Here is a 72,089-nt window from a genome sequence, read left to right as displayed (position 1 = left end):
CCCCACCACCATGGATATATTTCCCTCCCCTCCCCTATCAGTGTTCCGAAAAGACCACTCTCTCTGTGACTCCCTCATCAGGTCCACACCCCCCACCAACCCAACCTCCACTCCCGGCACCTTCCCCTGCAACCACAAGAATTGCAAAACTTGTGCCCACACCTCCTCCCTTACTTCTCTCCAAGGACCCAAGGGATCCTTCCATATCCGCCACAAATTCACCAGCACCTCCGCACACATCATCTATTGCATCCGCTGCACCCGATGTGGCCTCCTCTATATTGGGGAGACAGGCCTCCTACTTGCGGAACGCTTCAGAGAACACCTCTGGGACACCCAGACCAACCAACCCAACCACCCCGTGCCTCAACACTTTAACTCCCCCTCCCACTCCACCAAGGACATGCAGGTCCTTGGACTCCTCCATCGCCAGAACATAACACAACGGTTGGAGGAAGACCGCCTCATCTTCCGCCTGGGACCCCTCCAACCACAAGGGATGAATTCAGATTTCTCCAGGATCCTCATTTCCCCTCCCCCCACCTTGTCTCAGTCGATTCCCTCGAACTCAGCACCGCCCTCCTAACCTGTAATCTTCTTCCTGGCCTCTCCGCCCCCACCCCATTCCAGCCTATCACCCTCACCTTGACCTCCTTCCACCTATCACATCTCCATCGCCCCTCCCCCAAGTCCCTCCTACCTACCTTTTATATTAGCCTGCTGGACACACTTTCCTCATTCCTGATGAAGGGCTTATGCCCGAAACGTCGAATTTCCTGTTCCTTGGATGCTGCCTGACCTGCTGTGCTTTTCCAGCAACACATTTTCAGTTCTTGTACACCAGTCAATGAAGGTAAGCATGCAGGTACAGCATGCAGGTACAGCAGGTAGTGAAGAAGGCTAATAGCATGCTGGCCTTCATAACAAGAGGGATTTAGTATAGAAGCAAAGAGGTGCTTCTGCAGCTGTACAGGGCCCTGGTGAGACCACACCTGGAGTACTGTGTGCAGTTCTGGTCTCCAAATTTGAGGAAAGACATCCTGGCTATTGAGGGAGTGCAGTGTAGGTTCACGAGGTCAATTCCTGGAATGGAGGGATTACCTTACACTGAAAGACTGAAGCGACTAGGCTTGCAAACCCTTGAGTTTAGAAGATTGAGAGGGGATCTAATTGAGACATCTTAGATTATTAAAGGATTAGACACTCTGGCAGCAGGAAACATGTTTCCGCTGATGGGTGAGTGCCGAACCAGAGGACACAGCTTAAAAATACGGGGTAGACCATTTAGGACAGAGATGAGGAGAAACTTCTTCACCCAGAGAGTGGTGGCTGTGTGGAATGCTCTGCCCCTGAGGGCAGTGGAGGCCCAGTCTCTGGATTCATTTAAGAAGGAGTTGGATTGGTTTGGGGTTTGGCTTTGCTGTCCCTTCCCCTGTAAATAGTGGTTTTTTTAACTGCTGCTTATTGTTTATTGTCCCTTTGTATTTTGTACAGTCAATAAAAAAAATCAAGAGATTTAGAATCTCCTCAATTCAAAGGTTTGACTCTGAGCTGCCTCTCCACACAACCAGTGTATTGTGCACAAGTAAATGAAGGGTGACTTAGTGATGGAGTACTGGCGTCTGTGCAGTTATTTCATTTTCCTACCACTGACGTGAGACTGGGTCTGTAATTTCCTGATTCATCTCTACCACCCTTGTTGAAAAATGAAACTATGTTAGCTGTCCTCCAGTCCTCCGGCACATTTCCCCCCTGTGGCCAAAGAGGAATCTAGAATTTGTATCAGAGTCCCTGCAATTTCCTACCTAGCCCCTCAGAGCAGTCTGGGATGTGATTCATCCCAGCAAGGGGATTTGTCTGTTTTAAATCCCGATAACCTCCATTGCCTCCCCTACATCATACTGTGCAAGTTCCTCACAATCCCTTTTCCTGAATTCCATACCTATGCTCTTCTTTTCCAGAGTGAAGACTGAAGAGAAGTATTAATTTAACACCCTTCCGACATCCTGTGGCTTCACACACAGATTGGCCCCCTTAGTCCCTCATGGGCCCTACTCTTTCCCTGGTTAACCTCTACCCTTTCATATATTTCTAAAATATCTTAGGATTCTCCCTGATCCTGTTTGCAAGTCCTTTTCCATGACTCCTTTTTGCTCTTCTAATTGTTTTCTTAAGTTCCCTCTTGCACTTTCTGTATTCCTCTAGGACTGCAGCTGAATTGCTCCCTTTGGACTTGCTAAACGTCTTTCTTTTTCTTCCTCATCCAGTACTGCAATGTTCCATCGAGCCAGGGTTCTCTGAACTTATTGCTCCTGTATTTCCTTCTAAAGCGTTCATGTTGGTTCTCTACTTTTCCCAGCTCTTTTCTAAATGCTCCCCATTGCTCTGCTGTAGCCATATCTGCAAGGATCTGTTCTAGTCTACTGTAGCTGGATCCTGCTTTATGTTAATAAAATCTGCCTTCCCCCAATCCAAAGCCATTTTTTGCAGGCCATAATTTTCCTTGTCCAGAACGAATTTGAACCATTACATGTTGTGGTCACTATCGCTAAAATGTCCCCCCCCCCTCCGCCAATGGCTCATTGGACACTTGTCTGGCTTCTTTCCCAGCCCCAGATCCAGCCTTGTTGAGCATTGATAGAAAAAAAATTCTCTCTTGGATACATTTCAAGAAGTCTGCCTACTCTTAACTACGACTATCCCAAATTTATGTTGGGAAAGATGAAATCTTCTGTTACAATTATCCAATTACTACTCATTCACACCTGTGAACTGCCTACATATTTGCTCCTTCTATTTGTGGCTGACTCTTTGGGAGCCTATAATACACTCCCAGTAAAAATGCTGCCTCCTTAACATTCCTAAGTTCTATCCACAAAGCCCATTTGAGGAACCTTCCAAGATATCATATCTCCTTATTACAGTAAATAACTCCCTAATTAATAGTGCTATACCATCACCCTTTATACACCCAGTCTCACCTAAAGATCCTATGCCCCAGAATATTGAGCTGCCAATCCAAACCTTCCCTCAACTGTTTCTGTGTTGGCAACAATATCATAATTCCGTGTGTCAATCCACTCATCAGTTTTACCTATTACATTTCTAGCATTAAAGACCATCCAGGCTTACCTTACTGTCATGACACTCAATATGGCTGAACTCACTAAGACTTGCTTCCTTTTCTACAGCATGATCTGAATCTGTTTTGTTGATATTGTGTCCCCCTCCCCCTGTTGAACCTCCTCCTAACACCTCTAGCAAAGCTACCTGCAAGGGTATTGATCCCAATATGGTACAGGTGCAGACTGTCCAATTTGTACATGTCCCACCTTCCCCAAAAATTATCCCAGTGATCCAGGAATCTAAAACACTCCCTCTTGCACAAACTCTTCAACCAGGCATTCATAGAATCATAGCATCCGTACAACGTGGAAGCAGACTACTTGGTTTATTGAGTCCACACCGACCCTCTGAGAGCATCCCATCCAGACCCACACCCCTATCTTATCTCTGTAACCCTGCATTCATTTTTCCTATTTTCCTATGTCTAAATGTGTTAGCACGTAGCACCAGGAGAAATTTTGAACATTGAAGTCCTGCTTTTTAATCTACTGCCTAGCTCCCTGAAATCTTGATACAAGGTCTCATTCTCCACTATGACCAAATTGTTAGCATCAACATGTATCATGACATCTAACTCATCACCCTCCACTTTCAGGATGCCCTCTAGCCTTTCAGTGACATCCCTGACCCTAGTACCAGGGAGGCAACACACCATCCTGGAGCCATGTCTTCAACCGGAGAAACACCTGTCTGCTCCCTGACTGAAGGTTCCCCGAGCACTATTGCTGTTTTGTTTGTCTTCCTTCCCCACCTTGGTAGTGCCAGAAGCTTGGCTCCAACTACATTCCTCTGAGGTACCAGCATCCTCATCAACTTCCAAAATGGAAGAACAGTTAGTGAGTGGGACCTCAGGGGATTCCTGTACTATCTGCTGTACCTTCAGGGCTGTCTGGTGGTCACCCATTCCCTTCTTTCCACGAGCCCCTTGAGCTACGAATGTGACCACCACTCTAAACATGTTATCCACATAACTCTCAGCCTCATGCTAAGCCACAGTGTCTCCAACCACTACCCAAGCTCCAAGTCTCGGAGTTCGAGTTTCTGCAGCTGAGAGCACTTCTGGCACGTGGACACGTAGGACACTGGCAGCATCCAGGACTCCGCACATATGACAGCTGGCCTCTTCTGACATCTCTTAAATTCATAATTAATGCCTTAGACTAGAATTACTGGATTTGTTTTGTTAGAGTTCCAACTCAATCAGGGAGAAAGTGAGGACTGCAGATGTTGGAGAGTCAGAGTCGAAAAGGATGGTGCTGGAAAAGTACAGCAAATCAGGCAGCATCCGAGGAGCAGGAGAGTCGATGTTTCGGGCATCAGCCCTGATAAAGGGCTTAAGCCTGAAATTTCGATTCACCTGCTTGTTGGATGCTACCTGACTGGCTGTGCTTTTCCAGTGCCACAATTTTCAACATCCTACTCCATCACTAAGGTTACGGAAAGGTTGACTCTAACTAGATTCTCACTGCTCTAAATCTGTAATATTAGAATGGATTAACCAGTAATTGTCAGGTGCCCAGTACACATCAAACTGGAGTCTTTCTCACCTTTTGAAGTTTAATAACATCAGTAGGAGCTATGCTAGATTTATAGACTTACAGGTTCGTGTCACCCTCCCGCCTCCCTGATGCCGCTACTCCTTGGTAAGTGTCCTATGAAGACTCCATGGAAGCTTAACCTTTAACCTTCTCCATGGAAATGCAAATTTGAGAGTGTAACCCACATGTGTGACCAATGCCAGTACCAATTCACAACATATTAATTTATTTGCTTGAGGTAAATTAATGTTGCGACCATAGCTATTTATGTTATACATTAACAACCTAGACAAAGGAACTGAGGACATTTTGTGAAGTTTGCAGATGAAACAAAGATAGGTGGAGGGACAAGTAGTGTTGAGGAAGTGGGGAGGATGCCAAAGGACTTGGGTAGGCCGGTAAAGTGGGCAAAGAAGTGGCAGATGGAATTCAATGTGGGAAAGTGTGGGGTAGGAAGAATAGAGGTGTTGAGCATTTTCTAAAAGTGGAAAGGCTTCAGAAATCTGAAGCACCAAGGGACTTGGGAGACCTAGTTCAGGATTCTCTTAAGTTTAACGTGCAGTTAGGAAGGCAAATGTAATGTTAACATTCATTTTGGGAGAGCTCGAATACAAGAGCAGAGATGTACTGCTGAGGCTATATAAAGTTCTGGTCAGTCCACATTGGGAATCTTGTGAGCAGTTTTGGGCCCGATATCTAAGAAAGGATGTTATGGCATTGAAGGGAGTCTAGAGGGTGTTAACAAGAATGATCCCTGGGATGAAGAGCTTGACAGATGAGGAGCAATTAAGAACTCTGGGTCTGTTCTTGATAGACTTTAGAAGGATGAGGGAGGATCTGACAGAAACCTACAGAATGCTGAGAGGTTTGGAAAGAATGGATGTGGAGAAGATGTTTCTAACAGAAAAGACTAGAGCCCGAGGGCACAGCCTTAGAGTGAATTGATGATCTTTTAGAACTGAGATGAGGAGGAATTCCTTCAGCCAGAAAGTGGTGAGACTTGGAACTCATTGCCACAGAAGGATGTGGAGCCCAAGTCAATGAGTGTCTTTCAGACAGGGATATATAGGTCCTTGATTAGTAAGGGGATCAAGAGTTTCAGGGAGAAAGCAGGAAAATGGGTTTGAAAAACATATCAACCATGATCAAACGGCAGGGCAGACTAATTGGCCTAATTCTGCTCCTATGTCAACAGCTACTGGGAGATTGATGTCAATTCCAGGAAACTCCTGCCATTTCAGGGGATTTGCAAACCTGTATCACTGGGGTCTTCAATCTAGTTACAACAATGCAAACAAAGCCCTTCCCTATGATAACTAGCATGAAGTTGGCCCGGTAATTGTTGAGGTCACTGTGAGTGTGGATTGAAAAACGATTATGTTCAAATGTCCTTTCTGGCTTGCTGTAACCATGGACCTCACTGCAGCCATAAGGCACACTCATTGCGGGCAGCCATTTACAACCTATTCTAATAAAGTTAGAACATAGGCAACATTTTACTCCACAAACCTGTTACTTGATGTTAGAAGTGAAGCTAACATTGAGAATTGAAGAGGAATGAATAAATGCTTAAAGCAGCTGGAACGTGCTAAAACCCACAGGAAAACACTTAAAAAGGAAGAACTGATGAAGTAGCATGCCATAGCTGAATCACTGAGGGAGGTACACAATGGCTGTAAACATTTTTCGTGTAGCTCCTGTTGAAATGAAAGGAGATGTGAAACCTAACTGGTCGTCTTTCTGCTCACAATGGCAAGATTGTGACAAGTTTACTGAACAAGCCAGAGCAACTATGAGTAGCTATATGTTTATCACTGTTACAAAATCTATTACACAATAAATGACACTGAGAACAGGAAAAATTGACTGCGTAAACCTTGAAAGGCTTGAAGACATGCTTTGAACCTCAATTATTTGTGATAATATCAAATTGTTTAACTTCACACAAAAACAGAAATTGCTGGAAAATCTCAGCAGGTCTGGCACCATCTGTAGAGAAAGATCAGAGTTAACGTTTTGGGTCCAGTGACCCTTCCTCAGAACTCAAATTTCAGTTCCAGAGAAGGGTTACTAGACCCAAAATGCTAACTCTGATTTTTCTCCACTGATGCTGTCAGACCTGCTGAGATTTTCCAGCAATTTCTTTTAGATTAGATTATTTACAGTGTGGAAACAGGCCCTTTGGCCCATCTAGCCCACACCTACCCTCCGAAGAGCAATCCACCCAGACCCATTTTCCTACACCTAACACTACGGGCAATTTAGAGTGGCCAATTCACCTAACCTGCACATTTTTGGACTGTGGGAGGAAACTGGAGCACCTGGAAGAAACCCGTGCAGACATGGGGAGAATGCACAAACTCCACACAGGCAATTGCCTGAGGCGGGAATTGAACCCAGGTCTCTGGTGCTGTGAGGCAGCAGTGCTAACCACTGAGCCACCGTGATTTCAAGTATCTGCGGTTTTTGAAGTTTTTTTTCACATTGTTTAGCTTCCCGTTTTTGGACTATGGATTAAAAAAAGGAAGACACTGCTTTAAAACAAGAAGTCTCTACAAAGATGTGACTGCAGTTTTAAACATTGTGTTTACTGGAGTACATTGGGATTTGTTTAAAATGTTGCCTTTCCCTGGAATTTTTTGAACAAAAGCAGCCACCGCAAAGCTGATGGGTTCGGATCCTAAGGAGATAATTTCAGACCAACAATGTATTCATTGGCTCATGTCCAGGTGACCATGGTAGGTGTGGCCAATGCGTCAGAGAACCAACCAGCCTGCGAAGACAAACAGTCAAAAAATGTTTTTCCTTCTCTGTTTTGTGGCAGTGTCAGAAGGTTTTCAGATTTCTACTCAATTCTCTCTGCAAATCCCCTATTTAAGGAAGAATAAAATTACTTCAAGATGGTGAAAAGACAAATTCTCAGCCAGTGAGTGATAGAGAGATTCAATGTCCAAAGCCTTTTGTCAGTGACATAAAACTAAAAAGAATTAGAAGAAACCAGAGGACGCAACTCATTAACTTCTATTGGTGCTCACAAATTGTGTTCACCTTGTTCTTTTTTATCCCCCTTAGTATCCATTTCATTTTGATAGTTTGATAATTTAAAATGGGATAGAGTTTAAGTTGTAGACCTATAATTTGTAATTCATATTTCCTGCTTGTTATTGGTTCAATATAATTTGTCCATAATAAGCTTGTTTTTATTTTGTTAAGTCCAGAAATCTGGTGAGTGTTTTCTTTTAACCTGAATTTGCCAGTCAGCTAAATTGGGGATCTTGGACTGTTTGACTAAATCTTTTCACATTTGTGACAACTCCAGCAATAGTGGGGCTTGATTAACAAGGGACTATCTCAGAGAGTCATGACAGCTATAAATTATGAATGTTATGTCTTTTGTGTTATTTTTATGCCCATATCTAACAGTTTGCATTCAAAACTGTCTTACTGAGGAGAAGGCAAGGTCAACGACTATCTTCACACTTGAGCTTCTTTTAAAACACTGCTTATTACATATTAAATCTAAATACATGGTGATCAGAGCAGTGTTCCCTCCAATATTTTTCTTGGCTGCTCAGGTCTCTGAGGTCCATGTGACCTCCAGAACCGGATATTAACTCTATGATTGCTGTGCCAATGCCAATTGCCGTGCACAGAACATTGGAGTTTATAGTGCATGTTGTTTCAGGATCTAACCTTACTGTTACATTATTGAGAGATCATTTCATTAACTTTAGCTCTTAATGCTAGTTGGTCTAATCCACACACTTATCTGCATGTGTTTCTAGCTTTCATGTGGCTAGACTTAAGTCTTCTGCCCAGCTCTCTAGTTATTTCTTTCTTCCTCTCAATTCACCCATGACATGCTATTTATGCCCAGTGAAATGCAACTCCACAATATCATTACAAGGTTGCTCCAGGGTTTTAAAGCCCTTACATAATTGTATGTTTTCAATATTAGAGCTTAAGATGAAAAAGCAGCCACTGACAAATACAACTTGCAGAATCCTGAGTATTCAGACACTTGAAAATTGATTCTACTATGGCAGGAGAAATGCTAAGGAAAGAAAATTTGACTGTCAAAGAAATTATAAACGTATGCTTGAGTTTCTAAATTGACAGCTGCAGTGACTGTGTAGGAGACAGGTGAATTGTTCACAACCAGGTGAAGCATCCCAGAGTTGTACACTATTACGATAAAAAATTCAGATCTGTCTTCTATGTTGAATAGCAGCCTAGAACTTTCAAAAGCAACAATCTTGCTGAGGTCATCACATCAAACAAAAAAGAAAGCATGTACAGTGCGGGGGAAAGTGTGTAAGAAAGTAAATCACTTTTCATGCAAGTATTTAACCAGGAAGACAAATAGACCTTTGACTATGGAGACCACTGGTGCAGAACTGTCAGTCAAAGATTCTGATAAATAAGGTGTGGATGCCAATCAGATTTTAGATGAAAATCCAGATTGTTTAATCAGCACCTTTATTGAAAAGGTCATATCTAAAACAGAAAATGGTTTGTAGCTATTGAAGGAAGACTGTAGAATGGTAGCATAAAATAAAACGGAAATGCCAGTCAGACACTGGTGCTTCCTGCAAGATTATGTGCATCACAAATCTTTGTAGAGGTACACCAGATAACAATCCAAAAATGAAACTTTCAAAACTAAAGTTGAGGTTCTGTGATGGAACAATGCGCACCCCCAAAGGACAAATTAATCTGAGAGCCCGAAACAATGACAAAACTGACAACTTGGGATTCTTGACACACTTTCATGAAACTACATTCAAAAAAGCGTGGAACCCTCTGGATTATAATTTCAATGATATCACCACAAAGCCTTTAGCTCCCTTGGAAGGAGTTCCAGAGCACCTTAGCATCACAGATACCAGTCTTCAACCAATTCAATTCACTCTACATGACACCAAGAAATGGCTGAAAGCAACAGGTATTGCAATGGTGATGCACCCTGACAACATTCTGGAAACAGTACTAAAGACCTGTGATCCAGAATAATTGTGCCCCTAGCCATGTGTTGGAGTAAAGCTACAATGCTGGCACCTGTCCAATAACGTGAAGAATTACTTAGAACGTTCTGTGCATAAAAAGCAGAACAAACCCAACCTGGACATTTACCATCCCCATCAGTCTACTCTGCAACATCTGAAAAGTAATGGAAGGAGTCATCAACAGTACTATCAAGCAGCACTTTCGAAAGAGTAACTTGCTCAATGGCACTCAGTTTGAGTTCTGTCACAAATTAAGTTTAAACTCTATCCCTCTTGGCTCCTGACTATATTCCAACCTTGGTCCAATTATGCACAAAAGAGCTGATTTCTAGAGATGAGGCAAGAATGACTTCCTTATCATTTAGGCTGTGTTTGACTGAATGTAGTAGCACCAAGGATGTCTAACAAAGCTGGAGTTACAGGGAGTCATGAGGAAACTGCACTGCTAGCTGGAGTCATACCTAGCACAAAGGAAAACTGTTGTTGTTGAATGTCAGTTACCTCAGTCCAAACACATCTCTGAAGAAGTTCCCTATGGTGGTGTCCTTGGCCAAATCATCTTCAGATGCTTCATAAGGTTAGTAGCGGAGATGTTCGATGATGACTGCAAAATGTTAAGCACTATTTGTGACTCCTCAGACACTGAAGATGTCCAAGTCCAAATTCAGCAAGACCCGGGCAATGTCTAGTTTTGGGCTGATTAGCAGCAAGTAACATACATGCCACCTAACTGCCAGGCAATGATCATCTCTATTGAAAGACATTCTAACCAATAGCATTGATGTGACTGAATTCCCACGATCAACATAATGGTAAATTCTAAGGATTGATCACAGGATTCTGAGTATAAATTTATGATTGCTTATTCAAGCAAACCCAGAGAAAGAATGCTCCCTACTAATTAGAATAAACTTTACTGAATGCAAGAAATTCAGCACTTACATACATCTTTAGTCACATTCTGTTATTTAAATTCCAACCTTATCAGTACATAGCTATACTAAGAACAGTTGTCTCCAGTCTTAGGTACATATATTCCTTTGCCCAAGCCAAGATGCTTATCTTGTGGTAGTTTGGTTGTCCTTGGCACCGTTTGCTTCAATCTTTATCTGTTTATTCTATCCTCTCCATCTGTCTCCTAACTAGTTAAGTCTTTATGGTTGCCAAGGCCTGTCTGGAACATTCCTGCAGCTCTCAGCCTTAATAGAGTATAAAGTTCATCTGGAGAATCCTCCAGTTTTACTGTGTAAATAGAAATCTCTAATTAACTCTTACTGTCTCATGAACTCTTATACCATTGACCAGGAACTGAACTAGACTAATCATATAAATGCTATAGCTACCAGAACAGGTCAGAGGAAATCTACAGCTAGTAACTCACTGTCTCTCCAATGCTGGTTCACTATTTACAAGGCAGAAGTCAGGAAGGAAATATTCTCCATTTGCCTGGATGAGTGCAGCTCCAAAAGCATTTAAGAAGCTTGATATCATCCAGGGCAAAGCAGTCCATCCACCACTTTCAACATTCACTTCCTTTTCCACTAAAACAGATTGGCAACAGTGTGTACCATCTAGAAGATGCACTGCAGTAAATCACAAATACTCCTCTAATAAACAATAAGAACAGCTGATAAATGGGAAAACCACCACTTCCACGTTCCCTCCAAGTTGCACACTGTTCTGACTGGAACCATATCACTGTTCTTTCAGTATTCCTTGGTCAAAACTCTAGAATTCCTTTCCTAACAATGCTATGGATGTCCCCGCAGTCTCAAAGACAACAGTAGATCAAGAAGACAGCTCACCACCACTCATCAGGTCAACTAGGAATAGACAATAATATAAGCCCAGTCAGCTACATACACATTCCATGAATGATGAAAAAACATCATCCACCAAAATGTTGCTCACTCATTTAATCTATCTATATCTCTTTACAGAACCCACGTGCCCTCTTCCCAATTTACTTCCCTCTCTACTCTTAGGTAATTAGCAAATTTAGCAATGATACATCTAGTTCCTTCATCCAAGTCATTAATATAAATTTCAAATAATTATTGACCCAGCAGTGATCCCTGTGGCATTTTGCTATTTTTTAAAAATTCATTAGAGGTATGGGTGCTGCTGGTCAGGCCAGCAGTAATTGCCCATTCCGAATCACACAGAGATAAGTTAGGCATCAACTATATTATTCTATGTCAGGAGTCACATGTAAGGACAGCATTTTCTTCCCTAAGGGGCAGGGCATTAGTGAATCAGATGTGATTTCTGACAATCAACAATTCATCATTAGATCCTTTAATTCCAAATATTTTGTTGAATTCAAATTGCACCATCTGCCATGACAGGATTTGAACCCGGGTCCCTGGAATATTCCCTGGGTCTCTGGATTAACAGTTTAGTGATACTACCACTTGGCCATTGTCTCGCCTACTTAGTTTTGTTTTACCATCTCTAAAGTAACTCATTAACCCAATCTCTTTTCTGTATTAATTAGCCAAATTTTAATCATGCTGTAATGTTATCTACTATACAGTAAGCTCATATTATAAGCAGCAACCTTTGATGTAGCACTTTGTCAAATGCCTCCTGGAAATTTATGTATAGCAGACCCACATGTTCTGCTTTATCCACATTATGCGTTACTTATTCAAAAAACTCCAATAAATTAGTCAAAATTGACTTTCACAAAACTTTGACTCCACATAGTTACATTGAGATTTTTAAAATACAACACAATACCATTATTAGTAACATTTCCCAGCAGTTTCCCCATATTAGACTAACTGGCCTGTTGTTACCTGTTTTTTATCGCCATCCAATCTTGGCGAGAGATTATTTTTAAATATGATGGGAATGTTCCTGAATGTAGGGAAATATAGAAAATAAGAACAAATGCAGTTACCATTCCAGACACCACTTCAATTAAGATTCTAGGGTGAGGTTCTTCTCAACCTGGGCACTTGTCAACTTTTAAGTCTAATAAATTTCTCAGTAACTTTTTAACGGTGAATGTAATTGCTTTATTTTCTCCCTTCCTTTCATCTTCTGATTCACAATTATTGCTGTTATTGCTGTCTTCTGATTTGAAGACAGATGCAAAATATCTGTGCAATTCATCTGCCAGATCCTTATTTTTCGTTATTAACTCCCCAGACACATTGTCTAGAAGAGCAATACTTACTCTTTTCCTTTTTAAGTGCCTGTGGATACTCTTACTACTGTTTTATATTTCTAGCTAGCTTTCTATGATGTTCTAATCTTTCTAACCTTATTAATATTTTATTCACTCTTGTGACTTGCCACTCATCTTTGCAGAATTGTGCACTTTTTCTTTCATAAATCGATGTGTCCTTACCTTGGAGACTTTCTTTCTTACTGGAGTACATATTTTCTGAGTATTTTGAAATATCTCCATAAGTGTGTGCCACTGCATCTCTATGAACCTACAGACCCCCTGCAATGGCTGAGGTTGGCATGACGTTTCCTGTCTTCTCAATTTTGCCTCTTGAATTAGGCATGGAGACCTTCAGGTTAAGCTCCTCACCAGTCAGCTTTCTCTAAGGAGGGAGCAGTTCTATGGTTCTCTGAGACTATGGTACCTTTACCTTTCATTGACCTACACCATAAACTAATTTCCCAGTTCACTTTCACCAGCTTTGTTGTTGTGCCTGAATAATTGTCCTCACATCCACTTTCCTGCCTCTCAAACTGTCTAAGATATTTATTAATACTTTGATTACTGCTATCTAGGTGTTCCTTCACTATGAGGTTTTTAATCAAGTTCTGCCACATTACCAATTCCCTACAGCCTGCTTTCTGGTTGATTCTAGAAGTTGTTGCTCTAAGATATTCACCAGAACGCTGATCCCAGCATGATTCAGGTGAATGCCATCCCAACCTTACAGCTCCAACATAGTCCAGTGCTGCCAATGCCCTAAGAATCAAAATCCATTTCTCCCAAAGCAATCTTTCAGCCACGCATTCAACTCTCTAATCATATTTGTCCTGTCAAATTGCTAATGAATCAGATGATAATCATGAAGTTATTACCTTAAAAGTTCTTCTTTATAATATAGCCCCGAGCTGCACATAATTCCTCAGCTAAAGTCTGCTGAGTGCTCTGCTGAGGCTAGATTCCATTTTGTTTAATGGGGACACATAGCTCATGTTTGCAGTAACTAACTCCATCTCTGTTCAATAAGCCTTCACTTGTCATCGTTTCTCCAAACTCTTTTTCTGAATGCAAGGTGTCCTGGCTTATTGGGCAAATGAACCCACTTTGACACTGTACTGTAGACCTGAGTATTGTTATTTGAAAGCCTGATCAAAATGCTGAGGAACTCCTGGGGCCTTTCTGGGTTAGTGATACATTAAATGTTGATCTAAGGACTACTTTCCTTCTTGGAGTGGTAGAATTTCCTTGGCTGAAGCCTGACTTTGCTACACACCAGGGAGTAGGTCATATCACAGTCAGCAAAGTGATAGCGACAAGTGATGAGGACACTATTGAGGGGGATACATCATTTATGATGAGATATAGCTGCTGCCAGTGGTGTGATCTCATTGTCTCTAGGACATTGTGTGCATGGCTTCGTTAGGAAGTAGCTGCTCATCACATAGGGTTCATGGTAAGAGCAAAACTCCAGTGACCTCTGTCCATTTTATTTATCTTGATGACTCCCTGGCGCACTGTGCCCCATTGGCCAATCTGCACAGTCAGTACAAATAAAAGATCTGAGAACGTACAGTCCTTCATTGCTGGAAATCCCGTTGCCTCTTAGAATTGATTCTTGACAACTGGGGTGGAGGTGCATGCCAGGGCATAGTTGCACATGAGGAGAACTGGCCTGTACTTATTCACAAATGAAGAGTCAGAAGTCCATCTGAGCATTCTGTGGGTGTTCAATCATTGTGAATAAAGTGTTTTACGGTGAACCCCATTCCATGTTCATGTATTACATCTTGGCATTTCTCCTCCTGGAAGGACATGTAGCATTTCTTTTCAGGAATCCAATTCTGAGTGTGCTGGTTAGTAAAACAACTGAAGATGGCATTAACTACAGCCTTGACCTGTGATGATTACACTGTGATCACCTGAAGTAGAAAATAAACTGTTGGAATTTTCCAGTATTGCTGGTTAACATTAGTGATTAATCAGACCATCCCAAAAATATTTCTTAGTCATTGACTTGAGATTCGCCACACAGTTTGTTTGTTTATGTTAATGGATCAGACATAAGCATGAGTCCCCAGGGTTTTGCCCTCATCATACTGTCCTAAACTTTGATTGTGCTGGATGCTGAGATATTCCATGGCTTTGGTCTGCCATCTCAATTGAGTATGCATGCTGCACATGTGAGTCAAGGAAATGGCTATTTAAGCACAGAGATCATTGTGTTCAAACCTGTCCTTTAGCACATGCCTTTGAGTAGTTAGGTAATTAGATTAGATTCTCTTACAGGCCCTTCGGCCCAACATGTTTACACCAACCCTCTGAAGAGTAATCACCTAGACCCATTCCCCTACCTTATGTTTACCCCTGACTAACGTACCTAACAATATGGGCAATTTAGCATGGCCAATTCACCTGACCTGCACATCTTTAGATTGTGGGAGGAAACTGGAACACCCGGAGGAAACCCACACAGACATGAGGAGAACGTATAAATTCCACACAGGCAGTCGCCCAAGGTGGGAATCAAACCCAGGTTCCTAGAGCTGTAAGGCACTGAGCCATTGTGCCCAGCTGCTGTCCCCTCTCCGCCCACCCCCCCGCCCCCCCACCCCCACTCGAGCCCGCATGTAATCACATTGTAGATGGCACAAAGTGCAGACACAATCAACCAAAATTGCTGGAGGTCACTCAGATGATGGGTGGGATGCCATTGAGGTGAGCTGCTTTATTCTAGATGGTGTCTATTTTCTTGAGTTTTGTGGAGTTGCACCCATCCTGTCAACTGATACATATTTCATTATATTCAGACATGAGTTTTGCAAGCATCGGAAAAGCTTTCAAGAATCAAAAGTTGAATCATTCACTATAGTCTCTGACATGTTCAATCACAAAATCACATCTGACAGTAGGTGTATTGCCAACAGAAGACATTTCCCTACAAGAATCTCAGAGGACATGACAGGCTAGATGGGGAAAGGCTGTTTCCCCTTGAGGGAGAGTTGAAGACTAGAGGACATAATCACACAGTCAAGGAAACTGTCATCCTTACCTGCTCTGGCGAACATGTGATTCCAGACCCAAATAATGTGACTGACTCTTAAGTGGGATTAAGGATGGGCAATAAATGCTGGCCAAGCCAGTGACACAGGTAGATAGGACAGTGAAGTAGGCTTTTGGCACACCTGCCTTCATCAATCAAGGGACTGAGTATAGAAGCTGGGAAGTTATGTTGCAGTTATACAAGACATTAGTGAGGACGCACTTGGAGTATTGTGTTCAGTTTTAGTCACCTTGTTATCGAAAGGATGTTATTAAACTAGAAATAAGAAGAAATTTACAAAGATATTGCTTGGATTCAGTGGTCTTGAGTTATAGGGAGAAGTTGGACAAGCTAGGAATTTTCTTGTTAGAGCATAGGAGATTGTGCAGGGTCCTTATAGAGGTGTATAAGATCATGGGAGGCATGGATAGGGTGAATGCACTGGGGTTGGGGAATCAAGGATTAGAGGCATCAGATTAAGGTTAGAGGGGAAAGAATAAAAGGGAACCTGAGGGGCAACCTTTTTACAAAGAGGGTGGAAAGCATATGGAATGAGCTGCCAGAGGAAGTGGTTGAGGTGGGTACATTAACAACATTTAAAAGGCATTTGGACAAATACATGCATAGAAAAAGATTAGAAGGATATGGGCCAAGTGCAGGAAAAGGGGTTTATCGTAGAAGGACATTTTTGTCAGCATGGACCAGTTTGGGCCAAAGGATCTGTCTCCATGTCGCAAGACTCTATGACACTATGATTTTATTCACTTACATCCAGGCTAGATTCTTCTCTCTTCAGTCCTGTTTCTCTGTTTGTTATTGTCTGGTGATGCTACTCAGGCAGTTCATCTACAACATAAACATCTGAATATTAGACATTCTTCACCCATTTTTGCTTGCTTTCTGGCATTATTTCCTACAGGCAGAAAAGGAGAATTGACAGTCAATTGTCAATTAACTGTATTATCATTCTACATTATTCTGGTTAGCGATGAAGGCTCCCTGGTAAGATATCCACACTCTTAGTCTTCTGACAACAATGAAAAGTGTGAGGCTGCAATTTGTTGCAATCATGCATGCAAGCCTCATGGTGCAGCTGCTGCTGGGTCTAACTCTTCTCTCACGGATGTTTGCTCCTTCCCTATCTTAAGAGACATTGCTTGTTGCCCTTTAATTTAGCCATACTGTTCTAATGGCATCTAATACTTACCCTAGCCATTTAGTGGAAATGTGCCCTTTTTGTTTTAGTTTGAACACCACAGTCGCTACCCTGCAATACAATCTCTGTCCAGATTTCCTTAGACAAGCATGAGGGTCTCTTACAGCTGTCGGTGGGGAAGAGCACCTCCAATATTCCAGAGAGCCTCAGGGAGAACTTGGAGGGAAACAGGGCTCAACCCTGGGCCAGCCTTTCTCTGCTTTGAGGTGTGTGCCAGATGGATGCCCCCATGGTTCATTCTGGAACTCTGATGAGCCCTGGGGGTTCAAAGGCAGATTAAAAGCTTGAGATTGGAGGTTTGTTCAGGAGTTGGATTCCTCTCTGCAGCAGTGAAGGTGCTGTCTTGTAGTCACTGCAGCTATGCCCAGGTGCCTGGAATGCCAGGCACCTGGTCAATTGTTACAAATGGCTAGCTACTTCAAGGCACATAGGACCTGCCTGGGCATGAATAAGTATATCTGATAATAGATATGCAGGGCACGTCATCACTAGGAGTCAGCCATGTGTGCAGGAGATGGTGATAATGTCACTGACTTAGTAATCTAGAAATCCAGGCTCGTGACCAAGGGACATGGCTTCAAAGCCAATCATTATCTAAAAAAATTCTGGAATTGAAAGGTGATCATCAAAATGGTGACCATGAAGCTGTCATCAATTTGTTTTAAAAGCCCATCTGGTTAATTAATTTCCTTTAGGGGAAGAAAATCTGCTATCTTTACCTAGCCTGGCCTACGTGTGACTCAAGATTCACAACAATATGATCAATTCGTAACCGCCCTGTTTAGCCATTCACTTCAAGTGCATTTAGGTGAATGAAATGTCAACACCCACAAATGGTCAAATAACCCCCATATTCCATAAATAAATAAAATAAATAGTGTAGTGAAGAGGGGTCTGGTACCTTGGCAGGTTGATTAATTGAAATGGTTTTGATGCACAAACAGAAAGTTAAATCATTGTTGAGCCTGTAAATTGGTCAGAACCAATAATTCATTCTGCATTGATATGAAAATCAAACAGGCTGCAAAATGTTCCATTATTGGTCAATTGGACTGTTGCCAAAGACCAAAGTTATTTTGTATTTCTGAAAGACTGTAAATTAGACTTTCAATACCCGCACCTCCAATTACATACCTTCCAAGGAGGGGTGGATGTGTCTAAGCAATTATCATGACTTTTGACCCCCCTACTCTGTGGCATTGAGTTAAATGATGCCTGTTTACAAGATGGAAATTTGGTAATTCAGTACAATTAGGGATCCAGTCTGTCTCTGTGTCTCACCAAGTGATGCATTTAACCATTAAAGTTAAAAATCCACAACACCAGGTTATAGTCCAACAGGTTTATTTGGAAGCACAGTAGCTTTCGGAGCGACGCTCCTTCATCAGGTGGTTGTGGACTATAAGATCGTAAGACACAGAACTTATAGCAAAAGTTTTTTTTTAACCATTAAGCCATTTAACCATTAAGTCATTGGGGCAACTGTCCAAATTCCTTTTTACTTTTTAGATCTGGCTCATCAATTTTTAAGGACACCACTTGAAAGTTGGCAAAGACTTTAAGCTACTTATTTACATAACTGTTACAGTCAAGATCTCGTTGAAACAAGTGTGTTAATGAACAACAAGAAATAGTTCTCTGCCTCAGGAAACACAGTTACAATTTAATTTATGTCTACATATGTATTCCATAATTCAACTGTCAGTGGTAGCTTTCAATTCACAAGTGCAAACTGTACTCCATGTTGAGTGCAGCATCTTGGCTAATATATTTGTGGTGCTCTGTCAAGGGTTCTGTTTTTCTGATGGGCTATTAAATAAAAGTTTCTTTCCCTGGTGGAGATGATTGACACAGTTGGGTTTATACAACAATCAGGCAGCTGTCATGGTTACTATATTTTTCAGCCCTTCAGTTTCAAATCACCAGATTTGTTAAATTAGGATTCTGGAATTGCACCATAATGTTGCTAGTTGAGTGGCATAAACACTGCACTACATATTCTACACCCCACAGTGCCCATCTATTAAGTGCCAAACCGAAATCCATTTGTCACTTGACTGCAAATCACCTTTCCTTTCATGGGCATCATGGTAATGGAGCCTCACGGCATGGGAGCTTATACAGTGATTAAGGCCAATTCTGTAATCCATGCTTTTATCTTGAGAGGCTCTAAGTCAAAAGTAAACTCTTGCAAATTTACCTCTATTGGGGTTCCAGTATGAATCCCTGAAGTAGGCAATTCTCACCATCTATTTGATGTTCTCATATGCATATTTTTCCATCCTAAATCATTTGAGAATTAATTATGTACAGAAGTGCTTCTCTTTCACAAACATTCCCATGACAGTCCTCCTGCAATATTTATATAGTTCCTGATCAATAGTGTTAAATTGGTGTGATTGCTCATGCTTTTAATTTTGAGTCAGAAGGTTGTAGGATCAAGCACTTGGGCACCTAATTCAGATTGACACTACGATTCAAAGCTGAGGAAGCTATTAAAAGCAGTCCATTTTCTTTCATTAGCAGACTGTTCAGCTTTTGATGGTGTACCTCTGATTTATCCCATCTTTTTCAACAATTTCATTCTAAACCACTTCCATCAACGCACTTAATTTTAACTTTTTTATCTTTCTCAGTATCGATGTGGTTAATTGTTTGACTAATTAGCCAAGGCATTTTAAAAACCACAAGTTGCAGGTAATGTTACTTCAAGGAACATGAAGTTCACTTTGTTTAAAATAATTTTCTCAGACAAAATTATCAAAAACTCTTGCTTGTGAAAAACAAGATTTCTGTGCTAATCTAATTTCATAAAGTATTTACCTACAATTACAGCCAATACACAGTAAGAGAATCTTATTAACAAAATGTAAATCAGTAATCTGTGCTTTAATTTATGTTACTAAGTGTTACATTCCATTAGATGGAAACTTATCATCGACTAGAAATAATCATGCAAGAATGTGGAAAATACTACTGACCTGATGACAATTACATATATAATATTCTCACAGGATCCCTTTCTGCATTAGTTAATAGTAGCCATTATTTCACAAACAATGTTAACTTAAAGTAACAATAGAGGAAAAAATGTTTATTAATAATTTCTGTGGGAGGATAATAGCTGGCTCCAGTTGCTGATCCAGATGTCTATCAAAGTTTTGATATGTAACTTGCCTATAAGACCAGCAAAGTAATAGAAAGTTGAAATAGGGTTTTTCAAAGTACAGGGAAATCTATTGTGGAAATAAATGCTGTTATGTGCATTGTGAGTAGGATGGCTTCCCAACATGTATACCAAGTGAAAGGCTATGCTGGAGTAGATCTTTTAGTTTAATGCTTCATTAAATGCTTTAGTCATCAAAATAGAAATGCAAAGGTAACACAATCCAGTTCTGCAAACTTCCAAGAATTTTAAATATTCTGACATCAATTATTAACTTGTCCCTAAGTGCTTTTATTGTAACTAGACTGAACTTTAAACATTATATACTACTCCAACAGGCACAGCTATCCCTTTACTTCGATGGGACTATTATACGGCGCTGACTGAGCAATGCAAATGGAGCCGCGCAGCAGCAATTCGGAAGATTTCCCTGTTAATGTATTTTCTGTGACTCCCTGTCAACCCAGAACCCCCGGAGTCCAGGTGTCAGATGGTGACAAGGCTGGGGCCACATTGTTATTCTCAGGTGTCTTTTTGGTTCTAGTGGGCATAACTTTCACAATAATGGGCTGGATTAAATATTATGGCACCAGTGATTTAGAATGGACACAGTTATTAGGACCAATTTTACTTTCTGTGGGGGTCACTTTTGTTCTGATTGCTGTTTGTAAGTTTCGAATGTTAACTTGCAAAACTTGCAAGCAAATTAATGAGAGTGCATTGGAGCCTGAGCAGATGCCATGTGGACAATCATTTGTTTTTACAGGAATTAATCAACCTATAACTTTCCATGGAGCTACTGTTGTACAGTATATTCCTCCTCCATATGCATCTCCTGCCCAGGATGGCATTACCATGAACACAACCTGCTTGCAATCGCTGAACAACGCTCAGAGCACTAATCCAGCTAATGGCAATACCGGAACAAGCCCATGCCCTCCACAGTACTACACCATCTACCCTCTGGATAGCACAGCTTTTGCAGGAGATGACAATTGCCCACCTTACCAAGGACCAGGGCACGAAATAATCAGGTATGTTCTATGTGAGTCTTATGTTTTAGCTCCCTATAGAAGTCTGTCAAATTTAATGAACTCATGCTGGAGGAGAATTAATGTGGCACACAGAGCAAAATTGTTTCAAAATTCCTTTCAAACTACTTAGATCAGTCGAATTAATTTTTAATATATGATATGTAGTGCTTTATATCAATTGTTTATGTGTAGAATTTATTTCTGAACCCAGGACAACTTTCTGAGACTCACATACCACACTAGCTACAATAGTCCAAACACCTTAGCACACTAATGTAATAATAATTTTTTTGTTGTGTCATCAGAAATCTTTGGATTTGTAACAGATATTATTAAGGATCACTACTAATTTACCTGTGGAGAATTTATAAAGCCTTTTATTACCTCAAGCATTCTAATGCATTCGTCCACCTAATACTTGCACCAATTAGCCTGTAGACATTGAGCTGGGTCAACAAGGAGGAATGAAAATAGTATTTATCTGCATTATCCCCACTCAATATGATAATTGCTGATAACCCAACTCAGTAACCTGTTCCTGATTTCTCCCCATACACCGTGATCCCTAAGAACTGTATCCAACTTCTACTCGAAATCATACCAAGTTTTGGCCTTGACTACTTATTGTGGCAGAGAATTCTATAAGTTGGATGAATTACTTTGGGGTGAATTCACTGGGTGAAAACATTTTCCAAAATGGCCTATACCACATCCATAGACTGTGACCTCTATTTTCATTGGGAACATCCATCCCACATTTACCCTGTCTAGTTCTGTTGGAATTTTTGTATGTTTGTATGGGTTCATACTTCTCTCTTCTAAACGCCAGTAAATATAATCCTTACCAAGCCTTACGGCCAGTCCTGCCTCTCCAAATTGTCACTTTTTCGGATAATATTGAAATAAACATTACATTGGGGAGGCAAGTGGACATTAATAATCACAACATCTTACCTAAATATATACATTTGAAGGTTTATTCCCAGACCAGTCAACCAAAGTGTTCTTTGGAAAACAACCCTATCACTTCTATCACTGTGTGAGACATTTCTAAAGTCCAAAATAAGTTTTAAACAAAACAAATTCAAATGCTATACATTTCAAAAGAAAACATATCTTAACTCTATTCGTTGATTTTTAGGTGTTATAAGTACATTAACAATTAATACTTTTATTTGCCCATTTCAAAGTTTTTGAGTATGTGTGGGATATTTCACCCGAGGAATAATTTTGTAAACTTGAGACAGACTCTATCCAGTTGGCTGACAAAGGAAATTAGATATTACTTCTGTTTCCTAATGTGATGCTCTTAAACTTGAGAATAAAGCTATTATGACTGAACTCTCAAAGAAGAACTTAATACAATAAATCATTAGCCTACTATTAAGCTCTAATAGTATAAACATGATTCTGTGGAAGGCTCTAAACATACAATCTCAAACTGTTTGTGGATTAGGAACCCAGGGCCTGGATTAATAACCATGAGAGGTCTCATTCCTGATGAAGGGCTTTTGCTTGAAACGTTGACTCTCCTGCTCCTCGGATTCTGTCTGATCTGCTGTGCTTTTCCAGTACCACACTCTTGACTCTAATCTCCAGTATCTGCAGTCCTCACTTTCACCTAGTAACCATGAGAACATGAGTTCAAAGCCCACATCGAGAAAACCAGAAGAAAAAGCTGCTGTCAGTAAAAACATATGTGAATGACTTACGAAATTGTTGGGAAAGCTGAAATGATTCACTGCAGTCCGTTGTAAAAAGAAACTTGCTGTCCTCACCTGGTCTAATTTAAATGCGACTCCAATATGAGGAATTATTGAGGGTAGTTGATGTATACTTCTGTGTTTGGAGAAATTTTACAATTCAAGATTGGATCAGGGAAAAACAGCGGTCTGGGAAAAACATGTATTAGTTCTTAGACAATCTTCCCTGGCTGGCAGAGAATTGCACATTTGAGGGCTGAAGTTAGAATTAGTTTACAACAAAATCATGGTCAGAATTTCAGATGAGGCCTTATCAGACATCTTACAAGATGGAGAGGATTTGATGCTCGAAAAATAGTGCATATTGCTGAGCAAACTCAGCACGGTGGCACAGTGGTTAGCACTGCTGCCTCACAGCGCCTGTAGACCTGGGTTCAATTCCCGACTCAGGCGACTGACTGTGTGGAGTTTGCACGTTCTCCCCGTGTCTGTGTGGGTTTCCTCCGGGTGCTCCGGTTTCCTCCCACAGTCCAAAGATGTGCGGGTCAGGTGAATTGGCCAAGCTAAATTGCCCGTAGTGTTAGGTAAGGGGTAAATGTAGGGGTATGGGTGGGTTGCGCTTCGGCGGGTCGGTGTGGACTTGTTGGGCCGAAGGGCCTGTTTCCACACTGTAAGTCTAATCTAATCAAACTGAACTTGGCACTAGAATTCAGTGTTCATTCAAGGGGAAACTGATGTACCCAGGAAGAAATCAGCATTGAGGCTGCAAAGGAGAACATCCATGCAAAGGATAACCAATCAAAATGGAGAAAAGTGCATGAATCACCACATGAGCTAATGTGAAACCAATCTTTTTGCATTCACTGAGGGAAGGGCCACACTTTACCTCTTGGTCGTATTTTCAAAAAGAAATACATTGTATGTTCAGACAAAGAGTAATTTCACCCGTTATTGTACAGTACTGACAAAGTAGTGTTCAAGAATGGTTACAGTCTCAAACCCTAATGGTTCCACAAGAATCTATATGAATATAGGGCAGCACAGTGACTCAATGGTTAGTGCTGCTGCTTCAAAATGCCAGTGATCCAGGGTCGATTCCAGCCTTGTGCAACTGTCTATGTGGAGTTTGCACATTCTCCTTGTGTCTGCCTGGGTTTCCTCTGGGTGCTTCAGCTTCCTCCCACAGTCCAAAGATGTGCAGGTTAGGTGAATTGGCCATGGTAAGTTGCCCATAGTGTCCAGGGATTTGTAGGTTAAGTACATTAGACAGGTGAAATATAAGGGAATGGGTCTGGTTAGGTTACACTTCAAAGGGTCAGTGTGGACCAGTCAGGCCAAATTGGCCTGTTTCCACATTGTAGGAATTCTATGATAACTGAATAGAACACTGGAATGAGAAATTCACCAAACGGTATCAGTGAATGAAAATCTTACAAAGCTAGCTAAGTGCACTTTATTCACCAAACTGGATGCATACAGTGGATTCTGTCAATTACTGCTGGACTAAGACTCCTGAAAGCTGACTACATTTATTACACAATTTGGGGATTATTGCTTTGGCAGGCTACTCTTTGGCAAGACGGCCACACCAGAAATGTCTCAAAGTGCAATGCCACATGAACATCATAATAATCCATGAAATTTTGGAAGAGAAAATTAACCAAAGGCTTGGAGCTGTTTTGGAAGTGCTTCAGAACGTAAGTTTAAAATTGGAACTGGGCATTTGCAAACTAAAAATTATGTTTCAAGGCTACAGGACTTAATAGATTCCATCAAGCCAAAGTTACTAGAGAACCAAGAACATCGCCAAGCTTCAAAGATTTCTTGGGATGGTGAATCATCTGGGAATGTTCTGCCAACCAAAAGTAGAAGTAAATGAACCTTTAAGACAGCTGTTATGCCAGAATCAAAATAATGTTGAAATATTGACCAGGAAATAGTGCTTGACAAAATCAAACAACTCCTGATCTCAACAAATTGTAGCACACTATAGCTGATGCTACTTCAACAGGATTGGGAGCAGCACTGTTTGAGGTGCAGAAAATGGAAAGTGTGGGTCAGTCAACAGCCCCGAAATCACTTACAGAGATGGAGATGTGGGCTGATACAATTAGGAACAATGTGAACATGTGAACATTTTTTAAGCTAATACACTTACAATACAACTCCACACCTTGGATCACAAAGATAACTAGCATCGTAGTGCTTCAGCAAAGACACTGTGAAGTCAGGGACATTTACCCAGAACATATTGCTACAATTGAACAAGAAAACATGGACTGGATCAGACTGCTTCTCCTGGCTGCTCATTTGTGTTCTCAGCGCTCACTCACTTGAACCTACCTGGATATTCGCAACACACCTGCCTACCTCATCATGTCTTTTGCGCTTTGGCCTTCAGCTCACCGTACTGCTGTATTAACATGTCATTTAGCAAGGATGCAAAACCAGGAAACTTGTCATTTTTATCAGCAGTTCTCAATAACGTTAAGGGAAATAGTCCTTAGTCAGGGAATAAGACCGGGACAGCCTCCGATACCAGATCAGAGGCTTGGACATAGTCAGCCAATTACTTAGGGTGGTCATAGATGGATCCTTTCCTCATAAAGAGTGAAGACCTGAACACCATCTACTGACCTTCCTGCCCTATGTGGACTGTTTCCCTCCTGAATGAGAGACAGGAAGATATTACAAGAGTGAGTATCACAGCTATTACTCTCAGTGCAATTGGAGACATGTCTTGGTCAAGTGGGGAGGCAGTGTAAAAGGTGTGCAGGATTAGTGGTGTCAGGAATTGGGATGATGACAGTGAGTGAGAGAAAATGTTGCATACAATAGTGAGAGTGGTCAAGCAAGAGTTTTGGCGTGAAGTGGCTCCAGTAGTAGAGATAGAGTGTGATGCATCAGAGAGAAGGTGGTGGCATTTAGATTGGCAGAATGGAGAATGTCATTGATCTACTTCTTGTGGTGCTGGGCATTTTTCCAGATGGCTGAGAATGGGTGGCAACCTCATTCCGGGTTGGCATAGTTTGCTATTGTGGCCTTCTCTTGGGCTCCAGGGAAGAATATACCATCTGCCGATCAGGACTTTCAGAGTAAAGAGACAAGGCAGGTAGTTAATGAGGCGAGTTTGGTAAGATGTGGTGAGAAAACCTGTTGGACCTTGCAGTAAGAAATACTCAAAAAATCTCAGTGAATTTGGCACTTAGGCAAAACAAAGTAAGATTTGCCCTGGTGTCTCTAACAATAATCTGTAGTTTGTAAATGATTCACGTGATTTGCACGTGGATCTAATTTTTATAACTCCATATGTTCACTCTACTGTCCCCAAGTGAGTGCTGAAACTGAGTGAAGAGTCCAATGGTCAAGACGATTGAAGATGAACAAGGATCTGCACCATTCAGGTGCAAATCATCATCATTACTAACAAAATATCACCATCAGAGTCATTGATGGGTGGGAGATTGAGAACATACACCAATCATTGTATCAGAAGCTATCGTCTACTATCGCTGAGCATGACTGTAACAGACTAAAGCAATGTGAAGAAGAGCAAAGAGACATCTAGACTAGAAATGTTAATAAAAGATACAGATTCAGAGTCACTTGAGTGACAACCCAGGGAGAGGGTGAAATCCACAGAGTGAAGGAATTATTACAGAAAAAAATCCAGCAGGCTGTATCATAGCAGGAAACTGGGGGTTAATAAGGTAAAATCAGAAAGTATTGATATATTTGAACAAGAAAACAGTAAAAAAACAACTTATTAGAAGTTGAAATGAAACAAAAAGCTTCCACAATCAATCAGAGGAGGAACATGCAAATGAAAATATGAAGAGTGCAGGACATCCAAAACCTCAGAATTAAGACCATAACCTCAGGGAGAGTGGTCAAAGAACCATCAAGACTAACATTGTGACGTCTGAGACTTTGAGGGGACGGGGCGTTGGAAGATATTCATAAGGGGGATAAATAAATTTGACAGTGGGGAAGAGGTGCAGCATAATGAGGCATCAGCAGTATGTATAATGATGAAGCTCAACCGAAGTGTAGAGAGAATGTATTCATCCACTGAGTTGTAAGTAAAGTGCACATACAGAAAGAACCTTGGACTAAAGAAGTAGTTCTTTGGACACTTATTAGAGTTAGACATCAGCCACTCACCAAAACAGCAACATGCGTCAGAGTGGTTGTGGCGTACAGAGAAGGTTCTCCCAGACCAGCATTTTCCTTAGCAATAGCCAATAATCCACTAGTATGTCCAATGAGGAGAGATCAAGGAGCTTGCCAGTTGATGGAAAGTGAATACAGCAGAGTACTACAGCAGTGGAGCTAGCAGAATACATGTCTTCAAGAAGCAGGAATATGGGTGATTCAATGTTGTATGGGAAGCCTAATAATAGGGATTCTTTGTAAAATTGTTTTATCTATCTCATATGCAAAGGCCACTCAATTACAATGCTCATAAAATATAAGACAAAGTTTTGGGACTGGATTTTATTGGGCATCGAATTCCATTTCTATTAAAACCCCTCCCTATCCAAATCCAACTCCATGAAATCCTGCAAAGTACCAGTTTACAGTTGAACAAAAATGGAATATGATTTATTCACAGTAAGTCAATGGTCCTGATGCAAAGTGAAAATCATAATATTACAAAGTAAAATATTCTCTGCTTTATCATGAACAAAAGCGTAGAATCTATGCTACTATTCATTAGTGCTGTGCCTACAACATCAATATTTTTTCAAGGTCTAAGGTGGATAATTCTTTACTGAGAAATTAGTATAAATTGAAACCTTATAATTATTTGAGGACTTTTATGATAACTTATGTAATATTATTAAAATATCTCCACAGGACTGAGGAAAGCCACGATGAATCAGAAGCCACGTTAACTGTCGATGAAGTTCCTGACAGCATTCCACCCCCTTCTTATGATGAAATCTTTCCCGTAGTGAGTGAGGGTGCGATAGAACGTTAGCACTGTTGAATTTGTCAAGCTACAGTATGTGACTGAAACATGATCATGATTACTGTTCACTTAGCCTAACTTAATTCCCATCCAACTTTCCATTCCATGTTATTGAGAGGTTTATGATATTGCTAACTGTAAACATACAAACATAAATGATCCTTTATAGCATACAATATGGAATAGTGGATTCTGTCCTCATGAGCTGTTAAGTCATTATGGAACATATCTTTTTTCTTATTTCACAAGTAATTTGGCTATACAATCTAGAAAATACAGATCCTAATACTGAATATGCACCATTTCACTTCTACAATTTCTGTAGCAATCTGAACTTTTTTAGTTGAGTGAAAGAAAAATATTCAATCAGGACTAAGCTATTATTATGCTGATTTCATGCTGTTCAGGCAGCTACTTTGGAGGTAACTTGAATAAATGCCTAATAATTTTGCTCATAAAGTTAGGCAGCACACAAAACATTGTCAAAATGGGTCAGTTAAGATATTATGAATTTTCTTTTACAGGCTAATACTTGGAGATACTATTCAAGCATATAATTGAAGTTTGTGATAAACTGCTTTTTTTTACTATTTGTTCATTGGATCTGAACATCACTGGCAAGGTCATTGCTAATGCCTATACCTAATTATCTTTGAGAAGGTGACTTTCTTGGGCAACTACACTTTGCATGGTGTGGCTAGATCCACAAGTTCTAAGGAACATATTACCAGATTTTGACCTTGCAATGATGAAGGAACAGTGATTTATTTCCAAAGTCAGATGGTGTGTGATTTAGGGAGGAGATTGCAAATGGCAGTGTTCCATGCTCCATTTGTATTTGTTTTTCTAAGTGGGAGAGGTTTGCTCATTGGAAGGTCCAGTTGAAGACTTGGTAGATTCTTGTAAAACAAGTTGTAGCTGGCTGCCCTCTCTACATACTTGACATATGAGAGTGCACATTTCATGGAGTGTATGGAAGCAAATTAAGCAGGCAGCTTTGTCCTGGATATTGTACACATTTCTTGGATAGTCGTGGAGTTGTAATCATCCAGTCAAGTGGGAATAATCAATTGCACTTCTTACTTGTGCATCTAGATGGTGTAAAAGTCTGTGGGAGGTACAGAAATGAGTTACTTGCTGCAGATTTTCTAGCTTCTGACCTTAATGTTTTGTGGTCTTTTATGTATTTCTGTTGTCTCAGTATTTCTGTGGCTAATCCAAGTGGATTTTGGACAATAGCGACTCCAAGGATGTTAATGGTGGGAGACTCGTAATTATAATTTTGTAGAATCTCCAAGGAGGTGTTTAGCTTCTCTCTTGTTGGAGATAGCCAAACCCTTGTTTGACATGAATGCTAATTGTCCAAGCTTAAGTCTGAGGCTTTGCTCAAACCTGAATATTGTTCAGGTCTTGCTGCACACAGGAATGGATCATTTCAGTATTTGAAAAGTTACAAATGTCACTGATGACAGTGTCATTATTAGCGAATGTCAATACTTCTGACCTTGTCATGGAGGAAAGCTTATTCATGATGGTGGTTGGGCCTAGAACGTAGCAAGAGGAACTCCTAGGACTGAGATGATTGAATTAGCTTTGAATTAGCTTTATTGTCACATGTACACAAATGAGTACAGTAAAAAGTTTATAAGTCGCCACTTACAGCACCATCTTAGTACAGAGTACCTAGGTACAATCCTTAGTTACAGAATAGAGAAATAAAGAAAAAAATGTTACATTACAGCTATACACAGCATAACCACAGGTCAGAAAAAAAAAACAAGGAACATAGTTAAAAAGGCAAACACCACAGTGTCCCTCCAAGGCCCTCTGCAGCAAACCAACGCAGGAAACCTCCACATGGTTTGACCACTATCTGCTGTCATGGTTCCGCTTCAGGCCATTACCCCCACTCCACACTGGTCACCAGCATCCCCGCTCTGGCCACTGGTCACTGATGTCCCCGCTCCAGCCACTGGTCACTGATGTCACCACTCAACACTGGTCTATTAGAGAGATCTCAAGCAAGCCAGCCTGGAAAGGAACTCTTTGGCAGTTTTTTCTTGGGATTTATCCTGCTCCAAAAATCTCCTTTGTAAGAAGTATTAATGAACTTCTGAAATGTCAGAGAAGGCTGAAGCAAAGAAGAAACTTCATAAGAATTTAGGGATCTGCAAGTGTAACAAAATGGACAAGGTTGTGGAACAGGGAAGAGACTACCACAAAAAAAATCCCTGGACACAAATCGTTTCAAACATTCTGCAAACCTTACAACTAACATAGCTGAAAAAGTTGCTTCAATAATTGTTTCCTTTCCTTTTTGCATTATCTGTTTTTGTCATTAATAATATTGATATTAGATCACCAAGTTGCAGAAAGCTGACTTTGTTTTAAGATAATTCAAATATTCACAATGTAAGTATCAGATGCATTTTGGAAAATCTGCAGATAATTGTGCACCAGAGGTGTTGGCATTAATTCAAATGGTGAGAAATGGCTTCATTAATGTGACATCCATTTATTTTGTTCATGATCAAAAAGCACACTTTCTGTAATCCACTGATTGCCCTTTATGTGTTACAATATATGCAAGTGTTTCAATTATTGTTTCTAAAACATCCTCCTTTCTGAAATATGTAAACAAAGAGACAAATGCTTTTTTATAATATAAAGCAATGGATGGTATGACCTCAGTTATGTTACAGAGAAGCGACTGGGATTTTCTGATGACAATTTTCAATAAAGTATCAGATAATTTACCTTGTAATAGGCTGATACTTTATCATGGTGCTCCACATAACTTTCTCAATATTGCATTACAATAAAAGTATTACTGAAAATATACAGGCAAGTTGGGTGATGTAATTCAGTCTGCAGGATTAGCATGAATGAGTGTATCTACATAACTGACTGTTACACCACGATCACAAAAACATCTGCCCTGGAGGTTTTGGGGGTTAACATTAAAAAAGGAGAACAATCACTGCACCTGTTAGATTTTATTGAGATGTAAGTGTGCCAATTACCCACAAGGATGGCTGAAACAATAATGTGGATTATTTATTTGAAGATTCGACTATTTACTATTAATGGTCATTAGGAGCTAAGGGTAATCCATCAGACTTCTATTACAGCTGTTTCAGACTGACTATCAGTCTTGGGACTAACTCATCACATTTTGGAGGTATATTGTGCCTCCCTCATCCCCAGGAAATGGTGCCAGAACTGAAAAGCTCTAATCCTCCCATAGACCCCACATAACTTGAGGGGTACTGTGGCTGTGACATCTCCCCGAGCCTGATGCTCCCCATCCTCTGCATTAACCTGCTGCTGCTCCTGGCCTTGTCATCAGTTCTGATAATCCTGAATCCATTCAGGTCTTCCCAGGAATGCAGTCACTTTCAGCCCTGGAAGAAGAAGACACTCATCTCTGCACTACCCCATTTAGCAGGACTGCCACGTTCCCTGCCCTGTGGTATTTGGGGCTAATATCGGGTCTCGTGCAGAATAGTCCTGGACTGAAAATGCTTATCTGGTTGCATGAAACCTTTCAAAAGTGGCACAGCTGCCAGGAATGCCCATCAATTCTGGAATATCTTGTAGTGGTGAGTTGTTTTGGGTAAGGTGAGTGGTAGAATGGGATAGAATCAGATTACAGGAGTGTGAAAGGGGTTGGTAGGTAGTCGAACTTGGGAAGAAAACTGGATCTCACAGAGCTGAAATGTACTATGAAACTCAATGAAACTGACACTTAGACAAAAACAAATCTAAGTTTCAGTATGGTGTCTCTTACCAGGTGCCTCTGATCTAGATCTGCTCAAGTGCATCAATAAAGTCAATCTACAGTCTCTTTAATTGAAAGACACAGACTTTAAACCTCACAAGTTCTTGCCACTGAGGCTGCATCTCAAACAGTCATTAGATTAGACTAAGGGTACATGTTAGACAGACACAAAGAGTATGTACAAATTTGATTAGAGTTGGATTGTCTCTGAAGTAATTATCCACTGTCATAGATTTGGCATTGGTTATTACGTGAATGATCAATTAAGGGAGAACCACAGATATTACCATCAAGGGGACAAGGTGTGAGTGTTAAAAGAGGAAAGGAAAGTGCTGTTAGTGATTGGGAAGATGTTGATGTGGTTACTAGAACTATTCTTCAATGACCTGATTATACAAAGCCCCAGCAGGAAGGGGCTGTCTGTTTTCAGCCTTCCTTCATTTGCAGATGACTTTGAGCAGCTCTGGCCACAGAAAGCCCCTTTTGTAGACTATAACATTCTATGGATTAAAGCAACCTTGACTGGCTGGCTGCGGATGACAAGGATACGGCTGGGGTAAGGAAATAAATGCTCTCACCCTGAGAAAGGACAGCAGGCTCATGTTCCATTGTGCCACTCCACTGGGGTGGTTCCTCAGCAATCCTAATAATGAGTTGCTAAACTGCAGTGACATCCTATGTTTGCAGTCATGATAGCAAAATCTGAATTTGCATGGGTTCAGTCTGAGTTTCTACAATTGCAGTCAGATGGTGTGCAGTTTCTGCTTGTGCTGCAATGGAAGATGAAACATATCTATCAGGTACCACATTATCATGGGGTCCATGTGCATCACTAGGGTTTTCCCCCACTTCCATGCTGGGGAGTACGGGCTCCAAGCTCTGCACATGGCCCTATGCCAAATTGGTGGTAAACTCTGTCACGTTCCTGCATGTTGCATGCTGTCTTTCTAGGAGATCTACCAATACACCAAGAATTTCATTGTGCAGATCAAGGTGGTTTCTCCTGCTATCTGCTATACCAGAAATTTCATCTGAGTTCTCTCTGCAGCAAGACCCATTTAGGACCTTGTTCTTCTCGGGCCTGGCACCTACAGTACCTTTGACCCTGATTACACATGGACTTTTCATGCGCCGATCCACCTCAAAGTTGTCCTTGAAAATAGGTGTATTGTCAGCTAAGTTGACTGAATACTTCATGACTGTTTTTGTATGATGATATGACATTGTCAAACAGGAGACCTGGGTCATCTCCTAGCAAAGGAAGAAATAGCACAGAAGAAGAGGAGAAAATACCACAATTTCAGAGGGTTTCACTTAGCTGGGGTTCAACTGGTAAAGTAGTGGCAAACATAATAATATAATAATGGTGAATGCATCCTTCCACCCAACTCACAAATCGTTACTTCTGTATGTACCACAAATGTTTCAGATGCAAGGATATGATTTGGTGAAATCATAGAAGATATTTATTTTCTCTGTCCAAAAAATGTAAAGAGCTTAATTTTCCTCATTCAGAAGGAAAGACTCTACAAGAAGAATCAACTATTTGTGGTTAATATTACACCTGACTGGAATAGTATGCTGGAAATAAGACCTGCTATCCCAGAGCTGTCATAAAAGATAATGATTTTTTAAAGTATGTGGAATTTCTCAATGTACCTATCTTTTAGACTCAGTTGTTAGAAAGCACGGACCAGGTTTCTGCACTTGAAAAGAATTACCAATAAAAACAAGTAAATAAATTCTAACTATAGAGTCGTTCAGCATGGAAACAGACTGTTTGGCCCAACTCATCTGTACCAACTGGGTTTCTTAAACTGATCTAAACCTATTTGTTTGCATTTGGCCCATATCCCTCTAAACCTTTCCTATTTATGTACCTGTCCAAATGTCTTTTAAATGTTGTAATTGCATCTGCACCTTATTCTGGCAGCTCATTCCATATACACACCACTTTCTGTGTGAAAAAGTTGCCCCTTTTTCCTTTTCAATCTTTCCCCTCTCACCTTAAACCTATGCCCTCCAGTTTTTGGACTCCTCTGTCCTAGAGAAAAGACCTTGGCTATTCACCTTATCTCTGCCCCTCACAATTTTGTAGACCTTTATAAGCTCACCCCTCAGACTCCTAAGCTCCAGGGAAAAAGCCTATCCAGCCTCTCCTTAAAAATCAAACCTTCCAGTCTCATTAACATTCTTGCAAAATCTTCTTTGCTCCATTTTCAGTTTAATAGCATCTTTCCTACAGCACTGCATCTAGAATTGTACACAGCACTCCAAATGTGGCCTTATCAATGTCATGTACAGCTGTGACATGACATCCCAACTCCTGTATTCAATGCTGTGGCTGATGAAGGCACGCATGTCAAAAACCTTCTTCTTCAGCCTGCCTATTTGTGACGCCACTTTCAAGGAACTATGTATCTCCTACCTTAGGTCTCTCTGTTTGACAACATTCCCCATGGCCCTCCCATTAACTGTGTAAATCCTGCCCTGGTTTGTCTGACCAAAGTTTATCCAAATTAAGTTCCATCTGCAATTCCTTGGCCTAATGGTCCAGTTACTTAAAAATGTGTTGCTGGAAAAGCGCAACAGGTCAGGCAGCATAAAAGGAACAGGAGAATCGACGTTTCGGGCATAAGCCCTTCTTCAGGAATGATCCTTGTAGAGGGAGGAGGAGAGCTTCTTCAAGGAAGGCATTCTTGCAAGAGGATTCGCGGTAGGTTAAAATCAACGAGGAGAAAGTGAGGACTACAGATGCTGGAGATCAGAGCTTATGCCTGAAACGTCATTCTCCTGTTCCTTTGATGCTGCCTGACCTGCTGCACTTTTCCAGCAACACATTTTTAAGCTCTGATCTCCAGCATCTGCTGTCCTCACTTTCTCCTATTGGTCCAGTTAATCAAGATTATGTTATACTCTTAGATACACCTTCTTCAGAAATTCAAGATGGTGGCAGACTGAACAGTCTGCTGTGTTTGCCATACCCTGGGCGAGGTGAGCTCCCGCCACCCACTAGTCACCGCTGGGGAAAGTTGGTAGCTTAAAATTGGTAGAATACCTAGAGCCCCTTTAAATTAGAGTTAAAGGGTCTGGAGCTAATATGAAGGTGTCCAAGGGAAAAGCAGCTAGGAAAGTACAGCAGAAAGGGCACTCCCCTACTATGTTGGACACACCCACATCTGTTACCTCGATACCTGTGGTGGTGCCCTTGATCCAATGGAGCAGCATCACCTACTCACGGAGTTTACAAAACTCCATGAAAAGATTGAGGGAGCGCTGGAACAAATGACTGCCATGCTGGCAATGCATGAGCAGGAGATTGGACCTTGGATCAGCGTGCTGAAGCTGTGGAGCAAAAGGTCATTGCCTTGGAGGCCGCAACAGAGACCTCCAAGGGGTAGGTCCAAACTCTGAAAGGTCAGGTTCGGGCGCTGCAGGAACAGGGAGACGACCTCAAAAATTGAGGTCAGAGATAAAAGCTACAAATTTTGGGTGTACCTGAGTGGAAGAAGGAGAAAATCTCACCGAATTCCTCGAGGGATGGAGCCCGGTGCTGCTGGGCTGGAGACTGAGTCGGGTAGGTATGGAGTGGGCCTATCGGATCGCATTGCGGAGATCCAGGCCAGCTCAGCACCCCCACCCAGTCCTAGTGCAATTCTAGCAGTACAAGGAAAAGCATTTAATAATTGAAACAATCAGAAGACTGGGAAAGGATCCTTGGGCTTTGGCTTATAAAGGCTGGAAAATAATATCTTTTCATGATTTCTCTGGGGCTGTAATTAAGAAAAGTAAGGCCTTTGATGAAGTAAAGAAAAAACTAAGAGATTTAAACATTCAATGCTCCCTGATGTATCCAGCAGTGCTACATTTCGATTATGGGGGAACTGTCTCCAACTACAAGGGATAAAATCTATTTATATTTGGAAAAGAATGGGCTTATCAGTGATAGGCAACATGATTTTGTGCAGGTTAGACCATGCCTTACCAACTTAGTAGAGTTTTTTGAGGAAGTGACCATCTTAATAGATGAAGGAAGGGCTGTAGATGTCATATACGTGGACTTTAGTAAGGCGTTTGATAAGGTTCGCCATGGTAAACTAATGGAGAAAGTGAAGTCACATGGTGTGCAGGGTGTTCTAGCTAGGTGGATAAAGAACTGGTTGAGCAATGGGAGACAGAGACTAGTAGTTGAAGGGAGTTTTTCGAAATGGAGAAAGGTGACCAGTGGTGTTCCACAGGGATCAGTGCAGGGGCCACAGTTGTTTGTAGTATACATAAATGATCTGGAAGAGGGCATTGTTGGTCTGATCAATAAGTTTGCAGATGACATGAAGATTGGTGGAGTAGCAGAAAGCATAAGAGACTGTCAAAGAATACAGAAGAATATAGATAGACTGGAGAGTTGGGCGGAGAAGTGGCAGATGGACTTCAATCTAGGCAAATGTGAGGTGATGCATTTTGGGAAGTCTAAGTCGAGAGCGAACTATACCATAAATGGAAGAGCCTAGGGAAAAGTTGATGAGCAGAGAGATCTGGGAGTTCAGGTCCATTGTACCCTGAAGGTGGCTGCACAGGTGGATAGAGTGGTCAGAGCGGCATATGGTATGCTTGCCTCCATCAGATGGGGTATTGAGTATAAGAGTTGGCAGGTCATGTTAAAATTGTATGAGACCTTGGTTCAGCTACATTTAAAATACCTGTGTACAGTTTGGGTCGCCACGTTACCAAAAGGATGTGGATGCTCTGGAGATGATGCAGAGGAGGTTTACGAGGATGTTGCCTGGTATGGAAAGTGCCAGCTATGAAGAGAGGTTGAGTAGGTTAGGATTATTTTCATCAGAAAAAAAGAGGTTTGGGGTACGTGATTGAGGTCGACAAAATCATGGAGGATATAGACAGGGTAAATAGAGATAAGCTTTTTTTTCAGAGTGAAGGATTCAATAGTGAGACGCCAGGCATTCAAAGTGAGAGGTGAAAAGTTTAGGGGAATATATGCAGCAAGTACTTCACACAGAGGGTGGTAGGTGCTGGAATGCGTTGCCAGCAGAGGCAGGCATGGTACATTCATTTAAGGTGTGTCTGGACAGATACACAAGTAGGTTGGAGCAGATGGATAGAGATCCTTAGGAATTGAGCGATAGGTTTAGACAGTGGATTTGGATCGGCTCAGGCTTGGAGGGGCAAAGGGCTTGTTCCTGGCTTGCAAATTTTCTTTGTTCTTTGTTCTGTTCTATTGTTCTGTTTTATGGGGTGAGGGGTGGTTACTCCTTGGATGTAATGATGTGTGGGGCTAAGATGAGGAGGGAGAGAGGTGGGCATCCATTGTTAACTGGTAAGAATGTAAATAATATATTTTTCTTGCTCGGGTCTCTGGCTCTGTGAGGCAGCAGTGCTAACCACTGAGCCACTCCACTTGTGCTTTTTGTGTTCAGCTGTTTAATTTAGAAGTAGAGATTAGTTTTTTTTAGTTTTAGTAATTTTGATAGTGTTTGTAGGAATAGTCTTTAGATTTGATAAAGTTCCTTTTTTTCTCCACTTGTCGCACATTGAATGGGCTTCTTCCATTCGGGGGTGGGGGGTGGGGGGGGGGGTGCTCTGGGTTGTAATGTGTGGTCTTGGCTAGACATCTGTTCGGGTGGTGCACCTGGAATATAAAGGAGAGCCATTCACCATTAAAAGGAAAAAGGTGCTATCAAATCTTAAGGAGGAAAGGGTTGACATCACGCTGTTGCAAGAGACACATTTGACTGATGGGAAACAGTTGAAGTTAAAAAGGGGGAAATGATAGGGTATTCTTTTCCTCCTGTAACTCCAAAAGCAGAGGGGTGGCCATACTGGTATGAAAGAACCTTCCATTTCAGGTGACAAAGCAAATCAAAGATGAGTGTGGACTGTTCATCATTTTCGAGGTGCTGATACACGGAGAAGAGTATGGCATTCTGAACGTTTATTGTTCCCCGGCGCACCCTCTCAATTTTTTAGTTGATGCAGTCTCTAAGGTAATGGCTCTTGAGGTGCGCCATATGATTATAGGTGGAGACTTTAATTGTCTCATAGACCCTGGGGTAGACAGGATGCCAAGAGCGCTGTCAGGTACACCTCAGCAGTCTAGACAGTTAGTGGATTTGTGTGAGGATCTGGGGCTCGTGGATGTCTGGAGGTGCCTTTACCCAAACGGGAGGGACTTTACCTTCTACTCCAACCTACACAAGTATCGAAATGTTCTTTGTTCCGCTGGTTTGCTGGGACTGGATGTTAGCCTGCAGAATTGGGAGCATAACTATTTCAGACTATTCGGCTGTATATTTAGATGTTAAGATCAAAGGTAGCGGAGTGGGCACACAGCAATGGCATGTGGATCCATTTCTGTTTAAGGATGACAACTTTGAACAGTATATCACAAGGGAGTTCAGGGATATTTGGAACATCAGTCAGGGTGCAGTCAGCAAACCATCAATGCTCTGGGAGACCACCAAAGCATTCTTAAGGGGTGTGGCTATTTCATACTTGGCAACGAGAAGGAGACATGGGGGGGGGGGGGCAACAGCGGATGCTTGAGGTCCAGTTGATGGTCACCAAATCGACATATTACACCAGACCATCTGTGGTTAAATTGCAGCGGGTCACGGCTCTCTCGGCTGCTCTGGACTCAGTGCTCACACAAGTGGTGAAGAGAGGAGTCTTCTTGGCAAAGCAAAGGCTGTTTGAATATGGGAATAAGCCAGGTAGATACCTGGCTTAGTTGGCTAGGAAGAAAAGTGCCCCACAGTCCATTGTGTCTGTCAGGGAGAGAACTGGTAATGTTCCTCGTGACCTGAGGAATATCAATGCCAGATTTGGGGAGTTCTTTGCAGAGATATACCAGTCGGAGGGATGTGGGGAAGGAAATGAGGGAGTTGAATCCTTTTTTTTTGAAGATTTGCACCTCCCCGGTATAAATGCAGCAGGCCTCCCTTCTAAATGCACCTCTGACAGTACAGGAGGTGCAAGAGGTGGTAAGGCAGCTCCAAGATGGTAAGACACCCAGTCCGGATGGATATCCACGTATATTTTACAAGGCGTTTGTACACATTAGCTGAACCACTTCTGGAGATATATGGTCATTTGTATAGCCAGGACTGTCTTCCACCCTCTCTTAGGGAGGCTAATATCTCCCTCATTCTGAAAAAAGGGAAAGACCTCGAAGATTGAGCATCATATTGTCCCATCTTGTTGTCGAATGTGGATTTTAAAATTTTATCAAAGGTGTTGGCTCTGAGGTTGGAGAAGTGCTGCCCGTCGTTATCAAAGAGGACCGGACAGGTTGTATCAAGGGCCACGGCTCCTCCAAGAATATCAGGCAGATATTGAATATGGTGCAAGTATGTCAACACAGGGCGATTCCAGGTTTGGTGGTCTCCCTCAATGCAGAGAAGGCTTTTGATCGGAATTGCTTTGGTCTAGCAGGGGTCTTCGCCAGGTGGGTGGCAGTGTTATATAAAGACCCTAAGGTGATGGTTATTACAAATTTTGATGTGGAGAGGGGTAGCTGACAGGGCTGTCCCCTGTCCCGTTACTGTTCACCTTGGTACTTGAACCACTGGTTTCGGAAATACACGGAGATAAGGGCACCGAAAGTGAGAGTTGGGAACACAAAATCACTCCCTATGTAGATGATGTCCTTTTGTTTCTGGTTAAGCCAAAAAAGTCTGTACCCCAATTAATACAAAAAAATTAACTTATTCGATAGCTTTTCGGGATATAGGATAAATTTCACAAAATCAGAAATGATGCCCATCAGGGTGGGGGTGTTGGTGCAGGTACCAAAGCTGGAGCGTGGAATGGAATTTCCCTTTAGATGGTCACAGAAGGTTTTCTCTGTCTAGGAATTTTTATTACTCCTCACTTCCGGCAGCTGTACTGAGCTAACTGTGTACAGCTGTTTGAGAGGAAAAAGCAGGAATTGCAGCTATGGGAGGAACTGTTCATATCATGGCTTGGCCGTATAGCCTTGATTAAGATGAATATTCTCCCTCAGTTGTTATATCCTATGAGGATGCTCCCACTTTTATTACCCAAACAGGTGCTGTGGAGGTTTGCGGGATGGCTTGGATCATATATTTGGTGCCGTAGGCCCCCCTTAACTAAATTTACCAAGTTGTAACTTCTGCAGCATATTGGGGAGGCTGTGGATCTCCCAGATCTGAAGAAATATCAAATAGGCGCTCTGCTGTTATATGTGGGCGAATGGGTGTACAATGACCCAAAATTGATATGGCTAGTTGTGGAGGTCTCACAGTCCCCTCATAAAGTTGCTGTTCATGGATAAGATAAGATCGATAATTGAGCACTGGGAAAGTCCAAATATCCTAAATACAGTAAAAGCATAGAGGATAACGCGGCAGGGTGAGGGCAATTTGCTTAAGACTTTGCCATTTACGCCATTGGGTGGAGCTCCAGGATTCAAGCCGGGGTCAGTGGTCTCCGGCTTTAGAGCATGGGAGGCTTTAGAGCATGGGAATCTCCTGTCTGGGACATCTGTTTGAGGAAGAGGTCTTGATGTCTTTTAGCCAATTAGATGAGAAGTTTGGAATCCCTAATAGGGACATTTTCCAATATTTCCAAGTTAGGGATTATATACAGAAGAAAACCATGCTCTTGACCCAGCCCTACAAGTCGGATATGGAAAGTAGAGTATCCGATGTGGGGCCACTCTCTCATTTAGTACCATATATCATCTGCAAAGAGGGAATGCTTGGGGGGATATGAAGAAACTTCATGAGATTTGGAATCAGGAGTTAAGAGAGGAAATCTCATTGGAAACATGGGACAATATATGGGGGAATGTAAAGAAAATTTCAATATGCAATATGGAACAAGCGATGCAATTGAAGATCCTCCACAGGGCCTATATGGCGCCAGAGAGACTAGCAAAGTTTAAGAAAGGATCTTCTCTGAAATGTCCCAAATATAAAAATAGTGTTGACATCCTTACATGTTGCTTTTCTTCCTGTCACAAGGTCCACAGATACTGGGAAGCCATAGTGAATGAACGGGAGGGGATCCTGGGAATGGAAGTTAGGGGATTCAGTGTCCCTCTTCTTAGGGCTACCAAATCTTCCCTCTTTAGATAAGCATGGGAAGAGATCATTCAACATTCTGATGCATTATGCAAGGAAAATCATCCTAATGAATTAGATATCAGAAAAGCCTCCAGGTCTTGTAAGGTGGTGCAGGCTTATGATGGAGCACATCCTTCAGGATTACCTGACAAGTTTGGTGCATCACAGAGCAGACATGGCAGCCCTTTCTAAATTATATAGAAATGGATTTGTCGGCGGTATTAATTAGGGCCTTTGTATAGCCACGAGGGCCGTATGTGATGGTACGGTGACCCAGAGAGAGGGCAGAGGCCTAGTAAATACGGGTATAATCACTGTCGCCCCCGTGGACGGGAGTCTTGATGGAAGTGCGGTGAGTGGAGTAATGTAATATAGTACAATGTAGTGTAATTTAGTTTTGGTGGATTCTAATTTAATTTAATGTTTTTTTTAAAATTTGAGTCTGTGCTAGTTTGGATTAATTTAAGTAAATAAGAGTTGACTACAATCTGGAGAATAGTAGGCAGTTTATTGTTAACGTTTTTGTAATATAACATAGCAGTGTGATATTATTCCTACTTTTCTGTAGTTTTGTACTTTAATAACTTTATTTTTCTTTTTATTCCTTCAGTTTGTGTTTTTGTATAAAAGGAAAAATTTTTTTCAATAAATATATTCATAAAAAAAGAAAATATTCTTCATTGTCCACTATACCACCAGTTTTAATGTCATCCTCAAACTTACTAACCATGTCCCCAAATTCTCATCAAAGTCATTTATATAAATGATATAAAACAGTGGACTAATTCTTGCAGCACCCCACTGGTCACAAGTCTTTAGTATGAATAACAATCCTCCACCACCACCCTCTGTCTCCTACCGTCAAGCCAATTTTGTATCCAGTTGACTTGCTCTTCCTGGATATTGTCGGTTTGAAACAATTATATTTAACAACAGTTAAACAATTGTGCACCATCAACATATAACTGTATGAGTTAAAACTCGAACCATCCCATAAACTTCCCTTTACACACATCTACAGACGAACACAGGCTGCAAAAAAAAGGCATTATCGGTGATGGGAAAAACTGGGAAGGCAGTTCAGTGGTCTCTGTCTAAAGGGTTTATGGAGCTGGTCTTTTAGGCTTGTCAGAATGTGCTGCTTTGTGATCCACCTTCTCCAGTAACTTTCACATTTTTTCAGGAGGCTGGTTCACAATTGCAAAGTCTTTGGTTTACTGGCTAAGAGTCATAGCTTAAAGCAACTGCTGAAGGAAAAATAATCTGACTCTCTTCAGTATTAAGGTGCTTTTTTTTACTGCAGAGGAAACAATGGCTTTGCGGAGATCTGATGGCTTCCATTACTGCCTGAGCAAGCAGCTGTGTAAATGGTACTTACAATGAATGCTGGGATACACTTTTAATAATGCAGGAATCCTTGGTTTCTGATGCAGTTGTTTTTCCCATTTTGTGTGACCAACAGCAAAAATATGGAAAAATAAAAAGACACTGCCCTTAAATTAAATCAGAAAATGAAGATAGTATGAAATTAGTGACCAGCATTTACTGGCTTCTTGAAGGCTCGACACAGATGTTGACCAGTGAGTCAACTCCATGGGGTGGACCCAACACCCTACCCAACCTCGTGGTGTCCCAACATGGAGGCCTGACCAAACTGAGAGCAAGGCCTCCTGAGAGCCTAAGGCCACGACCAGTGTCGAGGACCCTATTGGGCACACCCACTTACCTTCTGGAACAGCAGCCCATCCACTCTGACTCCCAGCCAGACCAAAAGCAGCCATTTACTCAGGAAACATGGAAGATGCGCTGGCCTACAGGATGACACTTGAAACAGTGTACTTCTGGCAAAAGTTCAAGCCATTGAAAACAAGTTGGATGAACTTAAAGCTAGTCTCACCTACCAAAGAGAATTGAGAAACTGCTGTGTGCTCTGTTTTACAGAGGCATGGCTCACTCCTGCTTCACCTGACTGTACCTTACAACCTGAGGGCATCTCAATCACTGGGTGAACTGCACGACGCCCTTGGGCAAGGTGGTGGGGTCTGCCTCCTAATCAATACTTCCTGGTGCTTGGATGTGGTGACCCTGGTGAGTTATTGCTCCACAGACCTAGAATATCTAACAGTGAATTCCTCTCCCTATTACCTGCCACAGGAGTTCGCTTCTGCTATCCTGACAGCAGTTTACATCCCAGTCCATGTGAAAGTGAAGAGTGCACTTGATGAAATATAAATCACCTCAAATATCCTTCTTAAAAATAACAAAGTGATTGGCCCAAATGGAGTCCTCAGCCGTGCATTCCGATCATTCGTGGACCAGCTGGCATGGGTACTTGAAGACATTTTTAAACTCTCCTTACTATGATGTAAAATTCCCACCTGCTTCAAGAAGATCAGTATTATCCAGTTGCCAAAGGAAAATCAGCCTTAATAACTACCACCCGGTGGCTCTGACATTCCTCATTTTAAAGTGCTTCAAGAGGTTGGTCATGGCACACATCAACCCCAGTCTTCTTGGCTGCCTTGATCCATTACAATTCACTTACCATTGCAATAGGTCCACAACAGACTCCATCTCCCTGGTCCTACATTCATCACTGGAACATCTGGATAACAAGGGCACCTATGTCAGACTCCTATTTATTGATTTCAGCTCCTCCTTCAATACTGTAATTCCAACCAAACACATCTCCAAACTCCAAGTCCTAGCACTTTGCTCCCACCTCTATAAATGGATCCTTGACATTCTGACCCTCAGCTCACAATCAATTAGGATATGCAACAACATCTCTTCCATGATAATCCTCAACACTGGTGCCCAATAAGATCGTGTGCTCAGCCCCTTACTACACTCAGGACTATGTGGTCAAATTCAACTCTTAACTCCATTTACTAATTTGCTGATGACACCATTGTAGTGGGTCGGATTTCAAACAACGATGAGACAGAGTATAGGAAAGGAATAGATAGCTTAGTGTCATGGTGTGACAATAGTCTCTCCCTCAATGTCAGCAAAATGAAAGAGTTGGCCAATGACCTCGGAAAGTAGAATAGATGACTCATGCCTCTCTGTATTAATGGTGCTGAGGTGGAAGTGGTCAAAGCTTCATGTTCCTAGGAGTAAATATCACCAACAATCTGTCCTGGTCCATCCACGTAAACACTACAGAAAAGAAAGCACACCAATGCCTCTACTTCCTCAGAAGGCTAAGGAAATTTGGAATGTCTACAACCATTCCTTTCAATCTTTATAGATGCACCACAGATAGTATTCGGTCTGGATGCAACACAGTTTGGTATGGCAACTACTCTACTCAAGACCCTAATAAATGATAAAGTTGTGAACACAGGCCAGTCCATCATGCAAACCAACCTTTCTTCCATTGACTCTAACAACACTTCCCACTGCCTTTGGGAAAGCAGCCAACATAAGCAAAGACCCTTTCACCCTGGTTATACACTTTTCCACTTTCTTCATCGGGCAGAAGATACAAAGTTTGAAAATATATACCAACAGATTCAAGAACAGCTTCTTCCCTAGTATTATGAATAGACCTAGATTAGATTAGATTACTTACAGTGTGGAAACAGGCCCTTCGGCCCAACAAGTCCACACCGACCCGCCGAAGCGCAACCCACCCATACCCCTACATTTACCCCTTATCTAACACTATGGGCAATTTAGCCTGGCCAATTCACCTGACCTGCACATCTTTGGACTGTGGGAGGAAACCGGAGCACCCGGAGGAAACCCACGCAGACACGGGGAGAATGTGCAAACTCCACACAGTCAGTCGCCTGAGTCGGGAATTGAACCCAGGTCTCTGGCGCTGTGAGGCAGCAGTGCTAACCACTGTGCCACCGTGCCACCTACTCTCCGATATTAGAGTTTATCTTTCTCTGCATTTTCTCTGTAGCTGTAACAGTTTATTCTACATTCTGTTATATTAGCCTGATGTACTTATATAAGGTATGATTTGTCTGGTTAGCACGCAAAACAATATTTCTCACTGTATCTTGGTACATGTAACAATAATGAATCAAATTAAGGGAAAATTTTTACATCATTGCCCAGATTAATTGTAACCCAATGCCTTTACCTACCCAAGTACCTCACATCTTTCACCCTCATCCACTTGACACACTAATCTCTAGCCTACTGACACCCGATGATGGCAACTCACCTGCCTTCTTATCCCCAAACTCACTTTGCATACAACCCCTTACCTACCCTGAAATTTATCCTCTAACCACTTGACATCCTATCCCCCACTCACCCAACTGCTGCCCATTTCCTACACCCACACCCAAACCCACTTACACACTTACCTTTTCACAGTGGCTGTCAAACTGGCTATAAGATATTTAAACTGCAGAATCTGGATTTCATTTCTGATAAATGGATTGTTGTTTCCATGTTTGTTCTGTCCATTCTTGGGTGCTGGCAGTCCTAAATTGGTCTCTGTCATTTTACAACAAGAGGCTCCTGTCCAGGAAATTTCAGACAGAACTGATTGTAAGGTAAATGTGTATTTTGAAGTCTGATCAGCCTTGGGATTAGGGTTTCCAACCTGATTGGTATTTCTGTGTTAATGTGAGCAGGCAGGAAAAAAAACAGTTGACACCACAATCAGATCAGCCACAATCTTACAACGACCAACTTGAGGAAGGAAATGGACTACTCCTACTCCTACTACTTTTGTTACTTTTTAAACTTCAGTCAGCAGTGGAACAGTTCTCTGCGTTCACTTCAACATGTAGTGAAAGCTAACTCCCTATCTCCCTCTATAGAACACAACCTGAAATGTAAAGATGAGAAGCCACAGAAAGTAATTGTTCCTGAAATTAGTGGTTATTGCACAACTAAAACCTTGGATTTTGTTCACCACACAATCTTACATACTTGTCATAATTTAGAAATATTATTTAAAAACTTAGCTACTGTTAGGTAGCTTTTCAGACTCAGCCACACAACCTTACCTGTTTACCTTAATGTAGAAATATTGTTTAGTAGCTTAGCTACTGTTAAGTGGCTTTTCAAACTCAAATCTTATAGTTTATATATTAAAATAACTTTGCATTACCATAAAAACATTACTGGTTAACAAAAAATATGTTTTTGAACCATAGCCTTGAAAGGATTTATTCTAGAACATTCTGTTATGTGATCAAGTTCGCACTGACTTTGGAAGTCTTTGTAGACACTTTGTCTTAAAAACATATAACAATTCTTTCAGCGCTTCTGTTCCTCTGATAGTGTTTCTGCTAGATAATATTCTATTATTTTGGTATTATTCTTCTATTCTGGCATAGAGGTGTTTAATTTTTAAAATCAATTAGGTTAAACTGAGTTTGAGCTTAGTCAGTTTTAATTTGCTTTAAATCTTATCTATTTTAACTCGATGAAAGACTGCCGTAGGTTTTGTTTTACGTATTGCAGCCTTCAGAGTTTTCAGAAGTGTTGAGCATGTTGATATAAGTGGTATAGACTATATTGAGCATTAGCTTGGGAACATAATTGCACATAACCTTAGCACCTGAAAGATGATTGTTTCCCCTTTACCCTACTCATTGTTGCCCCAGACTCTGGTTCCAATTGCAAATCATTACTTCACTTAACCTATCACAGAGGTAATAACCTAAAAATCTCAATGTTGATTTTTCTCTCACTACTGTCTCTGTATTTCATAGAAACATAGGAACAAGAATATGTCAGTCAGCTCCTGAAGCCATTTTCACCATGCAATCAGTTTAGACTTTCTAAATGGGCAGACCACAGACAACAATGTGGAGGTCCAGGAGTCCTCTCCACCCTGCCATTGAGATTCCAAATACAAAGGTTCACAAGTGAATTTTGGAACTCATCAGCAGCAAATGTAGGAGAGGCAGGAGCCATGGTGATGAGTCTGCTGGGGGTGTGTGGAAAGGTTACACAGCATGAAGGCATTGTATGGGGTGCAAGGTGGGTAACATTTCAGGAAGAGAAGACAAAATGCTTTCAATTAGATTACTTAGTATGGAAACAGACCCTTTGGCCCAACAAGTCCACACCGACTGTCCGAAGAGCAACCCACCCAGACCCATTCGTCTACACTTACCCCTTCACCTAACAGTACGGGCAATTTAGCATGACCAATTCCCCTAACGTGCACATTTTTGGATTGTGGGAGGAAACCAAAGCACCCAGAGTAAACCCACGCAGACATGGGGAGAATGTGTAAACTCCACACAGACTTTGCCTGAGGCAGGAATTGAACCTGGGTCTCTGGCGCTGTGAAGTAGCAGTGCTAACCATTGTGCCACTGTGCCGCCCACACAGCCCAAGAGAGGGAGCTGGTATGTCAGTAAAGGCAAATAATTTCTACATTTTACTAATCTATAGCTTAGAGTTAATAGTCTAGGAAATATAAATAACTTTTCTATTTGCCTTAAGTTTTTGTTAAGAATAGTTGAACTTAAAATATGGCAGAGAAGCTCCGTCCTATATGGTTCACAGCCTGCAGTATGTGGGGAGTCTTTGATGCTCCTAGATAATGCCAGCTGCAAGAAGTGCCACCGGATTGACTAGACTTTAACGCCATGTTTTGGAGTTTGACCATTGGCTGTTGGCATTACAATGCATTTGCAAGGTTGGAAGTTTGGCGGATGGCACTCTTTAGATGTGGTCATCTTTCAGCTGAAGGAAGTGCAGTCAGGGAAGGAATGGTGACCAACAGCCAGAAGAATTGGAGTGGGTAGGCAGACAGATAGCCAAGAAAACTCCAGAGTGTGTCTCACTCAATTACAGATCTTCTGTTTTCAAAAACAGTGAGAGTAACCGTTCCTATGGGGAGTGCAGCTACAGCCTAGCTGCATAAAGCCAGTGGAGAAAAAGAGGAAACGCAATCAAAGAAAATTCAAAAGTGAGTGGCATAGAAGGGTACCTCTGCAGCTGCAGATGTGACTCCATGATGGTTGCCTCCCTGGTGCCAGGGTCAAGGATATCACTGAACAGTTACATTCTGTAAGCAGGAGGACAATCAGAAGTTAAGGTTCACATCAGTGCCAAAGCACGAGTAGAAAGAAGGATGAGGTTCTTCAAGTATACTTAGAGAGCTAGGTAGCAGATTGCAAAGCACAATATGATCTCTGAATTACTACAGGTGCCATGTGCTGGAAAGTTTAGCAGTAGGCAGACAGAGCAGATGAATGCGTGGCTGATAGTTGGAACAGGAAGGAAGGCTTTAGATTCCTGGATCATTGGGTCTGGTTCTGGGGAAGGTGGGACCTGGCAGCACAGTGGTTAGCACTGCTGCCTCATGGTGCCAGGGACCCAGAGGCAACTATCTGTGTGAACTTTGCACATTCTCCCTGTGTCTGCATGGGTTTCCTCTGGGTGCTCTGGTTTCCTCCCACATTCCAAAGATGTGCAGCTTAGGTGAATTGGCCATGCTAAATAACCCTGTAGTGTCCACGGATGTGTAGGCTAGGGAGGTTAGCCATGGAAATTGCCGGGTTACCGGGATGGGGTGAGGGGTGCTCTTCAGAAGGTCATAGAATCAGAGAATCCCTGAGGTGTGGAAACAGGTCCTTTGGTCCAACAAGGCCACAGCGAACCTCCGAAATCCCACCCAAACCCATTCCTCATTACTCTACATTTACCCTGACAAATCCACCTAACCTACACATCCCTGAACACGATGGGTGGGATTTCGAAGGTTCGCTGTAGACTTGTTGGACCAAAGGACCAGTTTCCCCACTTCAGGGATTCTATGATTCTATGACCCTCGCCCTATCCCGGTAACTCGGCAATTTCCATGGCTAACCTACCTAGCCTACACATCCCTGAACACTACAGGGTTATTTAGCATCGCCAATTTACCGAACCTGCACATCTTTGGATTGTGGGAGCAAACTGGAACACCCAGAGGATACCCGTGCAAACATGGGGTGAATGTGCAAACTCCACACAGACAGTCGCCTGAGGCTGGAATCGAACCAGGGTCCCTGGCGCTGTGAGGTAGCAGTGCTAACTATTAAGCCACCATGCCAGTCAGTGTAGATTCAATGGGCCAAATACTCTACTTCTATACTGTAGGGATTCTGTACAAGTCTGACGAGTGGCACCTGAACCACAATGCCACCAAGTTGCTTGTGGGGTGGCTTGCTACTGTAGTTGATGGAAGTTTAAACCAATTTGGTGGGGAATCCAAGATGGCAGTGATCTAGGAGGATTGCATTGCAGAGCTCTGCACTACAGTATAAGCAGGACAAACTTTTAACCCGTCCAACCCTGACCATTGCAATATCTTGGGACTCTGGAAAAGTCATGGAGTCTCAGGAAAGTGTAGAAAATCAACTTATCTGGGCTTTTGACATCGAGAGATACCGAAGAAGGGAGGAGAAGCATCCAAGGCTGAGCTTGTAGCTCAGCCTGCAGAATCCTCAGACTCGATGACCTACCAGACCCTGGTGAAGGAGTTCGTGAAATGTCGTGAGATGTCGGGTAAGCAGATAGGAGAAAAGCTGGCCCAAGAAGCACAAGCAGCAGTTGGGAGAGGTTGAGCACAGAGTCACAGTGGTGGAAGCTGATACCAGTTCATCCAAGGATAGGATCCTAGCCCTGGAGATGCAGGTCTGTAATTTGTGTGACTAAGTGGATGACCTCAAGAACAGGGGCAGGAGAAAAAAACGTTCAGATCATTGGTCTGCTGGAGGGTAAGGAAGGTGAGAGGCCACTGGAATTTGTTGAGAACTGGTTGCCGAAATTCCTTAACTTGGAGGCTGGAAGGAGAGGCTTGAAGATCAAGACGGTTCACCAGATCACGGCATGGAGGTCAGGTCCGGGTCAATGTCCTCATCCTCTCTTGATGTGGTTTCATTATTATAAAGATAAGGAGAGCATCGTGGAAATTTCCAGAATGCAGGAGAGGGATCCAAAGGCCCTAATTTACGAGGGCTCTCAGATCATGTTCTACCAGGACTTCTCAGCAGCGGTGATACAGAAAAGAAAATCTTATGATGCTGTCAAGAGAAGACTGAGGGAGCTTGGGACCCAGTACTCTGTGAAGTATCCGGCAGTGCTGCGAGTCACCTTAAATGGATCCATACATCTCTTTGACATGTCAGAGAAGGCAAAAGACTTTGTGGACAAATTAACTTAATCTGGACAACTTAGTATGTACAAATAATTGTTGTTTGGGTATGTCTTTGTTTTTGTTTACAAAACAGAATAAGTCCAGTTGGTACTTTCTTTTCCTTTTTTTATTGGTAATAATCTGGTCTAAACTATGCTTGGCGGCGGTTGAGATGTGTACTTTCAATTTCTAAGGTAAATTATACCAAAGGATGGGTGAGGTATTTACCCTTTTGTTTTCAAAATCTTTCTTCACATTACTGTTCCATTGTATTTTCTTTCTTTGCTGCTTGTGTTTGCAATGCGGCTTTAGCTAGGAGAAGGGAAAATGGTTGGGATGGCTAGATGCCTACTTATAGGCAGCTTATGCCCAGTTTGGGTATTTAAATGCCCTGGCTGCAGTCTTGGCAGAGGGATGGGAAATTGGGTTTTGGGATAGGTAGTTGCTCCCTTTGGGCAGGGGGTGGGTCCCCTATTCAGTGACGGTGGCACTTTATATGTTGGTTTGCTTTTTGGTTCTTGTTGTATGTAATCTTTGATAGCTTTGTAGGTTTGTTAACTGTAGTGATTTCAGTTAATGTAGTTTTTATGTTTGATGGATCATGCGACAATGAGACTCGGCGATTTGTGGTTCGAGTTCCTCCTCTCTGGAATCTAAACGTTACTGCAGAAGATTATGGCTAAAGACTTGATTAAATGGTGTACTGGAACATCAAGCGGAGTCACTCACCAATTAAGAGGAAGAAGGTACTTTCAAGTCTTAGAAAGGAGAAGGTGGATATTGCTTTGTTCCAGGAGACACACTTGGATGATAGGGAACATTTGACACTATAGCAGAATGGCTTTGATCGGGTTTACTTTTCATCTTTTAATACCAGAAGTGGCTATATTGCATAGGAGGAGTCTTGCATTTAAGTTACTAGAGTGTGTTAAAGATACACACAGGAGGTTTGTAATTTTCAAAACCCTGATAAAGGGGGAAGAATATGGTGCTTTAAATGTATATTGACCTTTGGTCCATCCCCTCAAATTTCTGGTAAATGCATTTTCTAAATTGATCAGTCTCAAGCCCCGGCATATTATTATTGGGGAAGATTTTAACTGTCTTATGGATTCCACGGTAGACAGGTTGCCCAAAGGCCCCTCGAAACCCTCTGTACAAATTAAATAAATAGTGAATGTGTGTGTGGAGTTAGGGTTGATGTATGTTTGGAGGTGTTTTCACCCTACAGGCAGAGATTTCATGTTTTTTTTCCAATCCACACAGATATCACACCAGGATTGATTTATTTCTGAACCTCGTGGCAACCCTGGACTTGGTGGCATCTTGTACGATTGGTAATATTTCCATCTCCAATCACACTCCAGTGTACCTTATGGTAAAGATTAAGGAATTTACATTGGATCTGAGGCACTGGCGAATAGATCCCTTTATCCTTAAGGATAATAGGTTTGTGGAGTACTTCTCTAGGGAATTTCGGGTGTTCCTAAACATTAATTCAGGCTTGGTTCGTAGTCAATCTGTCCTTTGGGAAACTGTCAAAGCCTATGTCAGGGGGTTAATTATTTCCTACTCTGCCAGTAGGAAGTAACAGAGGGGTGAACAGCAAGTCTCCTTGGAGCATGGTTGAAGGCAGAGGATTGCGGTGCTGTGGTCTGCATTGAACTCTGTGCTCACGCATACAGCAAAGAAGGAGCTTACTTTTGCAAAGCAAAGGTTATATGAGCCTGGTGACAGGCCAGGCAAATACTTAGCATATCTCACAAGGAAAAGGAGCACCCCTCAAGCCATCATGGCGATTAGGGAAGGGTCTGGGAACCTAACATGTGATTCCAAAAAGATTAATGTGGCATTCCAGAAATTGTACTCTCAGTTATATCAATCTAAAGTTTGTGAGGATGGGCGGACCAAAATGGAATCCTTTTTCAAGGATCTGGAGTTTCCAGGCGTGACCCCTGAACAACAGCCTTTTCTCAATGTCCCCTTATCAGAGCATGAGGTGCAGGAGGCTGTGAAGCAGCTTCAGATCGGAAAGGAGCCCGGTCCTGAAGGACTTTCCAGCGAATTCTATAAGGAATTTATAAACATATTGTTAGGCCCGATGCTCAACATGTTCAAAAGAGTGCAGAAGGGCTTATGCTCGAAACGTCGAATTCTCTATTCCTGAGATGCTGCCTGGCCTGCTGTGCTTTGACCAGCAACACATTTGCAGCTGTGATCTTCAGCATCTGCAGACCTCATTTTTTACCAAAAGAGTGCAGAGGAGATTCTATTGTCTGGGCTGGAGTGTTTCAGTTATGAAGTGAAACTAGGTAGGCTAAGGTTCTTTTCATTAGAGCAGAGAAGGCTGAGGTGGTACCTGATTGACGTAGCTAGGAAAGATAGGAAGAAATTATTCCCCCTCAGGCATGGTTTCAACTACCAGGGGGATATAGACTTAAAATAAGGTGAAGGAGTTTAGAAAGGATTTAAGGAAGATTTATTTCACCCTGATGGTTGTAAATATCTGGAACTCACTGTCTGAAAGGCTGGTAGAGGTGGAAACGATCATAGCATTTATGGGGTATTTAGATGAATAATTGAAATGCCATAGCATGCAAGGCTATAAACAAATGCTGTAGAATAAGAATGACTAGGTGCTTGATGACCAACACAGGCACGATGGGCCAAAGAAAATCTTTCATATTGGAGAACTCAATGACACTTTGGCCATATTAGTTTGTTTAATCCACTGAGCACATCAAAGGCGTGCAGCAGCCATTGCAGGGAATGCAAAAGAAGCCTTCCAGGGAAAATGAGAAACTTAACTCCAAACTGAATCAAGGCATTCTGAGATTATTAGTCTACAAAACAGCCAACCAAAATCCACATTCAAACCCAAAGGCAAATAATGGGAACACTCTCAGGTTCTTTCAAGAAGCAATGGCCCAAACTACAGAACTACTGGTGCTGAAAGAAAAACTTAACATCATGAATCAATGGAACTTGAACTCTTCAAAACATAACAAGAATTAGAGAAGTTGAACTACATTAAAGACTGCTAGATTCGTAGAGTTATAGAATCATACAGCATAGAAACAGACTCTTTGGTCCAACTAGTCTGTGCTGACCAAATTTCCCATTTGCCTACATTTGACCCATATCCCTCTAAGCCTTTCCCATTCGTGTACCTGTCCAAATGTCTTGAATGCTGTAACTGTACCTGCATCTACTACTTCCTCTGGCAGTTCATTCCACATATGAACCACCCTCTGTGTGAAATAATTGTCCCTCAGGTGCTGTAAAATTTAAAATCCCAGCTACTAACAATCACACAACACAACAAGTCACAGTGTCAATATTTGAAACGGTCTCCATAATACTATATATTTTGAGTGAACATAAACTTCAAAAAACTTCAGACAAAAAACTTGGTCAACAATGGATAAAGTTACATGATGTATAAAAGGCTGTGTGGTATCTAGCCAGTTATTAGAAAATCAACAAATACGAGGACCTGGCATTCTGCATCCCACTCTGGACTACACTTCTCCCTGGTGCCTTACTCCCTGCTTCATTTGAGATGGGGGGAGGGTAGGCAGCAGTGGAGTGGGGTGGGTGACAAGTCTGAAAGTTAGCTAGGGAGTTTGTGTTTTTCATATAATTTTAATTCAATATTCAATGTTTTTATATCCCATCCACCACTTCCATATTGCCTGTTCAACTTGTTGGTTTATTTTTGTTACTACAGTGAAATAACTCCACATTGGCTGGTATCCCACCACCACGTCACCCTTTATTACAAGCGGAAAGTCCTTGACTCTGGCACAGCCTCGTCAGAGTCAGCACCCTGGAGTGTCAGAATCGCTGACATGTCTCTTTTTATCTGTCAGCCAGGGCTCCATGATTGAACCATCTTAACAGGGAACTCCTATTTTAAGATGTTCAGCTGTCTGGCCTGGTTACCATCGCTACATATATGATTGTCACAAGTTTCCATGTTGTTAATTTGATTAGTTAGTCTGTATAGAATTGCATAATGTAAGCATCCCCTACAATTAAGCCCTGAGTTGCAAACATGTTCCTTGAACAAAATTTCATGGTTATTGTTACTAGGTAAGAGATTTGGTATAAAGGCTAGAAATGTCTTTGCATATAAAGTTCTGATACTGTGGAACTTACCTCCAGTGTTAGTGGTTCAGACAGAAACATTAAAAAAAAGCACATTTGGTGGATTCTGATCAAAATAATTGAGATGAAAGAGCAAGTTGGATAAACCTGATTAGAAAATTTGCATGCATGACATAGACTACTTAGGCCGAATGGTGTGTTTTCAGATTGTAACTTGCAGCTGCTATGAATGCTTTCAGCACAAGGAAGTTAATCTAGTACAATACCGTAAACAGGAAATTGCTCAACTGCACTGTACAATCTCTGCAGTCACAAGATATACGTGAGTGTTTATTTGTACTCGGTCATTTATTCAAGCTGCCTGGTGATGGCGTAAGTTTCCTAACGGAATGAAAAGTACACACCAAAATCTGATTAACAAATGCATGTGACTTTGTTTTATACGCTGAGTGTATTTGACTGGAAGTAATAGCACCCAAGTCATTTATGTGAAGAGTTGAAGCTGTAATCACTCAAGATCACCATGTGATCCTATTTCTTTTATGAGAATTATTTCAATCATGGAGAACATCATCAATATAAGATGTCAATTAATTTTGCTATAATAACTAATATTTACAGTTGGTTAGGTTATCGTAATATGGTCATTACTAGATAGCAGGCAGCAGCAGCTGAACAAAATGGTAAAAATGTTAATTCATGTACATATTAAACACAGTCATCATTAAAATGTCTGTAGTCAACTCACTGAAAGCCCTTTTTGAAAGCATCGCAGAGATATAATTTCAGTTCAATAGGTCACTGATTTTAAAGGGAGAAAAGACAATATAGTTATACATCAATTTTAATGACATCTTGTGTGAGATTATGCTTTTGCACTGTTTGATGTTACTGTATCATGTGTAAGAAAACAACAGAACAAAGTCTAATCATTAAGATAATACTCAATGTATTTTGGTATTAATTTAAACTCACAAAACTATCATATAAAAGTAATTATAAATCTATATGCATATGTCAGTTAAAAGCCACCCCAAAATAATTGGAAGCTGTTTTCAAAGAGACACTTGGTTGAGGCATTGATTTAATCTCTAATAAGCGATGCTTGTTAATTAGAAATAATTGAATAATGGGTACATTTCCTTTACAACTGTCATTTTTAATAAAAGCTCATAAAACTGGACACTAGTGATTTGTAAATTCCCACAGGCACACAGCATCCAGAGGATAACTCCTTCTCTGCTTCAAGATAATCATGGTAAGTTCTCAGCAGCTAATGAACCTCTATGTTCTAGTTTTGTTAATTATTACAGTGATCTTTATGATTGGTTTAACACTCAAGACAAAATGATCCATCAATATAATAGTGTTAGATTACTTACAGTGTGGAAACAGGCCCTTCGGCCCAACAAGTCCACACCGACCCGCCTAAGCGCAACCCACCCATACCCCTACATTTACCTCTTACCTAACACTACGGGCAATTTAGCATGGCCAATTCACCTGACTCGCACATCTTTGGACTGTGGGAGGAAACCGGAGCACCCGGAGGAAACCCACGCAGACACGGGGAGAACATGCAAACTCCACACAGTCTGTCGCCTCAGTCGGGAATTGAACCCGGGTCTCAGGCGCTGTGAGGCAGCAGTGCTAACCACTGTGCCACCGTGCCGCCCATTAAGGATGTTTCTTCTGTTTGGCTGCTCCCCAGATTTCAGAGCAACTTGCTTCGACTCAGATTCCATGTGTTCTGAAGTGGCTGATAAGTCTAAGGGCACAATCTAATGACTCTGCCACATGTGGCTATTGAAGGGTCAAGATGCTGAGGTGTTTGGAGGTTTCCATGCTTTCTCCTAAGCCGTGACTTTGCCTCTTGGTGCTTCTGACAAATTCTTTTGATCTGTTTGGTGAATCTTCTCCAGTTTGATTTATCACAGGCCAGGCACTTTCATAGGTCAGCAGAGATGTTTGGCCTCTACAGGGATGCTTTGAGGACATCCTAAAGTGTTTCTGTTGTCCTCCAGGGAGGGTCCTATAGTGACAAGCCCCTAGTAACATATTTATTTTGGGATGCTGGTGGCAGGCATATGAATGAAGTGTCTCGCTCAATGAAGTTGACTTGAAAGTTATAAGTTTCTTAAGAATGTTCAGTCTCTATATGCTCTTAACAACTGTGACTACAGCAGGGCTGTAAGTCATGGTACTGGATCCTCAACTATTTATAATCCATATTACTGATGTAGACAAAGGTACAAAGTGTACCGTATCTAATTCTGCTGATGACGCAAGACTAGACAGGGAGTCTAAGCTGCAAAAATATGAGTTTGTGGTGCAGTGATAGTATTCCTACCTCAAGACCAAAGAGGCATGGATTCAAGTTCCACTTGAGCCAAAGGTGTGCGAAAACACTTGTGAATGGATGGATTAGGAAAACAAAGGTGAGCGACACTCACCATCCTGATTTGGAAATATAGAATTGTTCCCTCACTGCTGCTGAGTTGAAATCCTGGAATCCCTCCCTAATACCATTGTGAGTCTACTGATACCAAATGGATTACAGTAGTTCAAAAAGGCAGCTCATCATCACCTTCTCAAGGGCAATTAAGGATATGCAATGACTGCTGATCTAGCTAGATATGGCCATATTTCCTGAATAAATTTAAAGAAAGGAGGATACAAAAAGGCTGCAAAAATAAAATAAAGAGGTTAATTGAATGGGTGACAAGATGGAACTGGGAAATGTCAGATTATTCACTTTGGTAGCAAGGATAAGAAAAATAATATTTTTTAAAGGATAAGAGCCAATGGGCTGAATCTTACTATTTTTAGCGAAGTGTGCATTCTGCCAAGTGTTTGGTGTGATTCCTGCAGCGATGTCCAGTTAATTTCTCACCGTATCTCATCAAACAGGCCTCATTAACTACCTACCCTCCTCCTATGGTCTCCTTCTCATCCAACGCTCATCTTACTACATCTCACTCTTGGAAAACATGCCACCCCCTGGATATCTAACTAGTACGTGGCATCCCTTATATTAGTGCCATCTTTAAAATGTCACTGAACATCCTGGTAAATATTGGCAATCTGGCATTGCCCCCTCACCGACAATGTCATAACAGAGCAGCCTCGAAGCCACGCTGCCCACAATAATATATCTAGTTTGGCCAAGAATCCCTCTCACAAACAACCCAATTCTCTCACCTCAAACATAGCTTAGCCACCGGGCTATACAATTTATAAGTCCTTAGTTACATGCTGCCTAAACACCCTCTCTAAGTCCCCACTATGTGAATCATGTTGCCAGTGGATACAAAGAAAGGGAATTCATGCATTGCCTACAGAATGGCTTTTTGGAACAGGTTGTGATCCACAAGGGAGCTGGCTATTCTGAACTTGGTGCTATGTAACGAGCCAGACTTTATAAAAGATCTTAAAGTCAGGGAATACTTTAGGAGGCAGCGACCATAATACAGTAGAGTTCAGTCTGCAATTCGAAAGAGAGAAGGCAAAATCGGATGTAATGGTGTTACAGTTAAATAAAGGTAGTTACAGGGACATGAGAGAGGGACTGAAAAAATCGACCGGAAGCAGAGCCTAGTGGGGAAGACAGTACAGCAAGAATGGCAGGAGTTTCTGGGTGTAATTGAGGAAAAAGTACAGAGGTACATCCCAAAGAAAAGAAAGATTGCCCGGAGGGTGGCGGATTAGACAACCATGGTTGACGAAGGAACTCAGGAAATGTATCACAGAAAAAGAGAGCACCTATAAAGTGGCCAAGAGCACTGGGAAATCAGAAGATTACAAAAACAAACAGAGGATAACAAAGAGAGAAATAAGGAAGGAGAGGATCAAATATGAAGGTAAGCTAGCCAGTAAGATTAGAAATGATAGTAAAAGTTTCTTTCAATACAAAAGAAACAAATGGAGGCAAAAGTAGAGATTGGGACATTCCAAATTGATGCAGGAAGGCTAGTGATGGGAGATAAGGAAATAGCTGAAGAACCTAATAAGTACTTTGTGTCAGTTTTCACAGTACATAGAACATAGAACATGACAGCGTAGTACAGGCCCTTGGGCCTTGATGTTGCGCCTACCTGTCATACTAATCTGAAGCCCATCCCACCTACATTATTCCATATACATCCATTTGCCTGTCCAATGATGACTTCAATGCACTTAAACTTGGCAAATCTACTACCAATGCAGGCAAAGCATTCCATGCCATTACTATTCTCTGAGTAAAGAAAATACCTCTGACATCTGTCTTATACCTATCCCCCCTCACTTTAAAGTTGTGTCCCCATACTTGGAAAAAGGCTCTCCCTGTCCACCCTATCTAAACCTCTGATTATCTTGTATGTCTCTATTAAGTCACCTCTCAACCTTCGTCTCTCTAATGAGAACAGCCTCAAGTCCCTCAGCCTTCCTCGTAAGACAGTCCTTCCATATCAGGCAACATCCTAGTAAATCTCCTCTGCACTCTTTCCAAAGCTTCCCCATCCTTCTTATAATGCGGTGACCAGAACTGTACACAATACTCCAAGTGTGGCCGTACCAGAGCTTTGTACAGCTGCAGCATAACCTCCTGGTTCCGGAAATCAATCCCTCTATTAATAAAGGCCAAAACACTGTATGCCTTCTTAACAACCCTGTCAATCTGGGCAGCAACTTTCAGGGATCTGTGTACATGGACACCGAGATCTCTCTGCTCATCTGCACTTCCAAGAATCTTACCATTAGCTTAATACTTCGCATTCCGATTACTCCGGCCAAAGGGTATCACCTCACACTTGTCCACATTAAATTCCATTTGCCACCTCTCAGCCCAGTTCTGCATCCTATCTATGTCTCTCTGCAACCTACTGCATCCTTCGTCACTATCCACAACTCCACCGACCTTAGTGTTGTCCACAAATTTACTAACCCACCCTTCTAAGCCCTCATCTAGGTCATTTATAAAAATAACAAACAGCAATGGACCCAACACCGACCCTTGCGGTACGCCGCTAATAACTGGACACCAAGATGAATATGTTCCATCAACTACAACCCTCTGTTTTGTTTCAACAAGCCAATTCCTGATCCAAACTGCTATGTCTCCCACAGTCCCATTCCTCTGCATTTTGTATAATAGCCTATTGTGGGGAACCTTAGCGAATGCCTTGCTGAAATCCATATACACCACATCAACCGGTTTACTCTCATCTACCTGTTTGGTCACTTTGTCAAAAAAGTCAATAAGATTCGTTAGGCACGATCTATCCTTCACAAAACCATGTTGACTGTCCCTGATCAGATTATTATTTTCTAGATAGGATTTATAACCATCTCTTATAACCTTTTCCAACACTTTACCAACAACTGAAGTGAGACTCACTGGTCTGTAATTACCAGGGTTGTCTCTACTACCCTTTTTGAACAAGGAACCACAGTGCAGGACATGAATAATATCCCAACAATTAAGGAGAGTCAAGGGGCAGAGTTAGGTATGTTGGCCATTACAAAGGAGAAAGTATTGAAAAGCTAAAAGGTCTAAAAATTAATAAATCTCCTGGCCCAGATGGACTACATCCTAGAGTTCTGAGGGAAGTGGCTGAAGAAATACCGGAGGCGTTGGTTGTAATCTTTCAAAAATCACTAGAGTCAGAACAAGTCCCAGATGATTGGAAAATAGCTGATGTAACCCCCTTGTTCAAACAAGGATCAAGACAAAAGATGGAAAATTATAGGCCGACTGGCCTAACCTCAATTGTAGGTAAAATTCTAGAATCCACCGTTAAGGATGAGATTTCTAAATTCTTGGAAGTGTAGAGTCGAATTAGAACAATTCAGCATGGATTTAGTAAGGGCAAGTCGTGCCTGGCAAATCTTTGAAGAGGTAACAAATAGGTTAGACCAGGGAAACCCAGTGGATGTTATCTACCTGGACTTCTAAAAGGCCTTTGATAAGGTTCCTCACGGTAGGCTGCTGAGTAAGGTGAGAGCCCATGGTGTTCGAGGTGAGCTACTGGCATGGATTGAGGATTGGCTGTCTGACAGAAGGCAGAGAGTTGGAATAAAAGTTTCTTTTTCAGAATGGCAGCTGGTGACAAGAGTGTCCCACAGGGTTCAGTGTTGGGACTATAGCTGTTCACTCTATATATAAATGATCGGGATGAAGAGACTGGGGGCATTCTGGTGAAGTTTGTCAATTACACAAAGTTAGGTGGATAGGCAGGTAGTTCTGAGGAGGTGAGGAGGCTGCAGAAAGATTTAGACAGTGTAGGAGAATTGTCCACGAAATGGCTGATGAAATTCAATGTGAGCAAATGCAAGGTCTTTCACTTTGGAGAAAAAAACTTTGGCATGGACTATTTTCTAAACAGTGAGAAAATTCATAAACCCAAAGTACAAAGGGATCCAAGAGTGCTAGTACAAGATTCTCTAAAGGTTGACTTGCAGGTTGAGTTTGTCGTTAAGAAAGCAAATGTAATGTTGTCATTTATCTCAGGAGGGTTGGAATTTAAAAGCAGTGATGTGCTACTGAGACTTTATAAAGATCTGGTTAGGCCCCATTTAGAATACTGTGTCCAGTTTTGGGCCCCCACACCTCACCTCAGGAGCGTGTCCGGTGGAGATTCACATGGACGATCCCTGGAATGGTAGGCCTAACATACAATGAATGGCTGAGGATCCTGGGATTGTATTCATTAGAACTTAGAAGGTTGAGGGGAGATCTAATAGAAACTTACATGACAATGCATGGCTTAGAAAGGGTGGACACTGGGAAATTGTTTCCATTATGCGGGGATACTCGGACTTGTGGGCATAGCCTTAGAATTAGAGGGGGTCAATTTAGAATGGAAATGAGTTGACATTTCTTCAGCCTGAGAGTAGTGGACCTCTAGAATTCATTGCCATGGAGTGCAGTGGAGGCTGGGACATTAAATATCTTCAAGGCAGAGATTGATAAATTCTTAATTTCGCAAGGAATTAAGGGACACGGGGAGAGTGTGGGTAAGTGGTGTTGAAATGCCCATCAGCCATGATTGAATGGCAGAGTGGACTCGATGGGCCGAATTGCCTTACTTCCACTCCTATGTCTTATGGTCTTAGTCTGTCTCTAATAGGGTAATGTCACACACAGGAAACCAATAAATAGTTCAGAATATAAGTTTTAATTAACAACCAGCAAAAGTGAACACAAAATGAGTGAACACTGACTCAATACAAATCAAATACTGGCATCATAAATAATGATTATTTGATAGCTATTGATAACTTTCGGGACCCAGCTAGAACCAGATATCAATCAGGTAGTCCTGTGAATAAAATGTGGGACAAAACCAACCTAGCCAATCACTCTCCACTCAGTCTACTGTCAAACATTCTCAATTCCTATCAGGGTCACTCAACTCCTGACCTCATCACAACGTTGATTTTATATATGGATAAAAGAGCTGAATTGCTGAGGTGAGGTGAGGTGAGAGTGACTGCACTTGACATCAGGCTGCAGTTGACCAAGTGTGGCATCAAGGAGTCCTAGCAAAACTGGAATCAATGGGAATCAGGGTAAACTCTCCTGTGGTTGGAGTCATACCTGACACATAGGAAGATGGTCGTAGTTGTTGGGGGTCAGTCATCTCAGGTCCAGGACATGTCTGCAGGAGTTCCTCACAGTAGTGTCCTAGGTCTAACCATCTTCAGCTGCTTCATCAATGATCTTCCCTCCATCATAAGGTCAGAAGTGGGGATGTTCACCAATGATTGCACAATGTTCAGTACCATTCATGACTCCTCAGATACTGAAGCAGTCCATGTTCAAAGGCAACAAGGTCTGGACAATATCTGAGCTGACATGTGGCAGGTAATATTCATGCCACACAACTGCCAGACAATGACCATCATGAATAAGAGACAATCAAACCACCATCCCTTGGCATCCAACAGTGTTACCATCACTGAATTCCCCAATATCAACATCCTGAGGTACTGAAGACTACTGCTCCAGAACTTGCTGTTGCCCTAGCCAAGCAATACAGTTACAACATTGGCATCTACCCGACGATGTGGAAAGTTGCCCTATACATAAAAAGCAGTACAAATCCAACTCGGCCAATTATTGCCCAATCAGCCTACTGTCAATCATCAGTAAAGTGATGGAAGAGGTCATCAATAGGGCTATTGGCCATTGACCAGAAACTCATCTGGACTGACCACATAAACACGGTGGCTAAAGAGCAGGTCAGAAGCTAGTAACACTGTAGCGAGTGACTCACCTCCTGACTCCTCAAAGCCTATTGACCATCTACAAGGCCCAAGTCAGGAGCGTGGAAGTGAATACTCCCCACTTGCCTGGATGAGTACAGACCCAATAACAGTTAAGATGCTTGACACCATCCAGGACAAAGCAGCCTTGGTTGGCAGTGCATCCATAAGCATCCCTTCCCTCCACAACTGGCGCTCAGTATCAGCAGTGTGTACCATCTATAAGATGCACTGCAGAAATTCACCAAAGATCCTCAGACAGCACCTTCCAAACCCATGACCACTTCCATCTAGAAGGACAAGGGCACCACCTTCAAGTTCCCCTTCAAGCCACTCACCAAGCTAACTTGGAAATATTTCACCGTTCCTTCACTGTCACTGAGTCAAAATCCTGGAATTCCCTGCCTAATGGCATTGTGGGTCAACCTATAGCAGGTGGACTGCAGCAATTCAAGAAGATAGTCACCGCCTTTTCAAGGGCATCTAGATACAGGCAATAAATTCTGGCCATCCAGCAATGCCCACATCCCACATTTGAATAAATAAAAAGGACCCCTATAAGATTCCACATTATCAAATGACTATATACCAAGGCTTGGAGAAGCACAACTATTCATTCTGCTCCATAACTAAGCTGATATATTATTTTTGAAACCTACTCAGCTCCCAGGCCTGCAGGTAATGGTCCAGTTTACTGTCCCCTGCCTGATATTTGTATTGGGAGGTGGTTGGGATCTTGTGATCTATAGATTTAAGCAATTGCAACAATTTCTCTCCTGGAAGTTATGCTCAGAATGATATTTTTGACTGGATTTTTATGGTAGGAATTGGGAAGGTTAATGGGATGGGGACTGAGTGCCTACAATTGGGTGTCAAACAATGGGAAAGCAATCAGATTATGTCACCTCACTGCTGTTTAGCCAATGGTGTGCAGTTAAAAGCTTGATGTTGGGATCTGCAATAGACAAATAGCCAGAGCAGGATTCCAAACCAGTTTCCCCATACAATCACCACTACTGCATTAATTTTTCTTTAGATGTGGAAGTGAAGGGGTTGAGGAACAGAATATTCAGGTGAGGGTCTCTAAGCGATTTTCCCAAACTTGATATATCACAAATTAACACTCTGCCCCAGGGATCAATTAAATGTATTTTGTATTTGTTTTTGAGAAAGCAAACTGTTTAGTGTAATTTAATCACAGACTCCATTTTGATTTTTGATAGATACCTTTTGACTTTAGGGAGCTCTTGTTTCATTCAGTTAACACGAAGAGTTCAGGATTCCATTTATCTCAGTTCCTCGGTACTTTATCTCAAATAAATATAAATCCAAGTTTACAGCTGATCATATCCTTGAAAGCCTTCGTCTCACTACCCCTAACCTATTCCAAAGAGTCACTACCAATTTATGCCTTGAACATTTCGATTTCAGAATTTTTTGTACTTACTGATTTTCTCCCCTACATTGTAAAACATCAATCTCAAAGGAATTTTTCATATTCACATGTCAAATAAGATCATTCTTAAGTTGTCACCTATTTATTGCCTGTGCCAGCCTTTTAGGAGCTTTTCGCTGGGATTCAAGCTTGACTTTCCTACATTTGGTATCTGGTAGAAGTTGCTTGTTGCTTAATTTAAAACTGATTTCCTGTGTAAACTTCAGCCTCTGTCTCCTTCTGTCCTTTTCCTCTTAAATTCAATTTCTCCTCATCAGAATATAGTAAAGCACTTCTACTTTCCAATTGAAATCTTGAATTCTGATACAGCTTTAGTGAAATTCTGCTGCATGTATTATAACTAGTGGCTTGGTAGTACAGAACATGGTTATTGTTATAAAAGGTATATTTTTTCAGATATTTATATCTTGCAGTCATCAGGACTTTTGCATTAGTACCAATCTGGGGGAAAACCAACTCTGTATGAAGAGAAGGTGCTGATTAATTGGCGAGTTGAGTCAGATTGGTAGAGGTGTTGTCATGGAGAATGCACACATTAATGCTGATTGACAGTTAACAGCCAGGCTCTGTTTAAGTTTTAAACCCTGAAGGTTTAATGGGAACACAGAAGCAAGGAAATCTATCATTGGAAGAGCTGAAACAGTAAGCATGGGAGAGACAGAACTTGTAAATAAGGAGCTGTTACTCGCAGATTCTGCGTCCACAGGGTCACTGTTTGAATTCATTGCCTGCTTCTCTGATTTTTGCTGTGATTTGTGAGGTTCTGTGACCCAATTTACATGCCATTGTTATGCATTTTGAAGACTTCATGGCCCACTAAAATGAAAGTGAGATTTATGGATCATGAAACTCCACATGCTAGAGTTTGTCCACACTTCAGTGATGGGCAGGTATTCAGGAAGCTATCTTCCCATTGCCATGTGATCTTACCAGAGATGGAAGACATTTAGACATCTTTCCCAACCAAAGCTCAATTAATCCATATTTGTTGTCAATTACCACTTTCTTGAACTACTTCTGCTGGCATTTATCCATGTCTGAGGGACCTTCATTAAGAAGGGACACTGCCAGATAAACTCTGGAAGCTATCTGGAGTCTCCTAATCACCACAAAAACCAGCCCAAAGATTTGAATGAAGATGTTTGATCAGTTAGTTGAACAAAGAGACATGCTGGCAACATATTTTCTTCAATTTCCCTTGGTCACGAGCAGGGAAAAGGAAATCAGCCAGAGTTTCCCTACCTGGTTGCTATCAAGTGACCCTTTGTGCAAAGCATAGGTTTGTCGGCTGTCGGTGAGAATAGAATAAACTTTGATGTACTGAGAAATGAAGAATGAATCAGTGAAGAATATTTGAGGTTCTGTGCTGATATAAAAGCTGGTGGCTTTGGTCTCAAACCCCAAAATGACCCAGTAGAAGTGAATACAACATTGGAATTGCACAGAAAGAATTTCAATGCTCAATATAAGGAATTTCAGGAGAACTCCTTCCCTATCACTTTTTTCAGGAAGTCTCTCTACCATCACTTCCTGGGCAGTTGTTCTTGCATTTGATATTCAAGATGAATATTTTGCATATTTTGCAATGGCATTGGGGAAGGGAGGGAGTGCAGAGGAAGATAGTTGGAATTCACTCTACCTGATTTACTGTTCAGAGACAGTAAAAATTTATTTAAAGCAATTGATTAAAGCTTTGGAGGTATTTTTCCTCACACATTTCTGATTTTCTACAGTGGTATAGGATTTGCTACCAGCAGCATATTTACTCTTGACATTAATCCTTAGAATCCATAGAATCTCTACAGTATGGAAAACAGGCCATTCAGCGCAACTAGCGCACATCGATCCTCCAAACAGCAACACATGGTATTGCTCATGGCTAATGTGCCTAACCTACGCATTCCTGGAAATTATGGGGCAATTTAGCAAGGCCAATCCATTTAACTTGCACATTTTTGGATTAAGACTTGCAATGTAAGAACTAGACTTAGTAACATGGTATTGGAGATACAACAGACATTTATTACAGCTCTTGATATGCTACACTCACAGTTATTTCATAAGGATAAGAAATTCGGTTACAAAGAATAGTATGCTTTCATCAGCACAACATATTCCTAGAGGCCTCAGTTAAGGTGGAGTCTGAGACAATTATACCATCAGATCTCATGCTATGATATGGTGGTGGTATTATGGGTATATGTCTTCAAGGTATGTTGCATATTAGCTGTGAGACAGAACATAATAATTTTCATCATGAGATGCAATAATTGTTCACTTATCCTAAAACTCACCCTCATTGCAGCTGTTATTTCACTTTTCACTCCACTGACCATGAATATTCCTGATGAAGGGCTTTTGCTCGAAATGTCAATTCTCCTGCTCCTTGGATGGTGCCTGACCTTCTGTCTTTTCCAGCACCACAGTCTCAACCCTGACCATGAATGTGACCAATCCATAACCACCAATATTCAGTTTGCACAGCTTCAGTGCTGACATCATTCAGCAGTTTTCTGAGATGGTAAATGACCTATAACCCAACCAGATATATTCAAACTTGCACTCTTTTTTTCCCAAAAGTAAATTTCAAATGTCTACCTGTTAAATTAAACATGGGATATTAAATGGTAAAAACAACATTAACTTCATTCTAAGGTGTGGATCCCAAAATTAATCTGAACGCGTTTATAAAGGAACATGCCTATTATAGAACCATCATACTCACAACTTCATAATAATTCAGATTTGAAATTAATCAAACTAAACATAACTTATGTTTTGGGAATAAGCTGGTTTAAATAAGAGGCATAAATGTAATAGTTATAGACTTTTTTTAGATCATTGACCGAGGATGGATTGAATGACCTTCATCATCCCTGTGTACCTTGTGATTTTCTGATATTTTTCTCTTCAAAATGTTAGTATTGGAATAAAATGCTTAGGACCACTGCCTTTGAAGACCAAAAATGTACATAGTAAATGCCTGCAATTAGGAACCGAATGACCTTCTTTCTTAAATAACTGAGAGAGTATCCGCAGCTAACATCAAGGTCATGACTATATACAAACACAACCTTAATAGCCCCATTATGTTAGAGATTCATAAAGCTGCATGTGAAATGACTATAAAGGTGATGTTTTTATAGCCTGACCTGGAATAAAAATTAGTTTTAACTCATTTGACTAATCTAAGGTGATCACATCAGATTTAGAGAAGTATGCATGAACAAAGCTAGAAAATTCAAATTATCCAACGGTGCTGAGTCACATAACTTGCAGGCACATATTAATATCAAACATGAAAACCAATGGATTATTGCAGTGCAAATAAAATCTGTCTCAAAGCTACTTTATTGGAATTTGTCAGTCCACAATATATTTAGATCTTTCAGGACTGTTAAATGCCTCAATTGACGGCATGAGTTTTAATCTCCAAGAACTTTTCTTTGGAACTTATAAAGATTTAAAGTTACTAGTGTTTAGAAACGTCTCAATGATAGAGAAAATAAATTCCCTGGAGAAACAGCCAATGTTTACAGAAAGAAGTCAGAACCTTTACAAAGGATTCTTAGATTTCCTGGAGAAGCTTTGTATCTGAGGCCCCAGGAAGGCCCCCAGTGCGTGAAACAGCAAACACTGCGGTCTCCTAGTTTCCTCTGAAGTCTAGGGAACCAGCTATAAAACAGAAACTCTGTCAACACTGTACAACCTGCAATAAACTATTAAGGCAGGAATTTATGGTTGTGGTTATCTGCCTACTGAAATAATGTTGTTACAAGGCTGCCCTTGCAAGTCATCAGCAGATATTGCATGATAAAAATCAAAGATGCTGACATCTCAGTAATGAGTTCAACAGACTGACCGTTAGTGACAAAGTCACATAATCACCTCAATAAGGTCATTAATGTACTTTACCTATCATGGTATCTTCAGAGAACCTCTTAAGGTGTTGGATCATGTCATTTCAACCACACTCTGCTTTGTGTCATGTGCCATTTAAGACAATCATTAACAGCTTTCCTTTTACAATCTTAATTAACACTTTTCAAATGCACTTGAATGATTCCCTGCACCACTCCTTGCAAACAAAAACATGAACTTTGACCAGTGAAAAGTGTAATCCAATCAAGTAGTCTTAAGGTTTTTTTTCAAATGGTGAAATAATTATTGATTATGATTTTGTTGCCCATGATGTTGCTCACCAGGAATCAAAACCAAAAGACTGACTTGAACTAACCAGGAGGTGCCTGGAAGTCTATGGCTGAGTTCTATAGATGCAGAGCATCATTGAAGACTTGCTCAAGCACACAGATGCCATGTAGACAATGAGGATCACTGAGTTTGATCACATGCAGATTCCAAGAAACATAGAGGGAAAAGCAAAGGTGCTGCACGTGTGAACAAAGTTTAAAGAAAGCCACAGACTTGAGGTGGGAATGTAACAGCAAAACTGATTATCTTATTCAGTTCATCTTGTACAGGTCTCAACCACTCCAGAAACTATCCCAATAATCCAAAAAATCTAAAGCCCTCCCTGCTTTACCATCCCTTGAGCCACACATTCATTTGACCTATCATCTGAAATATCCAGATTACCACGTAATCACCTTCCTCTTTAATCTACTATTGAACTCTCCAAATTCCTGTTGCAGATCTCATTTCTGTTATTACCCATGTCATTGGTGCTGACATAAACCACAACTGATGCATGCTCACCCTTCCCCTTCAGACTGTCCTGTAGCCAGATCGAGACATTCTTGACCCTGGAACCAAGATGTAACATACCATTCGAGATTTTTGTTTGCTGCGATGCCAAGGATCTTCTTGTCAGATGCAAGTTGACTCTTCTTGACCTGAACTTCCAAAGGCTGGAGGTGAACAGGTAGGGTAAAGGGAGAGGGCCCTGCCTCCTCTGGAGTGTCCAAAGGGAATTATGTGTGTGGATTGTTCCCTGGCTGGGTGCCTCCTGGTATTGCCCTGTCTCCTTTTGAGGTCAGGACAGCAGGACTGAGAGTTCCCACCTCACTCTCACCCTGCCCTTGGTCCAGAGGGCCAATTTGTGAGGTAATGGATTGTGGGTGCATGGAGTTCTCTAGCATCCCCTGAGAGTGTTTGACCTGTCTGGCTCTCCATGACAGCCACTTGCCTGTCCTTGGAGGCAGCCAGATGGTCAGAGGACTGCATTGCTCCAGCGTCTCAGCCAGTGTGTCCCATGTGCCTGTCTGCTGCATCTCTCTCCAAATTTCTGTGAAGTCCCTTGTGGCTGAAAATACAAGTTGAACCTGCGGACTGAGCAGGTTCCTGATCTCTGGTAGTTCTCTGGGTGCCAGTGGACTAGAATGTTTCTTCCTTAGCCATGTTCAAGACACTTAGCCTCCAAAATTACTATCGGAAGGTGCCCAAGATAACTTCCTCCAGGGATTCATCATGGGTAGTTGACAACATGCCCTCTTGGTCATGAAACTGATGCTCTAGTGGGTTGGTGCAGCTCTAATACAGAGAAGACAGAAGGCAATGCTGCCAGTGGTTAGAAGCGGTGTTCCATTCAGTGCACTCACACCCCAGTCGATTTCAGTGTTGGTGCTGGATTCACTGTTGACTATCATTTATATAAATGATCTGAATGAGAATTTAGGATGCACTGTTAATAAGTTTGCAGATGTCATCAAAATTGATGGTATAGTCGACGGTGAAGAAGATTATCTGAGCTTACAAAGGGGTCTTGATCAATTAGGTGAATGGGCTGAGGAGTGGCCGATGGAGTTTAATTTGGATAAGTGTGATATGTTGCATTTTGGTAAGATGAACAAGGATAGGACGTATACAGTTAATGATAGGGCCCTGGGTAGTGTTGTCGAACAGAGAAACCTATGGGTTAGGTACATAGGTCTTTGAAAGTTGCATCACAAAATGGGCAGGGCACTAAAGAAAGCATTTGGCACGCTTGCCTTCACTGCTCAGACCACTGAGTATAGGAGTTGGGGGTTCATATCGCGATTGAAGTGGCTTTTGGTGAAGCCACCTTTGGAGTGCCATGTACAATTCTGGTCACCCTGTTATAGGAAGGATATTATTAATTTGGAGATGATTCAGAAAAGGTCTATAAAGATGTGGCTGGGGCTGGGGGGTTTGAGTTATAAGGAAGTTGTATAGGTTGGGACTGTTTTCACTGGAGTGTAGGAGGCTGAAATGTGACCTTACAGAGATTTATAAAATCATGAGGGGCATAGAATACGTGAATAGCAAAAGCCCTTTCCCCAAGGTAGGGAAGTTCAAAACTAAAGGGCATATTTTTAAGATGAGAGGGGAAAGATTTAAAAGGGATCTAGGCTGGCAACCTTTTCACACAGAGGGTGGTTCATGTTTGGAATGATCTGCCACAGCAAGTGGTAGATGCAGGTACAGTTTGTCTAGGTACATGAATAAGAAATGTTTAAAAGGATATGGGCTGAATACAGGCAGGAGGGACTAGTTTAGTTTAGGAAAAATGGTTGGCATGGATGATTTGGCTGAAGGGTCTATTTTCCACGCTGTATGACTCTATTACTATGACTGGTACTTACTCAGTTTATGAGACATGAACATTTCAACTTCCCCATTGGAGCAGTCCCAGTCCTCTCCCACATGGGCAAAGTAGCTCACGGGGCATTTAGGAAGGTGGGGGGGCACAGGTGAATGCATTAGGATAGGTGTTGCATGCAGCAGAAAGGGTATTAGTGCACGGACCTTGATGGGAGGTTGGTGCAGTGGTAGGGATGGAGTGAATATGAGGTGGTAGAGAGCAGAGTATAGCACTTGTCCTGGTGGAATGGAGAAGTGCACTTCCTTGCACAGTTCAGCCCAGATGGCACTAAGCTGGGTAGCAATCTCTGTCCAAGCTGATGTTGTTCGGTGGTGTGGCCTCCTCTCATGGTCTTCCAGGTAGAGAATATCTCTTCACTGCATAATCTTGCCACCAGGACCTCCATGTTCCTCTCTGAGAAACCTAGTGTCAGCCTCCCCTTCTCTGCTATCTCTCTTCACTACTTGCATGACCAGGCAGGTCAGCTAACAAATGCCAGTATCCTCCAAGTGAACATGCATTCAAAGAAGGTGAGAATGTAGGGAATGCTGGTCTCGGAGGTGGATATCCACTCAATGGCAAGTTTTTCCAGGCATGGCACATGGTCAGCTTGGCTGAAAATCATTCATGATACATGCTGTGGGGCTGCTACATCAATTGGCGCAGCATATTTGGTAATGTTTGGTCTTGGTCTTGTGGCAGAAATTACTCCAAGAAATATGACTTGTACTTAGCCAAAAAACTGGGAGATTCAACCCATTGAATTTTGTTTTATTTCATTTCAGCATGATTCCTAAGATCTTCCCATCTTCAACACTGAGTGAGTTGACCTGGAGGGTATAAGAAAAGAATATGAAGTGCATGTCCTGATTTGGCACTAACTTGGCATAAGGGTGAATGGGTGGAGATTATGCAGGTGTGTGAGCTGTGAGTGCTAAAGGGCCTTATTTTTAATTAAACAACTGGGACAGAGTTCCAGAGAACTGAGGGAGGCCTTTTTGTCGGCTCACCTTGGTACGTGGCAGCCCTTGCAATCACCTTCGATCTACATCCAGGGAAATGGGCCTGGCTGTATCTTGGGAAGTAATAAAAGAATTACCCAGCAGCTGAGTGGCTGAGACAGATGCATCCTGGGAAAGGAAGTTGGTTTTAAAGCGTCACAGTGCTGGGCAAAATAGTTCTCCAGACTTTTGGGAAAGATGTTCAGATACATTCTTCAATGAAGATATTGAAAGACAAAAGTACAATAGTTGATCTACTGAACTAAGTAATTGTTGAATTCTGTACTATTTCGAACTCACTTTGAACTTTAAAAATTGGATCCATTGAGTCTTCTTCACAGTTCAATGAGATCAAGGCTGATTTAGAAATCATCAATTCCACTTTTCTCTATTTTCCTTATAAACCTTGATTCCCTTACTATTTAAAAATGTGTATATATCAGCCTAGAACATACTTAATGACCCAGCCTTGACCGTACCCTGTCGTAAAGAATTCCACAGATTCACTGGCCCTGAGAGAAGAAATTCCTTCTCATGTCTGTATTAAGTGGGTAAACCCCTTTGTGGTGATTGTAATAAGTTTAGCCAGGTGGATCTCATAGAATATGAGTTCCCTGATCGGGGCTGTTAACCTGGTCCAATCATGGAGCCCGGGCTGACAGATATAAACATGAATGTCAGAGGTTCAGTTCACTTTGAAAGCTGGCTCTGAGAATGCTGGTTCAATGTCAAGT

The 72,089-nt window shown here is 41.6% G+C and overlaps 1 protein-coding gene across 1 annotated transcript; it reads left to right on the top strand.

Moving 5' to 3' along the window:
• The first annotated feature begins 20,666 nt into the window (after window positions 1–20,666).
• Window positions 20,667–42,195, top strand: tmem174 (transmembrane protein 174). Its single transcript, XM_060834017.1, has 6 exons — window positions 20,667–21,304; window positions 27,868–27,964; window positions 37,625–37,762; window positions 38,383–38,488; window positions 39,009–39,222; window positions 42,168–42,195. Exons 1-6 carry the CDS (start codon window positions 20,667–20,669, stop codon window positions 42,193–42,195), a joined length of 1,221 nt encoding a protein of 406 aa, XP_060690000.1.
• Window positions 42,196–72,089: the final 29,894 nt, after the last annotated feature.

The sequence above is a fragment of the Hemiscyllium ocellatum genome, chromosome 2 (assembly GCF_020745735.1).
Source record: "Hemiscyllium ocellatum isolate sHemOce1 chromosome 2, sHemOce1.pat.X.cur, whole genome shotgun sequence".
In the NCBI taxonomy this organism is placed as follows: domain Eukaryota; kingdom Metazoa; phylum Chordata; class Chondrichthyes; order Orectolobiformes; family Hemiscylliidae; genus Hemiscyllium; species Hemiscyllium ocellatum.
Note: the sequence above shows the minus strand (reverse complement) of the source record. Positions and strands in the feature narration are given on the sequence as shown.

Excerpts from the sequence above, each read along its gene's own strand:
- tmem174 (XM_060834017.1), top strand. The coding sequence starts at position 20,667 with ATGGAGCCGCGCAGCAGCAATTCGGAAGATTTCCCTGTTAATGTATTT. Across the intron at positions 27,965-37,624 it reads ATGATGAAATCTTTCCCGTA|GTGACAAAGCAAATCAAAGA; the intron begins GTGAGTGAGGGT and ends CTTCCATTTCAG. Across the intron at positions 37,763-38,382 it reads TAGTTGATGCAGTCTCTAAG|CGGGTCACGGCTCTCTCGGC; the intron begins GTAATGGCTCTT and ends GTTAAATTGCAG.